This window comes from Vicugna pacos, chromosome 11, assembly GCF_048564905.1.
Source record: "Vicugna pacos chromosome 11, VicPac4, whole genome shotgun sequence".
NCBI classification, from domain to species: domain Eukaryota; kingdom Metazoa; phylum Chordata; class Mammalia; order Artiodactyla; family Camelidae; genus Vicugna; species Vicugna pacos.
Genome location: NC_132997.1, coordinates 17429914 through 17502002, shown reverse-complemented (window position 1 = coordinate 17502002; position 72089 = coordinate 17429914). Strand labels below are relative to the sequence as shown.

Sequence of the window (72089 nt, the reverse complement as noted above, 5' to 3'; positions counted from 1 at the left end):
TTGTCCCCAGTTGAGATGCAGGACATCTGATGTCTGATAGGGCCTGTGTGCCCCAATTAAATCCCTGGCCATCAACTGTAGGAAGCAGAACAGAAGGTCATGTCTCTGTCCACTCCCCCTGCTCTAGTCAAACTACATTCACTGGTCAGAAAGGGAGATCGGTGCAGTCCAGCTAGTGTGCGGGTCCTAGAAACAAGGAAAACTTTCCATGTTCTCACCACAGTGGTGTGACTCTTTAATAAGCGAAGTCACATCTGCTATTTTTGCAGAATCAGGAGCATGCCTTGCTGAGCTTTGTAATCTTGATTATTTCACATAACACTTGTGACACATTTTCCATGTCCTTAAATCATTTTAGTAGCATGATTTAAGATATTTATTGTGAAAATTTGATCATACATAAAAGTAGAAGTATGATGAAGTCCCATGTACCCAGCTTCAGTAATTATCAGTGTTATCGTTGCCATGATAGCTTCGTCTCCCTCTGTCCCCCAACCCGCCACCCTTCTTTTATGAACTAATTTGAGACAAGTTCCAGGCATCATGTTATTTTACTCTCAAATACTTAAATTTGCATCTCAAAAATGTACTTTGAATATGCCATAACTTCATTATTGTATTGAATGCATATAGAATTCGTTTAGTGTTACCTGTTGATCAGTGCATTCACACAGCTCTCTGATACCCGAGATGAGAGGTTAGGTCCAATCTGACATGGTTTGACCCGTGCTTTTCCCGGAGGGACAGCACGTGTGCTTGATGGGCAGCCCTGTGGACTTTATAACCCCCCCCATCAAGAGGCTCACTGTGTTTGCCTGTCTCAGTTGTGTTGACTCTGTGAAGGACTTGTGGGTTTGGAGATGACAGTTTGATCTCTTCTTTGCAAATTTTTCAATTGATCTTTTTTTCTAATGTGTTTCCCATCTATTCATTAAGCAAGTCATTACAGATTGCAATTTTCTAATATTGTCATTTCTTCGCATTTTTTGGCTGGAATTTTTCTGTACTGCGAACTTCTTTAATCACTAGGTATGTTTTATTACCCTAAAATACAGTTCATTCCAGGAAAGGTAGGTTAAATGCTTCATTTATTTCCCATTTATTCTGTTATCAGTGATGACCGGTGAGTGCACTGGTGTTCTCCAGTGATATCTGTTGAGTGTTACTTTTCTTATTCCTTTCCATATATTCAATGTGTTTACATTAATTAAGTTGTTGTTCATTCTATAACAACAGGACTTGATGGCTGTATAGTAGGCCATCATTTATATATATTCTTTTTTTTTTAATTGAACTATAGTCAGTTACAATATCTCAGTTTCTGGTGTACAGCCTAATGTCCCAGTCATACACATACATACATATATTCATTTTCATTTAAGTTATTATAAAATACTGAATTGTGCTATACAGAACAAAATTTTTTATTGATTTTTATATATAGTAGTTAATATTTGTAAATTTCAAACTCCTAAATTTATCCTTCCATCATATATATACAGCTATCTTTAAAAAAATCTATGTCATTATTGTTGCACATTTCAGTTTCTTTCATTTTTTTTCCCTAATAACTGTCCACTTATTACAGTACCAGGAACTGTGCTAAGCACTTTACATGCATTATCTCATTTAATCTTCACAATAATCCTGTGATGCATCACTTTTTGAATCTACCTCTGAATAGTTACCTAGGATAGATTTTCCGAAGTTGAATTTTTGGGTCAAGGGGTGAAAATTTTAAGATTATTGACACACATTGCCAGATTGCCCCCTAAAGCTTTCTTTCCCAGTCAGTGCTGATACCCACTTCTGGGTTTTGGGTCCTTGAGTCCAGGTTGAGGGATACTGGGGGAAGAAATCTCACGCTGGTTTGGTGGGTTTTTGAACTCTCATCTTCTTCCCCAGGCCTCCTGACACTATGCTACAGCCTTGAGGATCTTCCCAGAGCTGCCTCATGCCTTCTAAGCACCATGTTGCTTCTGCTGCATGTAATTGATGCAGTCACAAAAGCTTTCCCAGTTTTAGGGAGAGGAGTATAGGCTGAGAGAGACCACAGGAGAGGATATGGGAAGAGTGGGGAGAATGCCATAGGATGAGCTCAGACACACTCAAATGTTAACATTTAATAGAGAAGTCAGTACACGGGCCTTCAGAGATAGTGGCCAGGGAGGTAGAGAAAACAGAGGGCAGCATCAGGAATATGCCTGGAAAGTGTTCTTGGAGAGATTATGAAATTGAGTAAGATAAAGGCATAAGTATTTTTGGTACCATGCTGGCTACCAGTTTCTGTTGCTTTGTCGGGGTGGAAGTCAAATTAGACTTGTCAGATGAGAGTGGGCTGGGTCCAGAGTGAAGGGCTCGAGGTAGCAGGTATAGGTTATTCCAGCCAATCGTCTTCTCTGAGATATAGCTGGTTTACAATATTGTGTTAGTTTCAGGTGTATAGCACAGCGATTTGGTATTTTTGCAGTTTGTACTCCATTATAGGTTATGACAAGAAATTGGGTATAACTCCCAGTGCTCTACAGTAAATCTCTGTTGCTTATCTATTTTATTTGTTGTATCTTGTATCTGTTACCCCCATGCCCCTAATGTGTCCCTCCCCCCACTATGTGGTAAGCACACATTTGTTTTCTATGTCTGTGAGTCTGTTTCTGTTTTGTATACACTCATTTGTATTATTTTTTAGATTCCCCATCTGACTGATATCATATAGTATTTGTGTTTCTCTTTTCTCAATGTCTGACTTACTTCATTATGCATAAATTATTCTCTAGGCTTATCCACATTGCTGCAAGTGCAATATTTCATTCTTTCTTATGGCTGAGTAATAGTCTATTGTGTGTGTGTGTGTGTGTGTGTGTGTGTGTGTATACACCACATCTTCTTTATCCAGTCATCTGACAATGGACATTTAGGCTGTTTCCATGTCTTAGCTGTTGTAAATAGTGTGGCTATGAACATTGGGATGCATGTTACCTTTTAGAATTAGAGTTTCTGTTTTTTTCTGGTTATAAACTCAGGAGTGGAATTTCTGGATCATATAGTGAGTGGTTCTATTTTTAGTTTTTTAAGGAATCTCCATGCTGTTTTTCATTGTGGCTGCACCAGTTTACATTCCCACCTACAGTGTATGAGGGTTTCCTTTTCTTCACATCTTCATCAACATTTATTTGTAGACTTTTTGATGATCTAGCTGGTAGTTTTGATGTAAAGGAAACTAGGAAATGGGACAGTAGCTGGGAGTAGGGAGGGATGTGGGCTCTGGGAGATTTTTCATAAATTTAAGTGCATCTGCTAAAACGGGGTCTCCCTTCACGGGAAGGAGTCAGCCCCAGATGGACCTAAACTCGAGCTCTTTGCAGGGTGAAGGCGAGTAAGGGGGAAAGGGTGACAGGGTGGTCTGGACATCCTCTTGGGCAGTGATGACTGAGCAGAAGCGTGAATGAAGTGACAGTGGGTGAGTGGGTCCTTCAGGTATTTGGGGAAGAGTGTTCTGGTGCAGAAGCTCCGAGGTGGGGGAGTAAGGATCCTGGAGGAGGAGGAGGCCAGCAGGGGAGCCTGGAGTGGGCGGAGCAGGAAGCCCCGGGCAGCCGGGGTGCTCCTCAGTCAGAGCTTTACTCTGAGGGGGATGGGGAGCCCTGGAGGGTGGGAGTGGCCTTGGACGCTGGTGCGGGTACTGGTAGTGGCACTGGAGCAGGTCCCTGCTGGGTGTGGAGGAAGCTCAGGAGGCAGGATTCAAGGTCACAGGTGAGTTATCTCCCTGAGTGTCCTTGACGAGGATGAGAGGAGTCGAGGTGGAAACGAGGGCAGTGAGTCAGGGGGTGAAGGGTTAGCGAAGGGGAGGGGAGGACAAGAAGGCTGTGGATGGCAGGGGGTCTCGCCAGTGGCAAGAGTTTCAAGGGAGCTGATCGGTCTGAAGGAGTCAAACTATTTGAAAGTGCGGGTGGGGATCAGAGATCACCACTGACTTCTGGTGGGATAGGTGGGATTTGAGATAAAACGTCTCCATCTGAGAGGTCTGTAAGAGGAAGGCCCCGGGGCAGCCAGGCTGTTGTTAATGCGAGGAGGTGGACTTCCCTTCAGAGAGGCTAAGGCAGGAGTTCTCAAACCAGGGCCATTTTGCCACACAGGAGATGTTTGGCATTGTCTGGAGACACATCAGGCTGTTAAAACCAGAGGAGTTGTGGCGGGGCTGCGGGCATCCCGGGAGTCTAGGTCAGGATGCAGCGCACTGGACCACCCCCAGCACAGGTGGCCCGGCCCAGGGGAGCTGTGGCTGAGGAGCTCCCGATGTAGGGGTGTTTGCTCCTCAGGGAACTGAAGCTCTGGGGGTTGCACGCCCCCTCTTCCACTCTGTTCCCTAGCCACTTTTGTTAATTTTTGACTCGATATACAAATATACATTTTTTTGCTCCCAAATACGAACACACACACACACACACATACACACACACACACACACACCCCAGGCAAGATCCTGTCTCCCCTATTTTCTGTCATATACAATGTTGAGTTTCAGAAAAGAACTCACTAGTTCTCTGGCTGTTTTCCGGCCTGCTGTAAGATGTATGACGTGGTTGCACTGTCATTATAATTAATCACTTGAGGATTGAGGGATGTGATTTCCTAGGTGTTTGGGTCCAGTCAGGTTTGCAGGCAAACTTAAGTTCTGTAGGGAAAAAATCTTTTATTTCTCCTTATTAAAGTCCTGGGAGACCAACAAGTGTTCTCTAGTGACCTGCAGGAGTGGAGAGAACAGCTCCTTTGCCCTGCTCTGACGTTTTACATGTCCCAGGTAGATTTGGAGTTTAGTTTCATTTTACAAACAAAAACAGGAGGAGGCATGAAAATTGCATGGCTCCTAGACTGCGCAGGACTGAGCACTTAACATGTTTGAAATTTCAACGTTGTGACTGATGCACAGACCTGGGCCTGGCTCTGTGCAGCCCCCAGCTAAGAGGGCTTTTCAGATTTTTTAAGTTGTTAAAAAGAAAACAAAGCAAAATAAAGCCAAAGAAGAATGTGCAACAGAGACCTTACTTGGCCTGTAAAACCTAAAATATTTACGATTTGACCCTGTACAGAGAAAGTTTGCAGATCATTTCCACTTCCGACCATGGTGCGAATGAATCTTCATCAGAGAATCGTAACATTGTATTCATTTAGAAATCCTAAAAATATGTTTTCATATTTCTTATGTGCAACTGGCCAGATTTGCAGGATGTGTGCTGGCTGTCAGAGAGGTTGTTTTATTAAGGGAGGCAGACATTAAATTAATAATTGCACAAATAATTAACTAAAATAATTACACAAAGAAGCTTTGAAGGATACCATGAGAGTGTGGAAGGGGTCACTGGAAGCTTTTCTGGATGAGTGACTTTAAGTCTGAGGACTGACTCTGTTGGTGGGAGGGTGGGCAGGAGCAGGGCCGGGGCTGAGTGACCCGCGGGCGGCCCTGGATGGGACCGGGGAGATGTTGTAGTTCTCCTACCGCAGACGGTTAGTGCAGACACCTGCTGACTAAATTCCCAAAGGATGATAAGTCAGAGTGAGTAGCTTCAGAAATGGATGAGGGACTAGACTTGCAGCTCTCAGCTCTGGCTGAGGTTGGAATCAGTTGGTGCCCAGTCAGGTACTGATGCCTGAGTCCCCATCCCCTTCATTCTGCTCTCAGGTGATCTGAGGGACAGCCAGGACCAGGACCGAGAACCGTGGGACAGGTGGGCCCCGGTCCTCAGCCAGTGTCCTCCTCTCCTTGTGCCTCTCTTTTCTTATCTCTTTTAGGGAAATAATAAAAGCCTGCTGTGTAGACCTACCCTAGAGTTATGTTTCTGAGGTGCATAGAAGAAAATTTTGCGTTTCTACCATTTTCCTCTTCTGGGTGAATTTTCCTTCTGGCCAGCCCTCTCCCCTACTCAGAGGCTGGTGCCTACCTCCCTGTTTCCTTATTCCTCCCCCTCCCCATTGCCACATCCCAGACTGAATGTTAGCCACTGACATTTCTTAGCCCAAATGGTGGCTACTGACTTCTTCCTCAGAGAGCCAGGGGCAGGGATAACACAGAGCAGAAGGGGGGTTTCCAAAGAAATCCAGATGGTCGGGTGCTTCTGCAGGTACAAGAAGAGGTAGGACTCATAACGGGGCCCATCCTTTTCGGGAGTAGGAGTTGTTTTGGAGGATGTGGGTGTGAACCAGAGCTCCCCTGTCCAGTGTGGTGTCCCAGGCCTGACTGCAGAGCTCTCTCTGCGCAAGTCCGTAGCCTTGGCAACAGTATTCCACAGGCTGTGTTGCTGGCCTCTCCTCGGGGGAGTTCTGAGCCAGGGGACCTGCCAGTGCTCCCGCCTAATGACCGTGTCTCACCCGCAGGGCGAACTCTGTTGGAGAAGCTGTTCAGCCAGCAGGAGAACGGGCCTCCAGAAGAAGCAGAGCAGCTTTGCTCGCGGATCATTGCCGTGGGTCTCCTCCTTCCTTTCAGCGGCTGCTTCGGGGAACCGTGGGGGCAGAGTGCCCAGTCCAGCTCAGCTCCATTTGATGTAAGTAGGAGACTCCACAGAACTCACTGGCTCGGAGGCAGACTGCAGTCAGAATAGCAGCTGTGCTGTGTGTCGGCCCCAATCAGCCTAAAATTTAAAAACCCGTATGTGACGCAGGCCCTCCTCCTCTCTGCCACTCAGCTTGTTTGTTTCCTTTTTCACTAGGGTATTCGTCAGTATATTTGCCAAACGTCCTTTTCTTAACAGATGGCCGCTCTTGACACTTTGCTAGCCCGATGGCTTTGAAGTGGTTCTGAGCCAGTATTTCTGACTTTGCTGGCCATAGACGTGCCCTCAGAAGCAGCTCCACAGGGCAAGAGCTGTGTTCCCCGTAGACGGTGGGTTTCCCAGGGCCCGGAATGCGATCTCAGTGTGTTCGTAGCTCGTCTGTGTACTGACTGGTGACATGAAGCAGCGCTGTCTGCTTTCTCCCCCGGCTCCCATTCACCAGGAGCGTTAATACTGCCAAACAACAGTCCCAAAGCCATTTCATAATTCATAATGAACAGCTGGATTATCATTCTCAGGCCAGAGTATTGCTAACCTTTCTCAGGTGTGTGGTATGTGTGTGACCTTGGGGGTTGTGATGAGTGTGCCTCTAAACCCACGTGGGTAAGAATTCTCACCTAGGGCGTTCTCGCGAGGAAACTGGAGGCCTGCGTGGCTCACTCGCTGGCGCCCGGTGTCTGGGCGGCGGAGCGCTGGCTCTCACCCGCGCGGGTTAGTTCCGGTTACTCAGGGCTTCTGACCCGCGGCTCCTCTCCGTGGACCCGCTGTTGAACGAGACGGGCGATGATGTGCGCTTTGGAAGACAATGGGAATGAGCCCTGGCTGGGATCAGGAAGTGACAGGAAATAATAAAATGTCTGTGTGTGCCTGCTTTTCTAATTCCTCTGCTTTACCCGTCGTAACTGTCGTCTCCTTTCGGTATTAGGGACATAAGTCACATAAGATATTGTGAGATCTTTTTGATACTTCCCGTGTGAAAGAAAGTTCCTCAGGACGTGCTGTGGCTTGTGAAGCTTTCTTCTTAAGACTGATCGAGTGGCCTGTCTGTTCATTTATGACGTGGCAGCTGATCACTGCTCGGTAGATCTTTTTCTTCTATGAGAAGAATTAACAATGAATTTTTTTTCTCCCTTTTCCTTTTTGAGAGGTGTGTGTTATTAGAGAGAGAGAACCCGTGGAATGTGGTGGGCTGAAAGCTTTATGGAGCTGTATTCTAGGAGATGTATCAGTTTGCATCTAGGAAGTAAAATAAATATGGTACGAAGGCAAACACTAGGCGTGTCTAACAGTTGCTTTTTGGGGGCGGGGGTTTAGATAATTTGGTTTATTTATTTATTTACTTTTGGAGGAGGTACTGGGGATTGAACCCAGGACCCTGTGCATGCTAAGCATGTGCTCTACCATTTGAACTATGCCCTCCCCCTAACAACTGCTTTTTGATTAAAACTGTTCCCAAGTTGACTGCATTTTCCTCCCTTAGAGCTCAAACAGTCTTGGGGGAGAGTATAGTTCAAGTGGTGGAGCACATGCTTAGCATGCATGAGGTCCTGGGTTCGATCCCCAGTACCTCCTTTAAAAATAAATAAATAAACCTAATTCCTGCCCCCCCCTTAAAAAAAGAACAGAAATAGTCTTATCAGTCAGTAAATGTGGACTTGGAATAAGCTGCAAAGAATAGAATAATCCTATTCCTCCATTTTAAAAATCGCTGAATCAATAAACAGTCTGTTTCTTGCCCTCCACCTCACTCCATTCTTGTGTTAGACTAGTGACCCCTCCCACTTGTCATTTTGGAAGGCGGCTGGGTGTGGCATAGACAGTGAAAAGCAAAATACATACAGTCCCTTATGCTGGTGTGAAGAGATTTCCTCAGAACGGGGAGTTTCTTTCCCCAGCTTTGTGACTGCATTTTCTCCTTACTGTATTTGTTGGCTCTGTTCTTCCTCTCTAGCAAATCCAAACCTAGTCCAACCTAATCCAAAACAAATATGAAATTAAAGGTGCTCTAGTAACAGATGTTATTCCACACACTTAAATAGCGTTTCAGCACAGAAGTGTGTATTTACGGTTCGCATCGTCAAGAATTTTCTCCAAAGCCAAGCAGAGGTAACAGCACAGGGAGTTATGTGAACTGAGGTGTTAGTGGGGCTGTGGGGAGGACGGCTCTTTTCTGTAGGGAGAGAAGTTTCTGGTAATTAGCCCCTCTGCTGGTTTCCAGAAAATTGCTGCTGGGAGGACTTCTAACCAACAGTTCTCTCGAAGACAGTGGCCCTTTGAGACAGAACACCCTGTGGGAAGAAGCTCACAACCGGCTCTCTCCCCGCCCCAGCTTTGCTCCCTTCCCTGAGAACAAACCTCCCCCTCCCCTCCCCGCTTCATCTCTGTCTACACTCCTAATAAAAGCACTAGAGTTTTGATCTGGAGACCTTACTCATGCGGTTTAGCCAACTTCAGTCAACCCTTTTGATTTAGGTCCATGGAATTGTATACATTTTTAGGGCCTAAGATTGTGCTTTAGAAATGCTATAGAAAAGATGAAAGGATTTCACATTTTCTCTCACATTTTGACTTGGTTAAAATCTCAAGAATACTGAAAGGCAAAGAGCTTTGAGTGATAATGTTAATTCACTCACAGATGTTTACTGAATTCATTCAACATGCCAGGCAGTGTTGCAGGCTCCAGAGATATTATGAGCATATATCATATTAATGAGCAAGAGAAATATGATTTCCGTTCTTCTGAAATTTATATCCTCTTCCCAGTGGGGTGAGACAGATCAAAAACAAAAACAAATGAAACATATGTAATGAATTTCCATCAGATTCTAATAAGCACTATGAAGGAAATAAATTCAAGTACTGTGATCAGTGAATGGGGGGGCAGTGAATGTGGAGTGAAGCAAGTCTCACATGTAATGTGAGGAGCCATGAGTTCAGGTTAGAGGGAAGGTCATTCCAGGAAGCCCCGGGCAGGTGCACAGGGCCCAGGGAGCGCAGGCAGGCCTGACCTAAGCAGAGCACAGCCTGCAGGCCTGTGTAGCTGCTGTTTTGGGAGATGAGGACAGAAAGAAAGGCCTCAGGAGCCAGAACACTTGGGGTCTTGAAAGCTATGGAAGGAAAATGGATTTTTTTTCAAGTGGGAGCTTTTGGAATGTTTTGTGCAGGGTAAGAACATATTTGTTCCATACTGCACATGGATCTCGTGGCCTGGTCTCTGGGCAGCACTGTGTAGGAGCAGAAGCAGAAGCCGGAACACCAGAGGGACTGATGGCAGGAGTGGAGTGAGATGTGGTGGTGGTTGAGGTGACAGAGGGTCAGTGGGTGTGGGATGGATTCTGGAGGCAGAGCTGCTGGTTCTTCTGGTGGGTCTCGAATGGGGGCAACGGATAAAGGAAATCAAAGATGGCTCCTTGGTTCTGATTTTAAGTGGCTGGGTGGATGGTAGTGCCATTTACTGAGGTAGAGAAGACAAGTCAGTTTTAGGAGGAAAATATTATAAGGACAGAAATATATGGTGCTCTATATTTTCTTGAATAAAATTCTGTTTATTGAGAAAACTAATACCTAGCATATGACCTGACACACATTAGCTTTTGCTTTTTGCTGAGTGGAATGTTCACTTTATTAGCTGATCAAAATTAGGGCCATGATACTTAAAATTATTTCAGCCATCAAAAGGGCTGATAGCCCTTTTTGTAGCCCTGCTTTCAGAGATGAGAAAGATTGTGTTCCTCTAATGGCCGAGTAGCATTGCCCATTATCCTCACACTTGCCTTTTGCTTTGTTGGTTTGTTTTTGTTTTATGTTTCAAACAAAATTCTAAGCTAGAGCAGTTCTGAAGATAGCCGGGGAAAACATATGAATAGTGCTCATGCTTGCAGCCTGGTAGGTCGTACCGCTGGGTTGTGGATCATGGTATTTTTTGTGGTCTGGGGAAAGATTTTTTTCCTTTTGGAACCTGGTCTAGTCATCTCTCTCAAGTGTGGGGAAAAATCTCTCCTGAAATATTTACTGTGATTTCTAAATCTTTAGAAATAGCAAAACATTCACTATTATGACACATCACGTAATTTGAAGTTTCAGGCCATTGGCTTGCAACCTGTGGATGAGGTATTACCAGTCCTCAGCCTACTGTGGACCTCGGACCCCGGCTCATTGCCTGTTAGGTGTGGATGGAGGTCATTTTGCAAGAATTAGTGTGTGGTCCCTTAAGATACTTTTTCTTAGAATGCCTTTATTCGTTTTGAGATCCCTTTTTCTGGGTCATATTCATCAGCAGCTGTTTCAGCAAACCACTAAATTATCTTATATAATTGTTGATTATCCATTAGTGAGCTCTTCTAGGATTTCTTCAATCGTTAACTATGTCAGATTTCACTTCAACTCTTTACATCACAAAAAATAAAGCAAGTTTACTTGTAGTAACTTAAGGGGAAAAAGAATATGAAAACGAATATATGCATGTTCATATATGACTGAAGCATTATGCTGTATAACAGAAATTGACATATTGTAAACTGACTATATTTCAATAAAAATATATTTAAAAAATTTAAAAGAGCAAGTTTATTTGGCCCAAGCATTTTGGCAGGACTATATGGTTATATCCACTTAATCCTATAGAACCTACCTTAAATGTCTTTTTAGTAGAGTATTTCTGGATGCTGGGCTATTTTGGGTTTGGCAGATGCGCCGATTTTGCTGTATATGTAGTGGTCCGCATGCTGCCCACATGGGCAGGAGCTCCTTGGTGTGTATGTAAATGAGCGTAGGTTTGGATGAGTGTTTGGATTAGTGAGGCTAAAATTAAAGAGGAGGAAGACATAAAAACTCAGGCCAAAAAGAATAAAAGAAACATGATCTCGAACCTGTTGAAAGATGTCATTAATCAATAACAAGAGCAGGAAATGAATGGAATGCACTCTACTCACTGTCCTCGAGAGTGAGAGTGGAGATTTGATTGACCAATGGAAATGATCATTTGTATTTGTATTCATTTTTTTTTTCAGAGCAGGAAGAATACTCAGATGCTATTTAGTCAAACCTACACAATTATTTTCCTGAGAAGCAATAAAAGCTATGATGTGTCTTTCAGCTCTAAGAGCATGTGTGTGTGCAGGGCTCTATTTTTACTTTTGAAACATTATGTACAGTATTAACTCTCAGAAGTTGTTTTATTTGCGGTGTTAAAATTATACTTAATTTTCAGATCAGCTTTTAAAATCATTTTAGCTGAAATACTTCTTTTTTCTGCAGACTTACCTCTAATGTCAACTTAGAGTTCAGTAGCAAAATAGATTTCATTTTCTGAAATTCATTTAGTAGCCATGTTTTCTATCCATTCCTTTACCTAGGTAATCACTGCATAAATCCATTATAAGCTGGGTAACAAAAGAAGATTGAAGCTGTAATCCTTTCTCAGTTTTACTTATATAGGTTTTTTTTTTTTTTAATTTGAGAGACTTAAAAGATCTAAAGTACCCCATTGACCTGGGTGAAGGGCAGGGAGGCTGGAAGTCATGCAGCAGCCCTGCTCCTCGCCCCGCCCCCCACTGTCAGTGTCCCCCCCATGTGCTGTCCTGGCTCTTGTTATGCTGGTTTTGACTTCTGGTATTTTAAGTTTATAGATGCAGTCATCAACATTACTGCCACCTTCTGGCTGTCATGGTGAGGATTTAGGTACCACCTTCCCTGCCCCTCCCCATTCCTCCCAGCATAGTTAATATTGTTTTTCTGGTTTCCCTTTAGTAATTTGCTTTGAAACTTAAATAGTAAGCTTTCTGATTTGCCGCTGTTGTTCCATCAACTTCACATCCTATCTCCTGCCACCTCGCCTGTTGTTAGTGCCTCTACAGTCCCCTCCATCTAGTCCAAGCCTGGACTGTTCCGGCTCCCAGTAGGTTCACTTTTATCCTTAGGGTATATTTTTAGGGTTAATGTTTTATTGATACATTTATAGCAAAAGTTGAAGAAGATATGGATACTGTAAATACTGCCCTGCAGAGGCAGGACTGTGTTCTGATTTCATTTCCTTCTCAACATCACCGTGCCCAGATCACTCAAACTAGGATGTTCATGGGGTCAAGTTCAAATGGATCCTGTTATCTGAATAAACAATCACTCAAAAGTATCCTATATTTAATTTAATTTTTATTTGGTTTATCCCTTTCTGACACAGGGAGCCCACATCCAGCACATCAAAGTTTTTGGTTGCCTTCCCTTCCCTTCTGTTCCCTTTCTTTCTTTTCTTTCCTTTTAGGAGAAAAAACATATAATTTTCCTTTCTTTTTTTCTCTCTGTATTCTAAATATCTTATTGATTGACACTGACTTACATAAGACATATAAACAAATTATTGGAATTTAGTAGTTGAAGTCGGCTCTGTAGTCAGACTGTTCTGGATTTGAGCCCTGGATTTTCCACTTATTGTGCAAACTTAGGTAAATGGCTTAATTTCTCAAAGTTTGTTTCTTCTGTAGAATGAGGAGTAATATAGTGGTTTCTGAGTAAGAAGAAAGCATGAATATAAGTAAAACACTTTGCACAGTATGGGGTATATGATAAGTGTTCAGTGTATGTAAACTGTCACTCCATCCAGGTCATAACCATGTTATGGGTCCCAGTGGAGATATGCACAGTAGGGGGACAAACAGGAAGGGAAAGGGTAACTGAGTCTTCTTGGTAGCTCAGGGGATAACACTTGGGCAAGACCTTGAGAGACAGCTAGGAGTTCTTTGCAGGAATTGGCTATAAAAAGAGAAGTATGTATACCAGGCATGGAGATGCAGGTGACCATAGTTTATAAGAATTTCTAGATTGTAAATTGGGAGACTGACAAGTGGAAAGGAGGCCAAACATGTAAACAAGGACATTGATGTCATACTATGTGCTTTAAATAATTTTGAGTAGTTAAGCCATAAATAGATTGGCATTTATTTAAAAAAATTACTCTGGTGACAGAATGGTGAGTGGATTGAAGAAATTTAAAATGAGTGTCTGGGTGGTCAGTAAAAGTGCCTACACTGAAATGGAGGCAGTGGAGATGGGCAGAGAGATTTGAGGAATATTTAGGATTTAGAATTGCCAGCACTTGACATCTGATTAGATGTGGAGAAGCAAAGGAGTCGATGATTTCCTTGGTTTCGGATTCACATGTCTGGATGGATGGTGATACTCTAGTAAGCATCAGAATACGGAAGCAAGAGCAGGTTTCACGCAAGATGATCACTTTCTTCTGGACTTCTGGAATTTGTGATCCTTTGGGACATCATGGTAGCAGTTGATCGAGGGCAAAGGAACAGGGACTACCAGTATAGGCCATGGGTTATAAGCTAAAAAGACAAGCATATAAATCTAGTAAATTAGGATAAAGTGGTGAGTAGTAAATTGGGATTAAAGTTCTTAAGGACAGTGAAGAGTGGGTGGAGTGAGCATGGAGAGAGAATGGATTCATGGGTGGCTGTGGCCAGAGGATATTGTGTTTAAGATCTGAGAGGCGGAGCTGGGCTCCTGATTCCAAAGTCCAGTCTACAGAGTGATTAGAACTGAGGAGCTCAGGGTGTTGGCTGAGATTGGTGTCCCCCAGGATTGTGGGGGTGGTGCTGGGAAGCAGCCACTGGACCATGTGATGGAGCGAGAAGAAGGCTGTGCTGATGAGGCCGTCAGGGTCCGCATGGGGGAAGGGAGACGATGGCACCGCTGGGGGAGATGAGCTTCAGAGGTGGAGAGGATTCTGCACAGGGTGGGCTTGGACTGTCCTCTAGGTGATTCTTGGGGGCCAGATTGTGAGGCCACGTTATATGAGAGGAATCAGGAAAATCTCCTGTCCGATCAGCCATCAGTTGCTTGGCTTATCACATCAGCCTTTCCAGTTATCATCTTGGGTCTGTCGATTACCAGTCTCCAGTCCAGTCTCCTTACTCTAGCCCTGTGGTCCTCAGTTCAGGGCCGTGTTGCCATCCAGGGTATATCTGGCAATGCCTGAAGACAATTTTGGTTGCCACAATGGGGGGAGGGTACAGCTGGCATCTAATGGGCGGAGGCCAGGGATGCTGCCAAGCATTTTACAGGACCTCTGCTCCAAAAAAGACTTAGTGAGTGCCAAGTGTCAGCAGTTGACAAATCCTGCACATTCGATGTATCATTTTCCTACATAAAGCCTTATAGTGTTTTTTTTCTGTCCTACGGAAGTCCAAATTCCTTGAACTTCCATCATCTGCCTCCTGCCTTCAACATTTTCATTCTTTTTGAGCTCATGACCCACTTTTCTTTCTGTTCCTCCAAACCCCATCCTTCACCCCTGCTGAAGACCTCAGTTCCCCCAGCTGTCCGTGCTCTGTCCCACCCTGGAGCTCTGTGCACACTGCTGCTGCTGCTCCTGAACTGTGATTTCCCAGCTAAGCTCTACTCTCTCCTAGACTGCTGTTCAGAGTTAGATGTCATTCCTCTCAGACACCTTCCTTCCTTGACCATCAGTTCTGCATTTTCTCTCTCAGAGGACCTAACACATGTATCATAATAGGCAGCATGCCCTATATGTCCCCATGCAAATTAAATGTTATGTGGAGGTGTGCTGTGTCCCTGTGTTTACCATGGAAACACGGGTCTGTGATGAACACAGGCATCCGAGTCTCCCCAGAGCGTTTTGGAGCACTCTTGTCCTAAACTGTGGATTCCAATCCCATCTTTTAGGAGGTTAGGACATTTATTCAAGGTCACACAGGTTAAAATTTTTCATGTATAATAACAGTACCTACCTCTGGGGGTTATCTTGAAGATTAAATGGGATGGATTGATAAAGCATTTAGCACAACACCTGGCATGTAATAAGTGCCCAGTGAATACTAGTGATGACTGTTTAGATCTTTCCCGTTTCTATCATAGAACCCAGCACAGCCATTCAGTAAATACGCCTTGGTTTCATGAGGAGGAGGGCTGGAAGGAAAGCCAGGGTGACTGAGGAAAGGAAGACCTGGAGAATCTATTAAGTGAATTGTTTTGAACGGTCAGGAGTTACCTGTATTTAATAATCTTATGAACACTTGGAGGGAAAGAAGGTGGAGGATGGGATGGAAAGTGGATTAGCTCGGGAATTACCTGGCTGGGGCACCAACTCTGTGGGATGTGTCCTTCCGGGCTTACTGCCATTCTTTCTTGATCTATTTGCTACTCTTGGTTTTACTGGTGTAATAAGCACATTCCTTCCCCAGCCCTCCCTCCCCACATCTTTCTGGATGGAGTGGAATGGACACAGAGACAGTAGGAAAAGCTGTGGGTCAGAAAACTGCCAATTCTTGGAGGTGACTGCATCATGCCCACTTGGTGGTGTGTCCATGACCACGTCACGGCTCCGTGCTTTCCCTGGGAAAGGATTCCATGCAAATGTTGGCACATAACTTATTTTATCTGTAGTGTAGACCTAAACAAAGGAGGTAAGCTGAGGCAAGCTCAAATGACCAGAAATTGCATTTATTCAGGAATAGCAGAGGAATTGTAATTCAGGAATTCTATTGAGGGTTTGAGGTGGCCCTTTTTATGCTCAGGGAGTGAAAAGAGCAGGAGGTCCAGCCAGAGCCCAGGCAGTAGGTTCATTGGCTCAAGGATGGGGAGGAATTCTCGACGGACGTTCATTGGTCAGGAGACAGGTTTCTGTCTTCTGTAATTAAGGCAAATCAGCCTCGCAGTTCTTAGTTCTGTTTTTCTAGGGGCGTGTGACTGAGATTCTCCCTTCCCTGTCCTCCAGTCCCATTTTAGACTGAAATCCTTTCACAGTCCCTTTTGCTCTGTCATGTATGAGTGTCTGGCATACTTTGCAGATAATGTGGCATGAACGAGTGAAAGCACCATTTTCTATAAGGACCTCTGTTTTACACAGAATTCCAAAGGCAGAGGAACCGAAAGGGCCAGAGCTTGGTTTGCTGCACAGCATTGCTCTTCTCCCTCCAAGAATTCACCCCACGGAATATGTTTGATTTTCTTGGTTGGATAATTCCTGTAGGATAAAATTATTGAAGGGAACAGTCAGTAAATATAAACAGGAAGAAATGTGCTTTCTGTTCTTAGTTTTCTCCAAGGGGCATCTTTTTCATCCAATTTTATTTTTAGTTAAAAAATAGATTACTTCCTAAAGAATATAATAAGTGGATGTGTATCAAGAAGTTCGAACTTGGTTTCTTTCTTTGCTGGCTGTGCACGTGCATGGTTTTTAAATGGTTGTATTAGTAACCTTGCTTCACCACAGGGTTGATTGTACGGTGGGTCAGATTGCATCCCCCGTGTTTGTCGTCATACAGTTCAATGTGGAATAGAAGGATTTTAGTATACATTTTGAAAATTATTATTTCTTTGGGCTCCATCACTTTAAAGAGGACTCTGTCACATTCATTTCTAATCTTGCAATTGAATGGTTTATGGCTGGATCCTGTGGTAATTAGTATCCAAGCTTTTACGGGTATGAATTGAAGCACATATATTTTGAGATTATTTTATTTTTTCCACCTGGTATGTCATTTAGTAAATTTCTAACATGTGCTGCTTTTTGTGTATTTTATTTTAGAAGGCAAAACAGGTGATCCCTGCCCCCACATTATGCGCAATTCAAGTGTTTTGTTGCAAAAGTAGCAACAGTACTGATTGTTATCCCCGCACCACAGTGTGCTGAGCGGAGCGGGAATGCTGCCAGTGCTTTTATAGATTTCAGGATAATCCCCAACCATAAAGTTCACTGAAGTTTAAAAAATAAATTTTTAAAAACTCATTTGTAGCAGTCACACTTTTTAAGTTAATGACACACTTTCTTACTTGTGACTTGTCTTTCCTCATTGAAGAAGAGCATGATGTTTCAGACACCTGTTCTGGCTCTCACAGCTGGTGCTTTTTATCATCCACTTGGCTAACAGTGGGTCATACAGAATTCATTTTGAATTTCTACGATGGACTTTTATCAAAATGGGTGACCCAGCCCAACTTTTCCATCCTGATTTTCTTTTCTTCTCTTTCTCCTGAATATGCACTGAATATTAATTAGCTCTGCTGATGTGACCTGCGTTTCTCAGGGCCTTCCTTCTCTCATGTCAAGAGCCAGGAGAAGTGTAGACCCATGGTGGTACCTTGGACTGAGAAGAGACCACCCAGCCAGGAGCTTCAGGATTTTTCCCCCAGATTTTTACTAGAGTTTGGAAATCTGAAACAAGATTCATTTCCTTTATATTATCTTTTTTGTTTAGATGAGGAGTTGGCAAAGTTTTTTAAAGTTTGCCGGGTAGGAGATACTTTAGGCCTTAGTAAATGATTCACTGACTCTGTCACAAGTACTCAGCTCTGTGGTTGTAGTGTGAAATCAGCCATGGACGGTGTGTCATGAACGAGCATGGCTGTTATTTCCTAACAAAACTTCATTTACAGAAACAGGCAGCTGCCCAGATCTGGCCTGCAGGCTGCAGTTTGCTGGCCCGTGGTCTATACATAGGTAATACATGAGTTAAATTAATTAATTTAATTTTAAAATTTTATTTATTTATTATTGATACAGTCAATTACAACGTGTCAATCTCTGGTATACAGCACAATGTCCCAGTCTTGCATATACACATATATATATATATTCATTTTCATATTTTTTCCATTAAAGATCATTATAAGATATTCAGCATAGTTCCCTGTGCTATACCAAAGAAATATTTTTTAAATCTATTTTTATATATAGTGGCTAACATTTGTAAATGTCAAACTCCCAAATTTATCCCCTCCCATCCCCTTTTCCTGGTAACCATAGAATTGTTTACTAAGTCTGAGAGTCTGTTTCTGTTTTGCAGATGAGTTCATAGTGTCCTTTTTTAAAAATTCCACACATGAGTGATATGCGGTATTTTTCTTTTTCTTTCTGGCTTACTTCACTTAGAATGATGATCTCTAGGTCCATGCGTGTTGCTGCAAATGGCATTATTTTATTCTTTTTTATGGCATAGTAGTATTCCATTGTATCAGTATACCACAACTTCTTTATATAGTCATCTGTTGATGGACATTTAGGTTGCTTCCTTGTCTTAGCTATTGTATACAGTGTGGCTATGAACATTGGGGTGCATGTATCTTTTTGCATTAGAGTTCCCTCTGGATATATACCCAGAAGTGGGTTTGCTAGATCATATGGTAAGTCTATTTTTAGTTTTTTGAGGAATCTCCATACTGTCTCTACAATGGTTGTGCCAGACTATGCTCCCCCCAGCAGTATTGGAGCACGAGGTAACCTTATTGGGTCATTTTATGACTTTTCTTCCTGTCTCTACGCATGCCTGGTCACCAGCCAGTCACATAATAGTTATTGAATTTTCCCATAAAAAATGCAGGTGCTCTCCCTGTGCTGTGTCACTGTCAAAGGGGCTGCTGGATGAGCAGAGGCAGTGGCACAGTATTTCATGGGGGTACAGGAGCTGCATTTTGAGTGGTCAGTGTGGTGGGAGCAGAGTGTCACAGTGGGAGGGGCGGGGCAGAGTCGGCATCCAAGGCAAAAGTTCTGGACGGCACATAACCATTTATGGAGGCTTCTGGAACCTGGGTCTAGGAATCAGAACTCAATCCTCAGAGCAGCAGGGAACCGCTGGAGGGCTGTAGGCAGAGGAGTGTGATGTGACCAGATCTGTGTTTTAGAGGGAGCATTCTGGGTGTTTGTGGAGTGTGGGCCGAGGGGTGTTCTGTGGGTATGACTTGGAGGCTGGAAGATTCTGAGATGTTGCGGTAATCCAGGAGAAGGGGAGGAACTGCTCTTAACCACGTAAGTGGTGGTGGGCCTGAATAAAGGGCAGTTCTGCTGATATCGATAGATTAGTGGTTCTCCAACTCGAGCGGGCATTGCAATCACCTGGAGGGCCTGTTAACACACATTGCCGGGCCCCACCCCCAGAGTTTCTGAGTCAGGAGGTCTGAGGTGGGGCTGAAGAATCTGTGGTTCTAACAAGTTCCTAGGTGATGCCGATGCTGCTGGTCCAGGGACCACATTTTGAGAAACACTACCTTAGGAGGTCAAAATGACAAGCCCTGGGGATTTGACTGATCGTGTAAAGGTGAGTGAGAGGGCAGAAACAAGGATATATGCCCAGATTTCTGGCTTGAACGATAGGGTAGAGGGGGATGCTGTTTACTGTGTAAAGCACAGAGGAGCAGGTTGGGAGAAGTGTTAGTTCACACTTTAGGTCTTACTGAAACTGAGGATAATCTACTGAAAAAAATGTAAAAGTAATTGGTTATTTGTGTCTAGGGGTCAGGAGACAGCCTGGGGGAGAGAGATTGAGGAATCTTCATCGTGTAGCTGATACCTGAAGCTGTTATACACTGAAAAGTGCCTGTGGTGAGAATCAATAAGGGCCTGACATAGAGATGAACATTTATGCAGCAGGCAGGGAGGAGGTCATGAGGAGACAGATAAAGAGCAGTTAGAGAGGTAGGTCAGAGACGGTGATTTTAAAAAAGTCAGGTGGAATATTAAGTGATGTAAAGTGTTGCCAAGACGTCAGGTAAGAGTAAGACTGCAAAGTAGTCATTGCATTTGCCAAAAATTATTGTTAATAACCTTGCAGATACAGAGAGGAGTTGGAGTGTGTTGCAGTGGGCACTGGCCGGGTGTCCCAGGCCGAGGAGGTGGGAGGTGGGTCAGCGTGGGTGTGGGATGAGCTCCAGAGGTTTTGTGTCAGAGGAAAGAAGAACTGGGTGGTTTATGAGTGGGGAAGGAGAACTATTTTTTTAAAAAAGCTTGGGAGTGTATTGACCTGTGTAGATGCTGAGGGCAAGGCTCCAATAGAGCAGGAAATGTTGCAGATTTAGGGGAGAAAGGAGAATGGGTAGTGTATGGTCCAGAGAAAGTCAAAAGGGGCAGGATGCGCCGCAACCCCCGCAGGTGGGGGTTGGCCAGGGACATGAATAGGAGCACCTGTGTTGAAAACAAACATGGAAAGGTGGATGCAGTGCTTTCTAGGTGGCTCGCGGGAAGTGAGGGTGTGCTGATGGATTCAGTGTTCTCTACAAACTGGGAGATGCTGACTTCTGCATTGGGTGAGAAGAGGTCTGTGAGGCTGGGTGGTGTGGAAAATGTTTCATTTGGATACCACAGAACAAGGACTGCGGGCTGACTAGAAGAATGGAGGGGTGCCTGTGGAGGCAGAGGTGGGAGGTGATGGGTTAATGCTGCCTCTGCCCCAGCACTAGGTGTGGTAACAGCAAAACAGTGCGCTGATCTCAAGCTGATGTTTTACCCATAGGGATGGATATATCTGAAGGTTAGTGAGGGGGGAGTTGAGGATATTGGTTTGGGAGCAGAGTTGACACAAAAGTTAAGTGACTTACCTGTACACTCATGTCAATTTGTTTGCCCCCAAGCCATACTGCCTCTGTTAGAGAAGGGAACACTTCTTCCACTTTCCCCATGTTCTTTTGGTTAATGGTCCAGAGCATTCAATGTAATTGGGTAATGAGTATTTCTTTAACAAATTAATCTTATTAATTCCGGGTCAGGTGAATGTGCTGTAAAGAATCTTGGGCTATTTTTAAAGATGTTTGAAAAGGATGTTGGGGATTCTTATCAGTAGATATTAGGGATTCAAAGATGGAAGACAGCCTAGGAAATGTGGAGCTCAGTATTAGCAGCCTGAGAAATCTGTATGAAAAATAAGGACCTGAAGATGTACTTTAAATATTGCCCTGAAATGAGAACTTTAAAAATGAGAATTTTTGCCACGATGCTCCATGTGAAGGCCCTGGCGTGACTGGCTCCCTCGGGAGCAGCTGCCTGGAGGAGGGCAGTTCTGATTAGCGCTGAAGGGATGCACCTTGGGTGCAGATCAGAAATGCGTTGGAGCTTCCCACTGTCTGTGAGTCTGGAGAGAGCCCACATTTAAGCCTGCGGGTAGGAGTGAGGTGCCTGCTTGTCGTCACCATCTTGTTCTAAGGCCAGGCTTCTCAAGGTAGTTAGGCTGTATTGAAGGCCCTAGTGACTCCTTCAGGGGCACAAAAACAGGGTATCTTTGAAAAAGAAGCATCTGATGCAAAGTCAAAATATAACTGAGGTTGGGAATTGGCATTAGTGGAACTTTTTGGAGTCTGAAAATCACCCCATTTTGTAGTAAATATTGGTTGTATGTTGTCTATATATGTACTGAAGGTGGTTGGGGAAGAGGACTTCCAACAAGAGATGGAGTTCTCAGGTCCCACCATGCAGAGGAGAAAGCCTTTATTTCTAGCATTCTACTGCAAATGCAAATACAACTGTAATAAGAGGTGATTTTCAGATTCAGAATAGATGGCAGCAGAAGCCAAGGCAAGGTTCGAGGAGAAATCGGGTGTTATGTACCTTAGAATGCTGATCTTGGCATAATACTCTGCAAACAGGGTGTTCAGAACACGGGTTCTGAGATCTGTGCACGATGCAGCAGAAAGGTCTTTGCGGGGCCACCATTGGTCCATCAATCCCTCCCCTTCCCAGCTGTAAGTTACAAAACTGAAAGAGAGTTGTCTATGTATGCTGACTTTCAAAGTATGTGGGAAAGCATATACTGAGAAGTATAACATCTGGTTTGCTGTCTAATAAGAAAAAATTTACTCTCTCTATAGGATATATTGCCTTGGTATTTAAGAACCTGTCCCAGATTTATCTGGCAGCAATCTGTGTCAGTATTGTGCCAGTGCCATTGACAACTACTATAGGCACACCCTTTAAAGTGATATCTTGACAAAGCAGGAGCTTCAGACTCACTTTGGACATAGCAGTGAAGACCTGTGGGTGGGTGATGCTCTCCCCAGTGTAAGCAGGAGAATGGGAGAGGGAGTGACTAGTCCCATGGCAAATGCAGATTATGTGAATCCACATGGGTCTAATTTGGTTCTGCAAGTCCAGTCGGTAGGAATGGAGGAGAGAGTCAGAAAACTGGAACTTACTTCTTGTTTCTTTATGCCAGGATATTCATACTGCAATGATCTGTGTCATTGAGGATCATGGTAATGTTACCGAGTCCAAACTCATTGTGCTTGTCAAATCAGGAGACGAGGTGTTGGGGCAAGGAATAGCATCTTTATTCAGAAACCCGCCAGACCAAGAGGATGGCAGACTAATGTCTTGGAGAACCATCCTAAAGTCAGAATTCAGGCTCCTTTTACTAAAAAGGGGAGAAGATGTGGTTGGTTGTTACAAACTTCTTGGTGTAGGAATTCTTTTTTTTGTAGCTGCCCATCTGGGTCAGGTCATGTTGCCCATTTAAAACCTCTAACAAAACAAATGTTAGTTTCTATTGTGCAACTTGTCATCTTTATAGAAGTGCAAAAGTGTCAATATCCTTAAAGGTCAGAGCCTTGAGAATAGACTCTCCTGTATATTTCAGGCTAAAGGCAACATTTTTTACAAAATGTCCAGAGCTAGCAAAACTAAGCCTAGAAAACAGGGCACAGGGTTAAAGCCAGAGGAACAGATCTAATATGGAGTCAGATTTGTTCTTTTCTGTTACAGCAACAAAACTAAATTGTTTCCACGCTTAAGCACTTTTCTCTTTTGCAAAAATAAATAAGTAAATACCTCAGCAGCTGTCATGGGGGAATGGAAAGTGGTCTTGGGTCTCCATACTTGTCATCAGTTTTCCTGTTTAAAAAAAAATTTTTATGTGCGCAATGCCTTGCCCAGTGTAGGTCTCAGCGGTTATCTATTTACAACATCATTAATGACAAAACTCATGAATAGCAGCCAACGTCTTGTCAGTGCTTTCCAAGGGCCAAGCACAGTGCTGAGTGTTTCACATGGATCACTTAAATTGATTCATTTTAATTTAAACAATTTATTTAATCCTACTTCCATTTTCTGATGTGAAAACTTGAGACTTGGTGTAACTTGCTAAGTCATAACTGGCAGAGATAGAATTCAAACCCAAGAAAGCTGACTCCACGCCTCGTGCCTTTTTTTCACCTTTCATAGCCCGTCTATTGCTAAAGCCTGTTGATTCAAAGATACTGTTGACTCTTGAACAATGCAGTGGGGGGAGTGCAGTGGAGAATCCTCCTATAGGTTATAGGCGGCCGTCCACCTGCACCCACGGTTCTATCTGCAGATCGTGTACTACTATAGTATTTATTATTGAAAAAAATTTGTGCTTAAGTGGACCTGTGCAGTTCAAACCTACGTTGTTCAATGGTCAAGGGTTTAGAAACTCTGGCCTTGTTTCTTTTCCATTGTCATCACTCTGCTGCAAGTAACCTTTGTGCCTCTGGACAAATATAATGTCTTCTAATTAGGCGCCATGATTTCATTCTGGTCCCCTGACCCCAGCTTCTCCCAATCAAAGGAGTGATCACATCACACTTGCTGGAGATGCTACACCCTCAGCTGAGGGCAACCCCAAATCTCTTGTTCATGGTTCACAAGGCCCTTCCTTAGCCACCTCCTGGCTAGGTCTGCAGCTTCAGCCACTGCTCCTCTTTGCCACGGTGCTGTGCTGTCCAGAGAGCTTCTACAATTCTCCTTTTGGGGCTCTGCTTTTGGAAAGTGTGGTGGGCTGGGTCTGAGGATGGACTCTGGATTATAGGAGTTTTTGATCAGCTAGGTTTGGGAAAGCCTCGCTCTACAAACTCTGTTCTGTGAATATAGTTGCTGCCTAGATGTGCAAACTGCATTTTGCCTGTCTTCCTTTGACTCCAAGGGGGTCCTACCTTTGAATTCTGAAAGAGTTTTAGCTCAGCTAATGAAAGCTGCTGTGCTAGAACTCAGCTTAATGACAGAACCTTTCCCCAGACTGCTCATTAAGGCTTTGGTCCACTGTTTGTGTGTGATTGAGAAACTGCTCAGCTGAGAGAGAGAAAGAGAGAGAGGCAGTTGGTCTCCAGGCAGTTGACAGAGTCTTCAGTAGAGCTAAGGCCACCTTTAATTTCTTACGGGGACTTTCTCTGTTTAATAGTTTCATTATTCTTACTTGAAAAAAGTTGAGGTGTAAAATGCAGATATTCAAACCTAGAAATGTACTGAATAAATCCGTATCTTTAACAAAAAGTGTATCAAATATAATCTTACCCAGTATTCACTGTGGCCCCAGGCTTAATCCCTGGGATATTTCTTCCTTTTGCTTCTTTCTTTATATATTTATAAGTGTGTTCTTCTGAATTTTACTTTTGAAGCTAAGGGGTTATGGAATATTGAAGTTACAGAATATTTAAGACTGAGAGTAAAATAATTATGAGTTTATCAAACTTTCAAACAATTCGAGAGAAAAAATTTTCAACCTCTTTAATAATCTTGTCTACAAGGTATGTATTCTAGATTAAGCAGTTGTTATGGAATGCATATACAGACAGAGATAAAGTTATTTTTATAGGTTGATTTTTACAAATTTTTTATCTTTACCCTTATCACACATACCAAGTATTTCTGATTTGATTTGTAAGTGATTTAGTTGTACCACATAATTGTTGGTACAAACATTTTATGTGTATGCATAAAATAAGCAAGGTACTATTAATGTCAGATTATTCCATTTCTTTTTCTGCTAATGCCAAGCATTTCTACTACATTTATTCTACAGCATTTATTCTATTGCATTGTTCATTTTTGTTCCCCTATTTGTGCAGAAGAGAAATTAGGTAGACATTTCTTCTTGGCATGTCTATACGCTCAGCAAATATGGCCATTGAAGTACTAAATTTCAGTCAAAAATAGAACTCAGCTTCATTTTGAAAGTTTCTTTTTGTTCATGAACAGGGATCCAAGTATCAGATGTGTAGCTCTGCCCTTTTCTGGTCATTTCAAATTATGGAAAGAGAATTCCCAGAATGGGATTGCAGTGATCCTTTAACAATGTGGGGGTGAGGGCCTACCCTCCGATAGTCTAAAAGCTGCATATAATTTATAGTGAGCTCTTCATATCTGCAGTTCAACCAACTGGTAGTACTGCAGTATTTACTGTTGAGAAAGTTTGCATGTACGTGGACCCATGCAGTTCAAACACATGTAGTTTAAGGGTCAGGTATAATTTCCAAGTTTACACAGTGACTGGAAGACATGTTAAAATTCAGCACCACAAGATATACTCACTGGAAAATTAATTGTAATAGTTTTGATTTTAAAAATTTAAAAATTTTGTTCATTTAGCAATTTTTTTTAAAATTGGAGAGAAATGGAAGCTGCTTTCTACATTGCCAGGAAAATAGTAACTGTAGTTTTCTTTCTCCAAGTACAGATGAAAACAAATATGGATACAGTTAAGGATATAATCATATTGGAGAAAATAATCCAATAATTTGATTGGTGATGTTGATGAAATTAAAGGTTTCTTGTACTCTTATGACCCAGTGCTTTCTCAGTTAAAGCTCTGGATAACTCCCTTCAGCTGAGTTTTAGGTTAAGCAAACACACCTTCCTTTTTAGATAAAACAATTTTCACTAAGTTGAATTTACTAAACGACTATGTCCTTTAGCTAAAGGATTAACTTTTATTGAAATGTTATTTCACTTTTAAGGAGCTTATGTCAAGATATAAAGGTCATGGACTCTTACAGATGTGATGGGCTACAAATGCAGATTTAAGGTCAGCCATCCATCAGACGTGGTCCGTGCGGTACTGACGGAAACTGGTTAATCTTTTCTGCACCCAGCATAATATGACCACTGATTAAACAAGACATCAGTTCATCCCATGTTCTCCTTAGTTACAAACAAGAAGCAGTGTCTTTAAGCATGAGGAAAGTTTTCACAAGTTAAGACCAAGCAAAACACAATTAAGGCACATCCTTCTCAGAACCTTGTTGGATTATGACTTTAATTAATATTATTGTGATGTTTAATAATAATTTGAAATTAAAGTCCATCTAAAGAGTACTGAGCTAGGTGATGAAAATTGATTTTGTTTCTAAACTCTTACTGTGTTACCTCACTGGTAAATGATGTCCAACTCCATGACCTCTAATGACCTCAAATAACAATAACATTTTTGAAGTCCTTACTTTGCTAAGGATTTTACATATGTCATTTGATCATTATAACACCTTATAACACCCCTGGGAGGTATTAGTTATTAATATCTGTTTTAGAGAGAGGGAGACTGGATATTGTAACTAGTAGGAAATGGTTCCCATCTCAGTCTGTTGAACTCTGAAATGTCTGCTCTTAACCACCGTCACTGTTATGCAGAGGTCTTTGAATGTGTTTTAGAATCGTTAGTCTATGAATACAAACATAACAGCGATTGACAAGTATGGTCAAAGGCAAATGCACAAGTTCTAACAGGAACCTTCCTTTGTTAATAACTTCAGAAAATAAGTAGTATGTTGTAGAAACAAGACTGAGCTAATGAACTGTCTTCCCAGGGGACTGTACATGGATCATATGGATAAACTGGTACATTAGTATGAGTGCTTGGTCTTTAGAAATGGCTTGTCGAAGCCTCTGTGTTGTGCAGTGATGTTTGAGCTCTGGAGAGTGATGTGTGAGCACAGGCCTTGTCTTTGAACGATGGTGATAACAGCTGTGGCCGTGATGGCAGTACAGTCTGCTCGCTGTCCCATCAGTTTCCCTGGAAGCACCATCCACACCCTCGTGTGTAAGCAGTAGAGCTCATTATGGATTTTTACCTTACTTCCAGGCTGCTACTCATGGTGGATGATAAATTTTAAGTCTGACCCTTTATTTAAACTTCTTTTTCTGAGAAAGAGACTCAGCAAGCAGCTTTAACATATGTGCTGCTTCTGCTTGGTCTCTGTTTTCCTGAAGCAAATTGTCAAACTTCACCTTCAGCTAAAACCTTTGAGAAAATCTAGGCTCTGGTGTGTGAAGCCTGGATTGTGAGGGAGGAGAGTTCTGCCTTGAAAAACCACAAATGCAGTTTCCTGCACTACTTCCTTCTAGTGAAGCAAGTGTCATTACAGGCATTTGGATATTCTCCCCCTCAGCTTGAGGTTTGTGAGTATCTGATTATGAGACTGAATGCTAATGAGCAGAGATCTGTCTCTCACCGTGCAGGGCTGTGCGGTACCTGCAGAAGGACCAGCGGACTTTTGAATAAATGGCACTGGTCCAAGTTAGCCCTTGCTCTCAGTGCTCTTTACTTATTTCTTCTCATGGGTGGTTACCACCCTGAGCCTTGACATTTACTCACAATCACACTCCCCTCCATCTAATTCAGTCCTGATTTCTCTCTTCCAGGCTCCGTCTGAACCTACGTGTCCTTTTGATAAACTGAGCTACTTTTTTCCTTCAAAAAATTCCTTTTACTTCTTCCCTTAACTTAGAGTTGGTTTCTTTTTAATCAGATCACATGTTTTTGCAATCCATATCTTTGTTGGATCACTTTGGATCTCCTAATCTCACAGTGCCAGGAATTAGGGGTGTGTGTGTTTGTGTGTGTGTGTGTTCATCAGTCATGTCATACGGTGCCTTCCTACCAGGATCGCCTCTTCCTGGGCCTGCTCCCATATCTCGGGAACCTCAACACGACAGCCCTGTTGCCTGTCCCTACTTCCAGTGTGAGCTGGACTGTTAGGCACAAAAGTCATGCTAAATTTCCGATTTAGGAAATTCTGTTTCTGGAACCATTGCTGCTGTACTAAGCAGATCTGTGCAGAGATAAGCTTGCTACTATCTTAGCATTTCTCAGGCTTTTCCTGGAGTTTCTCCCTCACTGCCATCACCTTCTGCTCTCCTACCCAGGGCTGTGGGCAGTTACTGGAGAAAGTCCATGAATGTCCGAGAGGCCTGCTCTGAGCTACCTGCGTACCTTGCACTGAGCAGCACATGTTTTATTTCCCACTGCCTCTTGCTGGCCCTTCCCTGTTTCAAATGCCTTTCCTTGTCCTTAGCAACCGTCCAGCCTATTCATTCTGAGCTGGGACTCTCTCATTTTATTGGGAGTTTGGAGTTTTATGTGATCTTACTCAGTTTCCTCTTACATGGACTAACTCTTCTTGCAAAAGTTCTGGAAAATATGCTTCTATTTTTCTACCACTATTTTGTCCTCTATTATTCAATTTCTAGTCACATCACCGTTTAAGATCTTTCTGAAAAGATGTCTGTTTCCTTAGTTTTTTAAAATAATTTTTAAAGATTTATCTTTTATTTCCTTATTTTATGTATTTATTGGGGGAAGTTAATTAAGTTTATTTATTTTTAGTGGAGGTGCTGGGGGTTGAACCCAAGACCTCACGCATGCTAAGCACACACTCTAGCACTGAGCTCTACCCTCCTGCCTGTTCTCTTAGTTTTTGAGAGTTCACTTTACTTCTGGTAGGATTTGAGGCAGTTTTAAACAAGGCTTCCTAAAAATGCCTATTCACTTGGCTTGCTGCAAAACACTACTTTTTCTCCTTATTCCTTCTTGCTGCTAAAATATAGATGTTCCTTAAGGTAAAGTCCTTACGTTTGTCTTCCCTCCCCTCTCCCCTCCTCTTTGTCTTTACACATACATCCTGACTTGCATGCAGATCCCAACTCTAGTCACATATGCATCTGTCTGCCTGCTGAGAGCCTTGACCTCAGGTTTCCATTGGCATCTTAGAGTCAGCATTTTTGAAATCAGACTCCTTTGCCAAATGCCACCAATTGGTCCTCCTTCCTTGAAGTGAAAGGGCCACCACCATCCCTCTGCTTTAGGCCTCTTGTCTGGATTAGTCCCTTCACTTCCCCTTCCCTGCTCATTGTGACTCACTTTTACGAGGACCAGGTGTGATTTATCTCATGGAGGGCTCCCTGTCCTGTGAAGTTAGTGCACAGCATGACTGTATCCAGGGCCTCCACTCTCCCCCTCCGTCCCCCTCTTCTCCACCTTTACTCTCCCTGGTCCCCACCCTACCCCACCTCCCACATACCCCATAATTGTGACCCCTGCAGCCAACCAAGGGGGCTTGACTACCCCGCATAGCCTCCCAGGACTGGGGCCACCAATCTGTGGCTTATACTGCTCACTCCGCACAGAGGCGCTCCACCCATATGATCTCCCTTGCACTCAGTTCCCTCCCAGGAACACAGGTCCCAACCTCATCACTTCTCTTCCCTTCCTACACAATTGTGTATCTTTCTGACAGCCTTGGTTGTACGCCAGTCCTTCTGCCATTTTCCAGTTAGCTTTTCAGTGAGGTTTGTTCCACATGTAGACGTATGTTTGATGTGTTCACCAGGAGAGGTGAGCTCCACATCTTCTTATTCCACAACCTTGACTGAGCCCATTTCAGCATTTCAGTAAGACCATTCCAATATCTCATAGCTTCCGATGACACTGACTCCTTAAGAAAAATATCCTATTTATTGCTTTCTGTTGTTAATCTGTTTTTTTGTGGCTGCTTTTAAAATTTTGTTTTTACCTTTTTTCCCTAAAAGTTTTACCAAGTGTACCTAAGTGTGGTTGTCTCTATATTTATTCTTCTAGTTTTCATAGGGCTTCATAAATCAGTGACTCGAATGTATTCTGTCATTTTATAATGGCATCAGCCATGGCCTCTTTTCAGATGATGCTTCAGTGTTACTCTGTCTGTTTTCCTTTCCTTCTGTCAGGCCAGTTGCACATGCATTATAGTTTCTCACTGTTTCCTGTATGTCTCTTACTCTCTCTGTGGTCAGCGAGCCTTCTCACTCTGTTTCATCCTAGGTGGTTTCTGTTCATCTCTCTTCAAGTGCACTAACTCTATAGTCAGCTTCTTCTCATCTACCCTTAAACACATCTGTTGCCTAGTTTAATTTTGGTTATTTTATCAATTCTAGAATTTCTCAGTTCTTTAATTGTTTACAGTTTTGTATTGGAATTCTACATTTTGTCTTTTATTTTCTTGAAATGATTCTATATAATTATTTAAAAATATGTGTCTGATAATATCTGATGCACTTGTGTGTCTTCTGTTATTTTTCTATTCATTTTTAGAAATTTTTTATTTGTGTCAGCATGCTTCCAGTTATGTTTTATTTTATGCTGTGTAGATATCTGAATTGATATAACCTGTTTACAGATAGGATTTGTATTTGGTTTTGTGTGGGATCTGGGACACTAAAATTCCAGGATCAGCTTGAATTATATTCAGGGATTTAGGTGATTTGAAGTTGAGTTTTGGTCTACTTCTAGTTTGCCTTTATTCCTAGTATGATGGCCTCTTGAATTCTAACATACAGTGAAGGTGTCAGAATCACCATCCTCCAATCCTTTCCCTCATAACTTGCAGTCAGATTCTCACAGAAACCCTCAGGGAAAAAAAGTGAACATGAGTGTCCACTTCCTAGGTGTGTGTTCTCCCCTGGATTCTTGCTTTTCAGTTTCTCAATGTAATACTCCCTTCCCCTTTGCCTCTCAGCAGAAAAATATACATGTAAATGTATATGTTCATATATATACACACATACCACACACATATATACACATATATGTCATTTTTTCTAGTCTCCAGCAAAAGAGTGGTTCTAATGACCTCTTCTGTCATTACCTCAGGTTATTAATTTTACAATGCACATGCAGTTTGTAGCCTGTTATTTTCACCTATGAACGTATATCATGAAGAAAATGTTACAGGGCATTTGATGTGATATGATTTTAATGACTCTTGCTTATTTGTACCTACCACAATTGTTTGTTTGTATTGCTGTTGTTGGAAATTTTGCTTTTTTCTCTTTTTAAAACATAAATAACTGATATAAATATATTCTAATATATGAATATTTTTACATATCATTAATTTACTTTTTCCTCAGAGAAAACTCTAAGTCGAATTGCTGGTTCCAAAGGGATCAGTATTTAAATTCATTGGATGCTCAATTCCCTTCCACAAAATTTGCACAAATTTGCAGTCTCAGTAGTAGTAATGTCAGTGCTTGTTTTGAGCACAGATTTAGGAAAACACCCCTTTATATTATCCTGAAACAGTTTCAAAGACCTCCGCTCAACTTTAGATTTAGTTTTCTTGATATTACTCTTGGTATTCATTTGCATTTCTCATTTTTATATACTCAGTTGACCCTTGAACAGTGTGGGGGCAATGCACCTGTATGGTATAGTTGGGCCCCGTATCTGTGGTTCCTCCACACCTGCAGATTCAATCATGCACAGACTGAGTAGTACTGTAGTATTTACTGCTGAAAAAACCTGAGTATAAGTGGACCCTCACAGTTCCAACCTGCATCATTCAAAGGTCCCGTGTACCCTTCCAGGTTTATAACTTATTTAAATATGAACCAGGGGTGCTTTGGTCACTTTTTCCTGTTCTGTCTGGAGCTGATTAAATGGCTACAGTGTAATGTTAATTGTGTCAAGATTGTGGGAGCGATATAAATTATCAGTGTGAAAATGATCCAATAATTAAACAAATGTACATATTATGTTATTATAAAAGGTTGAGCGCTATGATTACACCCACATAAAATAGTCAGAGAAAGGAGAACAGACCCAGTGGGTGCTGCTGTGTGTGGTACTGATTACTTATTTTTATCTCCCCTGTTTCAAAGCAGTTCTGTACAGTTGTGCTATGGTTTTTTAATAATTAAATGATCAATGCAAACCAAAATGTTGTGAGCACAGTTTAGTCTGTTATCCAGTGAAGCTACCTTTTATTCAGCCAGTCATCCTAGAAAAAGTTCAAATGAGTTTAAGTAGAAGTGGCTCTTCCATCATTTCCCTAATACTAATGTATTTATCATCACCTTATTCCAAAAAGTATTTACAGTAATTAGCAAGAAAGTAAGACAGCATAACATAAGATAATAAAAATCAGCTATGAGTGAAAAGGGAAAAAAGGCAACACTGTGGGAGGAACATGAGCTGTAGCTGGGGTCACGGCTAACCAGAAACACGCGTTCCGGAGCCCAGGCCTGAGGCGGGCAGGCCATGTACTTACTTCAAATATTCTAATGGCCAGAATGGAAAGCACGTCTCATCCGTAAGATGAAAACAGCACAAATAAACTCAAAATGCCATCCAAGTATTTAGTTCCTCAAATGAAGCTGTGAAGTTCTAATACAAGAACTTTCACCTGCAGACAGCACTGTGCAAGGGATGGGCGTGCCCCACAGGCTACTCCCAGGGGACCTCACTATCTCCTTCCTCAGGGCTCACACCCAAGCCAGGTGTTGAGGCCAGTTGAGCAGGTGCAGGCGAAGAGCCCTCTGCTGGCCTGAGACGCACTCTTCTGTGCCCTCCAGGGTAGATGGAGTACATGGAAAGAAACGGGTGTGCAGCACACTGTGGGGCAATGTTTTACATTTTTTCCCTCAGTCACACTTTGGATATCTGGTGGGAGACTGTACTTCATGGAATGTCTAGGGTGCACTGACTGTGTGTCACCACTCAAATATAGATCCTTGGGCCTTGATGGACACTTGAGCTGGGGCGGTGCTGAGAGCATCTTAGGAAGTGAGGAACCCAGACTGATTTTTCCCACATGTGTGGACCGCCCATCTCCACCCACTGACGAGTCATAGGAGTGTCAGTGGGATGATGGGAAGGGTACCATGCCTCTCTGAGAGTCATTAGGATTCTGCTTTAATATATAGACTGAGGGCAATGAGATTTTCTTGTATGCAGTTAGCACCATCAAAAAAGTGTTAACCTGAAATATTTTAAGGTGACAACCAAACCCTCATCTTCACTAGAAGGATCTCAGTGCAGCACTCTTAGAGTCCCTGACTTTGATCATCATAATTTTCTTGTGGGCCCTCTCAAATAGACTACTTGTGGGTTATAGCTGAGTTATTTGGGGGGCTGTTGTTTATAGCCCAATTAAAAGATGGGGAAATATCTGCTAAAAGAAACCATTTTTTCTTTTTTGAAATAGCAGGCTTGTGAACTATTTATGCCACTTTTAGATTGTGATTTTCAATCTTCTAATCTGCCTATGGTAGAAAGCTTGTATCTGTTTTCTTTACAGTAAGAAATGATCCAGTTCAACAAAAGTCAAACAGATTTAAGAGTTTAAGAAAGTGCAGTAGTGCCAGGGAAAAATTTCCCTGTTTTAACTCAGATATAAAACTGTGGTTTAATTTGTTAAAAGACAATGTTTATTGATCTTGCCCCGTGTAGTTCCTTAATACTCATTGTGTATCTGTTATGTGTACAGAATAACATCCAGGGGAGAATAAGGGGACATAGGATATGGTTGGTAACTGGTGGCAAGGAGCTTATATACCGTACTTGGGAAAATAGCAAATACATTTCCAAAATGTTGGAAAAACAACAGAGAAAAAGACAAATGTGGGTGATTGAGGAAACACCACCGGGAATTACTCACTGAATTCAAAACTTAGTGACAGTCAGCACAAACGCCAAGGAGACTCTGCAGACTAAAGTTTGGTCAACTAGCTTCTCATCATAAAGCAGAGACTTGGTGCTGGTTCTGTGAAGATGTTTTATATGTATGATGACAATTTTGAATTCCTCTAAAAAGGAGTTTTTAAAGTATAAGGGATATGTGACTATTCTAATCAAACAGAGATGAAAGAAAATCAAAACAAGTAGTAATCATGGTGGTTATACTTGCATAAGACCGTGTGGTTTTCCTAGCTCTTTCCACATGGCACTTGCTCCCACCTCACCCCAATCTTGTTAAAAAGACCAGAACAGGCATTTTTCCTGAATTACTGGTGAGAACACTGAGGCCTCATAAAGTTATGAGATTTGTCTAGTGTGCAGCACTGACTATATACCAGGAGTTTTGTCTACTCCGTATTTCTCTTTGTATTGTAAAATCGCCAATAGGTTTAGAGATAATGGATTGCTTGATAATGTTGCTTTCCATTTGATACACAAATTACCCCTTGGTAGTTTGTTAAGTAAATGAGAAAAATGAGATTACCAGCTACAGCCCCTGCTCAGATTGACAAGCCATCTCTTTTGTCAATAAACAAAACAAAACAATTATCTGACAATTGTGTTAATTCAATAAACATGAGGTGGCTTTTATGAAGTCTTGTTGACATTGCCAAATGCTAGACCTGTGTACATACCTCATGTGATGAAGGGGTTTTCAGTCAATTGGAGGGAAGCTGAGATGCATTCAGGAAAGTGTTAAGCCACCGTTCTGGACAGCACGCTGTGAACTGTCAGAATGAGGGGCGGCAGGCGTGCTGGGTCAGCCTCGTGATTCAGGAGCGGTGAGGTGAGACGTCAACTCAACTTCATAACTGAGCGGTTTCCGTGAGTGGGGAGGACTAGGGAGGGCGTGCTGGTGGAGTGGGACTTCACTTAGGAAACGGATGAATTTGGGAGGATGAATGGAAGGAACATAGAAACATTTAAAGGACAAGTTGAAGGGTGGACATTGGATTCTGTAGAGGTTAGAGAGACATGAGAGAAGTTCGTGTTTTGCTTATTTTCTGCTAGTGGAGCCGCAGGATGAGGGGGAGGACTTGAGGTTTCCATCACAGCAGTGAAATGTATGCCGGTCCTGGGCTGTGACTGCAGGCCTGGAGCGCTGGCTGATGTTACTTTTGGTTTATGTCAGGTTGTAGAGGGTGCTTTGAGCAAACCTTTATTTGGTGAATGGTGAAATCCTGAATCAAACCATTTATCCCCTTGGCTGCTGGTGCTGCCTCTTTTATGTGGAGCAAATGAAGTCAGAGGCTGAGTGGCTTTATTATTGGGGTGCTGAAGCTCTCTCAGTGAGAGTCCCCTTTTCAGGGAAGGTACAGCTTGCTACCCTGGCACTTGCTTGACGACTCCTTCCATGAAAGGTTTACGTGATGCGGACATGCAGAAGGGGGGATTCTGTGCCTAATGTTTCCCAGCAGCCTAAGAGACATCTCCTAAACCAGTGGCTCAGTGCAGCACCATCCAGGCATCAAGCCTTCACATTGCCCCTTGCCCAAGTCTTACCTAGTTCTTGTAAGAATGAAGATATTCTTTGATTTGTTTTTGCTGTTCCACTTTATTAAATTCCTTTAGTTTTATCAATGAGAGCTCATTTCTAATATCATGTTAATTAAACCACCTATTTTGACAATGAAAAGCTATTCCTGATACTTAGTATGCCAAATAGCAAACCTTCTGGTGTCAATCAAGATATGAATTCTTGAAAGAGACTCTGAAATGTTTGTCCAGGTTTCAAATGTGACCTTTCTGGCTCAATACTAGCTGACTGGGGAATCTGAGTTCTCAGTTTGGGCCTAAACTGCCCTAAAGGTAAAGCTTCAATTACCTGATCTACACATTATATTTTACTGTGGAGGCTGAGGAATATTTTTTGAATTTCTTAAATCAATTTGTTAAACAAACTACAGAGATAGCAATGCCTGTCCACTGGTTAACTCTCTTTTACAGCCTCAGTGTGGTGGTTACAGTAAACTTTTTTGTTTTTGTTTCTACCACTCTGTTATTCTATCTGCTCTACTTTATGTTGGTCAAAGGTTTAAGGAGGTAGATCTGTAAGTAAGGAAAATGTCGTGAAGAGAACCGAGGGCGTGTATAACTGGGTGCAGGGATCCTAAAGCAGTGAAATCCTAATGAGCACTTTCCCGAGGTGTTTACAGGCCTCGGAGTGGCCTCCTTTGTGAGATTTCCACTCTGCTTCCTGGCACGAGGTGTAGTTATGAACCTGCTTCTCATTCTGTCCAGATTCTGCTGGTCTGCAGCTGGGAAGAGCTTTCTTTGCCAGGTTCCTGCCCGGTTCTTTGCTTCTTTGCAGAGTCATTTATTTTTTCATAGTTTCTCTCCCACACGGTTCCCAACCGGGACTCAGGATGAATCAGTTCCCTGGGCTTTTTGTTGTTGAAGGCAAGGAAGCCATTGTTGTCCTGTGATGCCCAGCACAGCCTGTCCTCTGAATTTGCCTCAAATTTTTAACAGATTTCAAAGGGACATCAAAGTCCAGGGTATTGAAGATGCCTGGTCAGGGAGCTCTGAGATTGAGTGGATTTTCTGACCTTGTAATTCCTTACAGGCCTACATGGCCTCTTACACTTAAAGAAAGAGACCTAAATTTTACCATAAAAAAGAAGTCGAGACACATGGTTATGAAAATGAAATGACTGTGTGAAAGAATGTTTATGTTATGAATCTACACTGAATAGTATAAAATGCTGTTTAATGTTGTATGTATATAGATGCCCACCATACATGTATGTTTATGATGGAAAAGATGTTGCAATATATCAGTCAGGAAGATTCCACTTTCATGATTGAATCAAAATAGCTTAAACTTTTTGTTTTGTTTTGTTTTGAAATATAGCAAGATCAACTTCACTCTTGGGCTGCAGTTAGTCAACCCACACACTCACTGGATTATATAGACGGGGAGTTTCCCAGGTGAGTCCCGTCTGCTTGGCCACCATCTAAACCTCCTGATGAAGAACACAGGCCCAGGGATGCTGATGCAGGTAGGCCCCCAGGAGGAGTGAATGCTCTGAAGGTCACAGCAGGTGTCTGTGTGGTGCTTACTGGGTTGCGAGTCTGGGTTTCTCTTCTAAGCATTTCTTAGATTAACTCAAGCAAAATCACTGGGAAGCTTGTTAAATTGAGAATCCTTATGCTGCATCTTCAAGGATGCTGAGTTAGACTTTTGGGGAATGGGGCACTGGAATTGTCCAGTTACTACCTTGTGTACTTAGTTTGAGAACCACCACTTCAGGGTCCAGCTGTGGCCGCCCCCCAGGGAGAAGCTGCACATCCTGTGTGGGCTGAGAGAGCTTGGAAGGGAAATTTTGGTCTACTGGCTTTGAAGGTGGTGGCCACCTCTTCCCACTGTCTCTTCCCTTACTGCTTTCTTTGTGCCTTTCTTCATGTTTTCCTTTGCCTTCAGGGATAACTGGGAGAGGTGAGATAGAGATACACATTTTATTAAATCTAAATTTTAAGGAATCTTAAAAATTATATATTCAGATGTAATATTTATTTTTCTAAAAAAAAATTTGGTTATTTTTCTCTTTGTACCTTGCGTTGTCCTAAAGTATTTTGTGTAATTTTTTAAGTATTTTGAAGATTGCATGAGGTTAACATCAGCTACATATGGAGCTCAAAACTAGGAAAGCATTTGATTGTATTAAATTAGGAATCATATTTTTGTAATAATGTTTTTATGGAGTTTGAATGTTTTATTATTTCTTTCTTTTTTCATTTTGGCATAATGAAGTTCCAGCTGCTTTTTGGTGGACTGATCAGGAATATTGACATCTGACCCATTAAGTGATGAGTAAATAGCAGAGCATTGTCACTATTCAGAAATCTCTCCCTCACCAAGTTTTCCTAAATGGTAGCATCGGTGTTGGAGTTAAGACTTTTGATTCCTCTGCCCCATTGGCTTATTGAGAGAAAGACGGTGGGTAGAAGCTTGATTTGGACTTGTAAAAAAGGGTGCAACATAAGAGTATGGAGCTGGCCTCTGCCGCTTATCAGCTCTGAAACCTTGGGCAAGTTTCCAAACCACTGTATTCAGTTTCTCCACCTATAAAATGGTGATAAGAATAACATCTCCTGCAATGGGACATTGTGAGAATTATATGTTAAAGCATAGAATTAGCATTTAGAATGCAGTCATTATCTTCCTCATGAGTTTCCTTTAAAACCAACAATGCCCCACATCATCAGTGACTTTATTCTAGGCTCCTGCCTAAAGGTCTGCAGAGGGAGCCTGGTGCTCATAACCTCCTGTTTTTATACCAGTCCTGGAATGATGTGTTTGCCTGATTTTCCTTTGCACTGAGACACTAAAAGGGGGCCCACACCCAACCCTGCACATCCCCCTTTTAACATTTAGTGCTCTTGAAACACTGCTTAGTGTTTTCTTGGTGGACTTTACCCCTGAAATGAACAAAAAATGAGAGATGCAATGTAGGAAACATCGTCGCATGTAGATCTCTGAGTCTCTTGTGGTGCAGAGTACAATTGATCAAAGGCTGAGGTAGGGTTCCTTAATGCAGAGATCTTCAGTTCTTCAGGGCTGAGGGGGTTCTGACCATAATGACACCTGAAAAAACATTAAGGACATAAAACCATATTTAATTTTAAAAGGAAAAGCGTGTATCTAAAAGTCTTGATCACATTGAATACACTATTTTATTTGTTTATGTTAAAAATTACTTACTGGTTTGGAAATAGCCAGGTGCAGATATAGAAAGACTGATCAATTTCACTGAGCGTTCTTTTAACAGTCGTTTATATCTTACGTTTTACATCATTGATTAGGGAGGTGTTTTCATTTTTTTTCTTCCCTAGTGTGTCTACCTTTCTTAACTTTTCTAATCAAAACATTTATAATAACCTTTAAAATTTTAGGGAAGTTTTAAAATTATGAAACATTTTGTTATTGATTTAGTTGTATACTGGAGGAACACTATATGGAAAGTTAATTTGTGATAATCTGGATTTTAGTTTGGTAAAAGACAACAGTTGAAATTGATGCCAGAATATTTGTAACCTAGTTTTTCCTTCATTATTTGACATAGCTCGCAAAATGCCAGAGCAGCAATTTTTAATATAACTTGTCTCCTTTTAAAATATGCATTCTTGAAGAGGATGATGGAGGTAAGTAGAAAATAGTTTAATATAGTGACTTGTTTTTCTACAGTTGATCTCGTATAAACCCAACAGCCCAACAGCTATTTTGTCCAAATGTCCAGTGTCCCTTTCTAAATATTTCCTGCTGTGATTCTGTGGGACATTATCATGTGGGGGCCACAATACCTACCTTCCCTGTCCTAGGAAAGCAGTCAGTGGTAAGAGTGAGAATGTTGATAACATAGTGAAAACTTTGCATAAAGTCTACTGCTTTTAAAAAATAGATATAAATTGCAAACTTTGATAAGGTTATGAATAGTGATAAACTTGACAATATTGGTGCATAATATTGTGCAGTGACATCATGGCTAAAATCACTTCACAACATGCGGTCCTTTTCAATTTTAATTTAAAGTAGAACTCAATGATTTTTTTTTTTTGAAAAAGAAAGACGTATGCTTTCATCTTAGAAGATTGGGTTTCTTTGCCTTTTTTTTTTTTTGTCCTCCAACTCTTCTTAATATTGGTTTCTAATTTATATGTCCAGCTAATTCAGATCCATCGTCTGCATTTTCTGCCTTTCTCGTGGACCTGTCTTTCATTTTCTCATGATCCATTTTTAGAAATGAGTTTTTCTCTACTTTCAAATATTGATGAAGAAACTGACCCTCTGTTAAATGACTCTGAGTGCGCAGGCTGAGGTGAAGCCTCCGTGTCCTTCCCACCAGTGAGCTGCACAAGTGCTGCAGACTCCTGGGCATCTTCTGCTGCCACCCTGCTCCCTACAGCACGTTTGTGTTGTCTCCACAGAGGAGTATAATGTATCAATAGTGACCTTCTGTGGTCTGTAGAATGCTTCCTGGAATGACAAGGCAAGTTAGGAAGAACTAATAAGGAAGTTACGAAGCAACGTGCTCCAAAAGTTCACAGCAGAAACATTAATAAGAAGAAAACCTTTTCAATTATCATTTTTCTTCATCTTCTCTCTCTTCATTTTCCTTTATGTATTTAATTCAACCCACCTCCCTGCTATGGTGTTTTTATCTTCTGAAGTCCCATGATATTTTATTTATATTTCTATCATTTGAATTATTTAGGTATGTAATTTGTCTGTTTCTACATATCTGTCTCTTATGTAGACTCCCAACATTTTAAGACCTTTGGACACATATACTTTGGACACATATACTTAAATATTTGAGTGAATAATTGAGGATATTTTGTTGAAAAAGATGTAAATAAATAAAATATCTACTCAGCACATAAATGCAATAATTTGAGTTTTGTGTGTGTACTGAAACATCCCATGGACCATTTTAGAGGCTCAGTACCAAGTTTCAAAGATTGCACAACAGATTTATACAAACAGACAATTAACTTTAGTTGATGAATTCATGGAGATCAGGATCAAGATGTCTGGGTGTGAACAGAGACTGGATCATTCTGGGTGCATCTTTGGAAAATCAAGGCCCTTATCTTTAGTAATATGAGTAATCAAGAGAGTGAACAGAGGGCTGATTTTAGAAAAGCTGTTTGGGCACATAAAATCCCGGAGGAAAATATGGAAGGAAAGTTGGTAGAAACATGACAAACTTTTTGTGTAGAAATCCTAAAAATTGTATTTACATGCTGGCTGAAAGAATTGTTACCTACTATGGCTCCAAAAAAGAAAAAAAGGGGGAGTGGTTTGAGCAGCTTATGAATATATAAAGTGTCCAAAAGAATTATAAAGGAAAATAGATTAAAATGAAAGGAATTTAGGATGGAACAATAAAATGAAGCAGAATTTATTTCAGAAGGGCTAGCAGTTTTTAAAGGTAGTTGCAAATTTATCCCTCAGGTTGAAAGTAGAAAGGGAGAAGGGAACAATTATATATCATGCCATGTGTCCATGAGATTAAAAGCAACAGTCTCAGAAGAACAACTTTTCTGGCCTCCTGTATCCAAAAGAAGTGTTTCTACTGGTTCTTAATAAAAGAGACTCTGTGGGATGAAATGAAAATACAGCATCATCACCCCATTTCCAAGCTTAGTCCCAGTGCTCTAACACATGTTTAATGGAGGTTAATGCAGAAATTCTGCAAGGGGCCAAGGGCATGTTTGATGGCAGTCATCTCAACTTACTGCATGGTCAAGGGGAAAAATGCTGTAGAACAGATCAGCCATGTCTCCTATAAATGGTTCTCCATGTTCAATTTCTTAAAAAATCAGCCCAAATTTCCCCCTTATACGTGCAAGCTAAACCTCATGTGTGGCTATCCTTTGTTGGCAATGAGCAGCAGCTCAATACTATTAAATAATCAAATAGCAGAATACAAGTTTGGCCCCCTTTAGGGAAATTACATGTTTAACCCCATCTTCCTTTGGCGAAGGATGTGGTATACCAGAATTACAGACCCGTACCATTTGTTAGGCAGCTAGTCATAAGTCATGCTCTTTAAATGAAATATAATGAAGTCTCTTTCAATTAAATTGACTAGATTTGAATTAAATTAACATGTACCATTAAAGAAGCTGTAGTTTAATAATTTTACGTAAGTGCATATTTCCTTAAAATGTAAAACTTGTTCCCACATCAGCTCAGCTCTTCAGTCATGGCCTCCTCAGTGGTGGCCCATGTCCCCACTCATACACTTTTTGTCAGTGGCCCCAGTGACATGGATTTTGGGGAGGGGGCTGCTGTGAGTAGCAGCAGTGCTGACCTTGGTGTGCCCAGGGGGGCCTGGGGAGCCACGCTGGCCTGGATGGACCTGGCTCCTGGAGAGGCTCCTCTGCCAGAGCCCTTGTCTCCTATTATTCCATAGTTGTCATGTACTTTTCTATCCCTGGGGGTTGGGACTCTGGGACGGGAGTGGAGAATGGAGGAGGGACAGCCCCAGCAGCTGCCAAAGCCACTTTTACTTCAGGAACACTCCCTTTTCCTCTCAGTTGCACCCCCTTGGAATCCCTGCTGCATGGAAGCTATTTGGAGAAGAAAGGTAGCATCAGAGATCTCATGACCCCTCGGCCAGAATTAGGATATAAGGGGCCCTTCCTCTTAAGCTAATTATGGCTTACAGTGATTTGGTAAATTATACCTGTATAAACAGAACTGAAGCCTTTATCTTTTCTTCCTACCTGAGACCTTCAGAATTTGGAAACTCTTAGGTTCCTAGGAGCCTTTCCAAGTGAATAAGGAAGGCCATTTCATGGCAGATGCAGGAACCTCAGGATATTTTGGAACTTGAGAAAAGTCCACCTGGGTCTGCAGGCATTGCGGGTGGGGACTGGCGGTGGGGCTTTCCTGGCCTTGGGAGGCCTTTCAAAATTTCAGCCTGAGATCCCATATAAGAAGTTCCAGCAAGGCCAAACTTAAAAAAGTGCCTTAAAACAAATCATGTTTTACAAAGCAGTGGATCTTCATGTAGATACTCTTTGCACTGAGCAAGGTGTGAGAAGCCTGGAAAGTATGTGTTGAGTTTTACTGTGACTGTGTGTTATACATGGGGTCTAAAGGGACATCAGTGTCTTGCAGTGAAGGCTTCCATGGGGCAGGATATGGTCTGAAAATGTGCTGACTGGTCCTCATTCTTCTGGACGTGTAACATATTTGTGTGATGTTTTGTGACTGTGCTGTGTAGTGGGGCACAACTTGGTTTTCTCAGACACACGTGGTGTGTATACAGAGATATGGTGCATCGTCTCTGGAAAAAACATTGGGAACTTTGCAGCAAATTGTGTGAATTTTTACAGCATCGCAGACATGTTCACCGGGTCATAGCATCCCTGGCACAATTTGGGGCAAGCTTTGCTGAAAGTTGACACCATGGACAGGACAAGGAGAGGGAGATGACACTGTGGCAGACGAGCGTGCGCAGGGGTGAGACTGGCTGTAGGAACTCAGGTTGTCCTCATCGTCATTGGAACAACACACACACACAGGTCCCTCAGTCAGTCGTGATCTGCTCCAGGTGCAGGCACCACTTGTCCAAATCCAGGCTGATGGCAGAGGCCTTGGGCGGGTGCACCCCTCACACTTGCACTTGCTGCAGTCCTCCCTCCTGCAGGTGTGCAGCCCTGAATCTCCCTTGCTCAGCGGCTTAAGCTCACCTGGCTTGTGCTCTGATTTGGGCTGTGCCCTGATTATCCCAAGGAGGAAGATGATCTAAACCACCTCTGTGCAGAGGGATTGCTGCTTGTGCTTGTCTTCATGCTGCTCTGAGACCCTGAGCTGACCAAGCGGATGGGCCTGAACAGAGAAGCCCGCACAGAAGCCTGGGCCTATGAGTCCTGGAGCCCCGGGACTGGTGGTGGTCAGGCAGTCCATGGAATCTCTTGTGTTTCTCCTGAGTGGAGGGCAAGAAGCAGGCTTGAGCTCCATCTGGGGAGCACTGTAGGGCCCTCTGTGTACTCACTGGTATTTTGGATGTCTCTGATCAGATCCAGAGACAGCATGCATAACTGCTGGGTGAGGGTGTCTCTGGGGTCAGGCTCCCCACGCTGCCTGCCACCATCAAGGGTGCCTACAGCAGGGCTGGGACCCGCTGCCACTCTGAGCTCTGGCATCCATCAGGCCGTGTAAGTGTGGCCCCTCCAGCAGACTTACAGCATCTGAATTTGTGATTGTGGCTTTGCACCCTCTCTCCACTAGAGCCTCTTCTTTCTCCAATGTGCAAGTAAACTCAGCCCCGATGCAGACTCCCTCCCCCACCATCCAAACTCTACCTCAGTCTGTCTTCTGAGCAATTGGCAGGATGAAATGAGAAAAGGAGAGGAAAGTCAGGAGCAAGTCCCCAGATGATGAACACCCTCCAGGGTTTGGGACTAAAGGCAGCACCTCTTCTAGGAGTGCACTAGGAGTATTTCCTCTCTTTTTCTCAGTGAGCTGGAGGCTGAAGAACCAATAGTGAGTCTCTTTTCCTGACAGATGAGCAAATGAAAAAAGAAAACCTTACAAAGTCCCTAAAACCAGGTGGCCAAGTTATGTGACCATGTCAGAGTGAGGGGGTGCGGGGTGGCTGGCTGGGCCAGGTTGGGGGTGGGGGGGCCTGGGTGCTGTGTGCTCTGTCAGCCCCTCTCCTCACTTGTGCTGCAGTGCACAGCTCTTGGCAGTGCAGACTGGGTGTAAGATGGATTTGTTCAGATTCTGTGCCACACATTAGAAGGCTTAATCAGGTATGGGATGGGGTCTTTTGGTTGACTCCTGACTATGGCAGGCCATGTGGTTTGGCCTCTTTATGTTGGGAACAAAGGAATCACTCCTTCCAACATTGGTCAAATTCTACCCAATATATGGGCTTCAGTAAGGACTGAATAGTGGCATCATCTTGTAATATTAGACAGCAGTGACTGGTTTGCCACTGATTGGACTCACTGATCAGGAATTTACTGGAGAGCCCCAGATGGAGCCCTCTGGGTCTGCAGGTTAGCCTTTGGCCCTGGCTACCACCAGGATGGATTCGTAGATGTGCCTTGGGTTTTCCTCGGGCACCAGGTCACTGACATGTGACATTACCACAGTAAAGTTTGCTAGCCTACCTTATATCCATACCAGATGGAGGATATCTGTTCTTAAGTGGTATGATTATCTACTCAACTTCTTTGTCCCAAATATAAGATTGGAGAGTGTGACCCTGACTTAGAGGCCTTGGCTAACTTCACACGGAAAGCCCTGAATGATAACCAGGAGTTTTACACTAATGAGCATGGAGTTCCCCCTAATGTGGGAGGCAGATTTACAGAACCAAGTGGCATCAGACAGACTGACGGCTTCTCAGGGAGAAACTGGTGTGGCTATTCCTGCCACATGCTGTGTTCACATCCCTGATGAATCTGGAAATGTCTCTACCCTTTATGATGATGTGAAAACCCAGAATGTTGATGGTGCTGACACACATGGCCCTGAAGTTCTCTTTGATGTCGATCCCTGGTTTTCAAGTTTGTTTTCAATTCCTAAAGGCTGTGCTCCGTGTTTTCAGGGCTATTTCAACTATTGCTTATGCTCATCGATACAATTCCAGGGTTTTATATGTTTTCTAGCTTACGGTGCACTGTGTACCCTGCCCTTGTAAAACTACGGTGACGTCTCTAACACGCCCCCCTGCTAAACAGCATGAACACGTGCATTTTTCCATCAGAAAAACCCCAGAGGAAAGCCCAGTTCAGCAGGAAGCAGCTAGGAGAGGATGATGCCGGTTCCTACTTTCCATAGATGTAGAAGGAATTAAGAGTGGGAAATACTGCCATCACTGACCATCTGGTATTCATAACTGCTTAAGTGTTCAAGGGTTTAGACGGCTTTCCTCATGCTCTGGCCCACAAGGGCTGGGCTGGAGAGGAGGGGGTGGTTGGGTGGTCTGCCCAGTCCCCTGGTGGTGCTGTGTGCTTTTGCCCCTGACACCTCAGAAAAGGCAACTGAGTTTCTATTTTCTGTATATTACTGTTCATAACCCACCCCAGCTGCACACCCAGGCAACTGTTCAGTCTCTAGCGGTTTCTTTGTATTTCATTACTTGAGGTGCAGGGACTGCAGCAAGAGGCCCCAGGTCTCAGCCTACTTCAGTCCTAGAAACATATACCAATCTGCATCTAAACTGCACAAGTGTTTCTCTAGAGCACTTTTCCATAGCCTCCCTTCCTAAATACCCTTTGTTGTAGGCACAAAAATGTTAGGAGTTTCCCAAAGCCATGTCCATAACTACATGCCTGGTGGAAGTAAGAGCTGCTTTTTCAAAAACAAGGACAACATTGCAACAATTTGTTACCCTGTATGCGATCTCTATGGAAACTAGGGCTGCCCCCTGAACTCTTGAACTTTTACTGTAAAACCCCCTTCCTTCTATGCCTGGCAGGTTCACTGTCTTGGAGGCACTAACCCGCTGTGAGCTCCTTTGCCTGGCGAAGAAATAAAACTCTTTTCTGCTTCACCCCCCAAAAAAAAAAAAAAAGTAAAACTTGTTAGAGACTGCGTCATTCATTTTCATAAGATACAATTTGTATATGTTAAAGGGGTGACTTACTTTCTATTCATAGCAGAACAGCCCATCCTTTTCATTTTTCTTGCTGTCCTCTCTATAAATGTGAAACTCATCCAGGTACGTTTTGTTTTGTAAGTCATAGGCTTATTTGTGGTGATGAAGAAATCATTTCTGAAATGTATTTGGAGTTGTGGGGGGGGGGGGGCCCAGGCATTTTTGTGAGGGAACTTTAAAGAAAAGAAATGGAACATTTAAAGTTTTGTTAGAGATTCTCTTTCTTCTCCTGTGCATCACAGTAATGTTTGTTCAAAGCAGGCTCGTTTTCTGATTCTTAAGAAGGGAAAGTGGAGTTGGCAGATGTTGCCTTGTAACCTCACCAGATACTCTTTAAAAGCCACCATCCGAGTTAATGAATGGGGCCCGGCTGCCGGCTCCAGAGTAAAAGGCAGTTCCCGAAAGTGCTCCCAGGCCCTGGGAGAGGAGAACAGGGGAGTCTGCATGAGGGGCGAGCATCCTGAGGATGCTGTAGGGCTGAGTGGGTTCCTCACACACTCTTGCCCACCAACTCCAGACCTGAGCCATTACTCAAGCCAGCTTCCTGGTCATCAGCCCCCAGCATGCTCTCTTCTCACTGCTTGTTCCACATTTTGCAATTTCTCAATCTTATCTTTACTGTTTCTCTTTCCCTTCCTTTTCTTCCCTCTTTCTTACTTTTACTCTCTACTATCTTCTTTCTCCTCAACATTTATTTTTCTTTCTTCTCTAACTATTCTCATTAATTCCCCCCTTACTTTGTAGTACATTTATTCTGTATGTTTCTTTCACCTTAAAATCTTGACCCTCTAGAACTCCTATAGTTCAGCTTCTGATTTTAAGAGAATATTTTAATGTATAAGATTCTCCTAGATGTTGTAACACACTGATTCAAGGAAATAAGATGTATAGTGAAAGGGATGGGGATGGGAAAATCAATTCAATTCAGGTCACATTGATTCAGAGGGAAATCCACAGTTTCGATGTCAGTGTTCAAAATATCGACTGATAAATCTTTCTAGTTTGTTGTTCTGTTCAGCTGTACACATTCTTGTTCACCATCAGAGCCCAGGAGTTCGCTTTTTGGGCAGGTCACCAGGTCTATGGCTGTTAATGTTCAACCAGGGGACCCTGGGGGCTCCTCCTGCACTAGCCACACAGAGAGGAGGAAGGGACACTTTCTCATCAGTGCAAAGCCCCAGGGCCTTTTCTCAAGTCTATTGTACTCAGGAGGACTTGGAGGTGACTAAAAACAGCAGAAAATAAAAATGTTCCAGTCTGGACAGGATTTAATATTAACTCTTCCTAGCTTTGCTGTTAACGATCTTCCTTCCAAATTGGCTAACTCAGGTGTTAAGTTCAGAGTAGAGATTTGTCAGTATAAGAGAAAAGAAGCCCTTTTACTTAACTCAGTGAAACAGTATTTGTCTGTGAAAGGGCTTGTATTTTAAGGCCACTTGCTAATTCTGTGCCACAGTGACGCCTGTCGGTGAGTGACTGCTTCCTGGTCTTCTCGGTGATTTTTGTTCTGAAAGAGACACTCGGAGCTCAGGTGGTGCCTGTGCCTTCTGTTTGATCCCTGCCCCCCTTCCCTGCTCAGCTTGCTCTCTTCCTGGTGGCTCCCACTTCCGTGGTTGGAATCACTGGATCATTCTTTTGATCTCTCATTCCCTCCTACAAGTACGCAACAGATATTTTAAACATCTGCTGTTTACCAGGCACTATTCTTGATGCTAGGGGTTCAATAAGGGGAAAAAAATCTACAAAATCTCTGTCTTCATAGGATTTGATAAATAAGTCAGCAAACAAGTGAATTGTGTTGTATTTCATTTGAGGAGCCACACTGTGAAGGAATCACCAGGGAATGGGGAGAGCTGGGGAGCCGGCGGGGCTGCTGCTGAATAGAGGGCCCAGGAGGACTGCACAGAGCCTGGAAGGAAGGGGGCAGGGAGCAGGGGTGTGCAGATGCCCCTGCTGCGGAGATCTGGTGCAGGGAGTGTGACTGGTGCATCCAAAGGCAGCAGGAAGGCCGTGCGGCTGGAGCAGAGGTGGTTAGAGAGGTCGGGGTGCGGGTGGACGAAAGAAGGCCCTTGGGCCCGTGTGGAGATGATGCTTTAATCTACGTGAAGTGAAAACTTTCAACATAGTTTAACAATATACTGTATGATTTAAATAAGTGCCTTTTATTTTTCCTATACATTGTCACATACATCAACTAAAATTCTACTAAAGTAGAAATGTCTAAAGTGTCCCCAAGAGAGACTGCTGTGTCTTATCAGGTGTCTGGTCTGCATGCCAGTTTGGGGTGGGGATCAATGTGACAGGAGACAGACTCTAGTCTTCATCTGGCCCAGATGCTTGTGTTCTGGGCCTCTGGTCTCTCACTGCAAATGCCCAGGATGGACATGAAGAGTCATTTTCAGACTGATCCATGCAGCCCTGGGGATTCCTGGAGGCTCTGTTATGTTTTTGTTTTCAAACTACCATGCAAGCTTCACTTAGAAGAAAGTATCCTGAGTTTAAAAAAACCAAACCAAAATGTGGACTTGGGTGTCCCTTGGGTTTTCCAATATGAAGAATTTGCAGTCTTGTAGATTCTCAAATGACAAACTTAAAGGAGCAAAATCTCTTATTACTCAGTGCCTCTTGGTGAGTGTTCATTATCTCTTATTAAAGTGGAAGGTAGATTGTCAAATAGTCAGATAAGACATTCAACATTCCATCCTTCAGGACTGGTGTGTTGGCTTCTATCATTGTACAGACTTAAGTGGCTAATATAAAAAGTGAATGTCTTTGCAGGTACTTCCTGGCCTCAAAACAAACTAGCAATTGAGGGAAATAACCATGATTGATGTGTAAAGAAGGGCATAGTGCTAATCTGATTTTGAAAATAACTGGTGACATGAGGGTTATATATTTTGTGTATTAAATATACAGAAAAGCAGTCTTGTCTTATAATATGGAGATATAACTGGGAGATAACCTGCATATTTTGGGTACTTATGGTTAAAAGATATATTTTAGTTAGTTTTGTTTTCTGATCAGAGAAGTGAGAAAATTTGCTATTAAATATATTGTCTTCTTCCTTTTCAACCCAGAATCTCAAACTGCTGTTGTAGAAACTCTGAAAAAATAATCAGATGCTGTTCAGGAGGTAAGAAGATTTGATTAGGATGTCAGATCCCTTTCTCTTATTTGTCTTAAAATTGTGACAAACTGATTTCTCTTTCCATCTGCCTGCTTACTAGGCTGCCCTGTTTCTCAGCCTGTAGGGGAATCCAGGCAGGTGGAAGCAGATGCTTTCTTCCATTTAGACTTTGCCAAGAAAGTCAGCCTTGAGGTGGAACTGAATACAGGTGTCTCAGATTCTGTGTTGTTGTGTGTCCAGCCAAGGAGCTGAGCCCACAGCAGCCTCTCCAGCAGTGAGCAGGGCCACTCTGTGCAGGAGAATGTGCCTGATTGAGCTAACAGTCACATGGATAAGAAGTTTTTAATGTGTTAGAGCTTTCCTAAAATCAAATAATATTCTTCAGTTGCTTTGGTTGGATAAAGCATTAGTTTAATTTCCACAAAATTTTTTTATTCTGTTAATAAGGAAGCCAAATGTTATGACTTTTTTCCCTGCACAAATATACACCTCCTGCAATAATAGGAAACACTTATAATTGTGGTTAGCAATTGCTCTTTTGAGTATAAAATCATTTGAAAATTTTACTTACACATACTCCCACTATTCTTTTAAAAATAACTTAGCATTTGAAATTGCCAATAAGAAGAATGTTTTCTGGAGCATGGTGTAAGCAGAAAATGAAACAGTTTATTCCTCAGTTCCAGGCTCAGGTCTGTTTCTGGTTATTTTGTGACAACATACTCAGGCTATCTAGGGCATAGTGTTCATCTCTGTAAAATCAAATAGTTTGCTGATTTTTGAGACTTTTTCCAAATATAAAATGGCTTCCCTCTTCAAGTGAAGCAGCCCTGCATCATACATGAAAGTTTGCTCCTCCTGGAGGAGAAAAAAGACTATAACATTAGTTGAGAACTTCGTTTCATATGTCCATTCCTGTGCTTTTCAGAAATATGGCTAGATTGGTCATTATCATAAGAGTAAAGATTCTCTTAATGTTAATGTCATAAAACAGGTTTTCCCAGCTTCTTTTTTTAGAGCAGAAACCTACATCATGCAAGGGGACTTGGAGAGGCGTGGTGGGCTCAGCTGAATGTTAATTACTGTGTAATGATTAGCTGATAGAGAATACGATTTAGAAAAACAAAGAGTGGTAAAGAGAAATAAAGTGAGATATAATTAAGAAAAATATTTATAATGTCTTTTCATTATTTTTGTGACTCTTTTTCTGACATGACTAAGTTCTAATCTGAGCTAATGTATTAGATTTTTCTAGTTCTCATCTCCAGGCCATATCTTACTGAATTCTCTGTTATATATGATAATGCCAAAGAAAACCTGGACAAAAAGTGTTCTACACAATCAACAATGATAAAGCACATACAACATTGCTCTATATATTAAGATTCCAGCTATAATTCAAGGTAGATATTCGTGTCTATAAAATTATAGTGACTTTCTATTTTTCTTAAGCTGTGAACCAATAATAAGCAGAAAACCTGATGAACTGGGTGATTTAAAAACAGCTGATGGTACAGCTTGGAAACGCAATGGTGAAATAGACTGATTTAAATTTCACAGCTTCTCATTTCCTTGTTGCCAGTGAATTGTCTGGAAGCTAGAAAATGTAATACACTAATTGGGAGGTGACAATATTTGGAAATAATTGAGGTCAAGCAGTCAGCAGTGATACCACTTACTCTTGGAATCACTGACTCTTTGTCATAAGTTTACTTCGGGACTGGTTCTTTCTTTAGATGATGTTTGTCTGTGTCATACGAGGCTAAAGAACTGGCCATAAAATGGGTTCAGGAAACCAGAATTAATTGCCAACCTTCTGTGCACCTATTCTTTTACTGTATTATCTTATGCAACACTTAGAATAATCCTTTAAAGTAATTATTATAATTGATATTTAACTGATAAGAAAATGATGTTTATAGGATATAACTAGCTTTAGGTCAAAAAACTGATAAAAGGGTGAGAGCTAGGATTTGAACATAGGTCTGTTTGACTTTATACCTCATGTTATCTCCACTGTGATAAAAGCTGTACGTTTACATGGGTCATTGCCCTGTGGCTGCTTAATACCATCTCATGCCAAAATCATCAAAGGATGAGGTGACACGTTTACATTATTCTATTATATTTATACCATTTGTAAGAGTCTGATGTCAAGATGCTTCAGAGGCATAGAGAGAAACCGGTCAGGTCACCTGTCCATGTTTAAGTTTTATCAGAACTTTGCCGTGCTAGCTCTGGTGCTTCATTACTGTTTAAGAAACCTGACCATTCTGTTTTTCCTGTAAAGCACCTTGCTTCTTAGTTACTAGATGACAGTCTTTATCTCTGTAAATTGCCCCTGCAGAAGGAAATGGGGAGTTTTAAGCCCATTTTCTCTGTGTGAATAATAAACGTGAGAGGTTTCAGCGCCCTCCAGGGCTGCCTGCCCTCTCTGAGGTGGTGATGCAACGTGAGACCCAGGACCACTCAGCCAGGGCGTGGAGCCAGGTGCTGGGCTCCCTCTGGGGTTTTCTTCAGATGCCAGTTCAGGCACCTCTTCTCTCAGTCTGAGCAGCACACTGGTATTTGTTGAATGGGTTTTGACTTTGACTCTCTCATTGTAATTAATAATTCTGAGAGCTCCATATCCCTGGAAGAAGCATGGCTCTTAAAGCCTTTCCTCAGCTGAAAGGAGTCAAAGGCTGCAGTGATGCTCAGAGCAAACCCAGTCAGCACTCACATGAAGAGAGAGAACTACTGTTGCTCCTTGGGTGCTTTTACAGATGCGCCTATGGAATTAGGAAGTTTTAAATTAAAACTACTTTCTTTACACCTCACTTACTGATTAATTTTAAATAATTTGCTCTGAAAATCTGCTGTGTCTAAAGAGTTATTTCATAAAAGTGAAATAGGATTCTCAGTTCTGTTTTTTTATTCTTTGGCATTTGAAATACCATTTATAAACTGAAAATTCTTTTACATTTTTACAGTATATAAATATTGTAGCCAAATGTCATTCTCTAGAAACATTTGCTCCTACCTTAAAGATTAACATATGGTAGCAAAACTGGTTACCACCCAGTTTTTCATTTGTTTTTTGCTTTTGAAATTATATATAAGATGTGTGCTTTCAAGTATTTTCCTAAAACTCTTAGCACCTTTTTAATTTAAATGGACATGTTGAAAGGTAAATAGAATGAAGTTTGATCTTTAAAAACTCCAACTTTGGGGCAAGAATTGATAACATCAAGCAATTTAAAGTTAGGTCTACGCACACATTATGATATTTATTGATTTGAATAGCCACATCTATGACAAAGTGCTGGATAATTAAAAGAAATTAAATAAGATCAATACTCTCTTATCACATATGTTGTATAGTTTATATGCAAATACATTCTCAAAGGTTAGAAAAATGCTTCTGATTTGAGGGGAGTGGCAAAATCCTATCTCATTCCAGTTTTAACCTTCTTTGAAATCGGCTTTAATCTCTTCCCCGGGGTCCTGCTCTGGTCAGTCCCCCCGGGCCCTCTCAACCTCGCAGTGCCTAACTGGGCTGCAGACTTAATCAAGGGATTGAATATTCTTTTCTATTGGTTCTCCTTTTAAAGTATCTCCTATAGGGCTCTGTATACAACAACCCCTCAGTACAATGTATTATCAGCTTCAGAAACATCTTTATTTAGGAACAAATCAAGGAAACACATGCGACTAATGAGGAGCAGCCTGGTCAGTGGTACTTGAGGGACTACTCACATGTGTCTTGGCAGAGACAGGTTCAAAGAGTAAAAAAAGAATTGCTCAGATCAAAAGAAAGGTGTGGGGAATGCAATTCTGAAGAAATAGAAATGGAGACATGAAAACAAGTCACTTGAATTTTATTAGAATTTATTAGTTATATCAAAATGTTGGAAAAATCATTGTTTAATGTTAAGTTCCTGATAAACTGTAAGGCAAAAAAGGATAGAATCCACATAATTTAATTATAAACCCACAAAACCACAATTCACAAGACAAGCATACAGCTAAAATATAGACCAGAGTAGGAAACAGAGGGGTTCAAGAAGAGAGGCAAAGGCATGGCTGAGGCCCCAAAACACGGGTTACTCTTCCTTGAAGTTTACCTCAGATTCTGCTCTTTCTTAGGTGCTTGATAAACACTTTGGCTCAGTGAGCGTGGGGAGGATGAGATGTGGCTGGGGAGGGCGAGGTGTGGCCTCGGAGAGTGGGGTGAGGTGTGGCTGGGGAGGGCAGAGACACAAGGACACCCTTGTGGAGGAACCAGTTTTGAAAATGGGTAACACTTTGGCAAGGTGTTCAATATAATGCATTAAGAAGCAGACAGGATTTTTCTGAAAAGTATTTATTTTATGGAAACTCTAAGAGAAAAAAATTAGACATTTTAGTGTTAGAAATAAAGAAATAAGAGAAACTATTCTGTCAATTTTAAGAATGAAAAGCAGCAGGCACCTGGAAAGCAGTTACAACTTGAGATGAGAATATGAAAGAAGCATTAGAGGTCACACAATGTTTTTCTTTGCTCTGGGGCCATAGGGCTTACCGTGAAATGAAGCTGTGTGTTTGCCCTACAGAGCTTCAGAGGGTATGAAGTTCCTTTCTGTTGGGCAACGTTGGTAATGATCTGGGGAGAAAGGCAAATTGTTCAAGCAGCTGATCTAAATTGATAACTGGCCGATAAAAGTTCTTAGCTTATAAAGGATGTTTATCTTTCACTGAACTTTGTTGGACATCTGTTGATGTTCTATGTGCAAGGTAGTTGTGGTAGGTACAGAAGGAAATACAAAGAATTGTAAGGTCCTGGGCTTTTCTGTATATATGAAATGATTTGCTTGATGTGATGTGATTTTGTCAAGGTATTTAGTGTATGTTGCACTACAGAATTAAAATAAAAGGGAACTGTTGGGAAATTGTAATTAAGGACAGCTTTTTAGGAAAGGTGCAACTTAGATCAAGTCCTCAAAGTCATCACTTCTGAACAGAGGGAGGGAAGAAGAGAGAGTATTGCAGATGGAGAAGAGAGTGAAGATATAGAAGTAGAAGTGAATGTGGTGTTGAGGCAGGGAGGACACTGACAGGTGCAAGGGTCCTGGGGCTGTGAGAGGCTGCTCACTCCATTCCTCCAGCATCTCGGTCCCCCTCTGGTGCTCCTGCCTGTCCTGCCACCCCGCAGCCCCACAGCCCTGTTTCAGCCCAGCCCCAGCCCAGCCTCAGCCGTGTCGGGTCACCACAGCTGTCTCCCAGCAGATCTCATCACTTCCAGTCCCAACCCCTCCTGATCTTTCCCCCACAGTCCTCCAGAACTTTCTTCCTGAAATTCAGATTTATTTGTATCCGATGTCTGCTCAGACCCATTTGATGACTGCTCATAGGCTCTGAGAGAAGAGTCAGACTCCGGAGTTTGACGGGCAAGGCTTTCCCTTGCCATCCCTTGCCATTAGCCTCATCCCTCGCTATTTCCTGCCTGTTTAGTTTGTTCTAGCCTTGAAAAGACAGGCAGGTTTTCTGAAAACTTTAGCATTCTTCCTGTCTGCCTTTTACATTTTTTTTCTTCTGCAATCCTAGTGGCCTTTTTAATCCACTGAATTTCTATTTCTTAATCTAAACTCATGTCAAACTTCACTCCCTCTTAGACACTTTCCCAGAGAGGCCTCAGTCTAGAGACTCCTTTTGATGTCTCTTCTGGGATCCCTACACTTGCCTTACTTTCCCATGATTGGTGCCTCATGCATGTCTCAGAGGCAGTAGGGTTCCTTAGAGCTAAGACTCTCCATATTCTGTTTGCCCCTCCAGTATCTAACATAGTGCCTGACATTTCTGGGCAGATCAGAAAATGTTTGATGAATGAATAAACATACTGGTGACCACGCTGACTCAAGCAGAGGTGCTTACTGGGGAGAGGTGGAAATTTTGCTTATATTCACAACATAGTGATTGAGTATTGGGCTCTGAGCCAGTGTGCCTGGGCACAAATCCCAGTTATCCCACTTTTAACTGGGGAACCTCAGCCATGCTTTTTATTCTCTATGCCTTAATTTCCTCATCTACAAAATGAGGATAGTAATAACTCCTGTCTCATAGGTTTCTGTGAGATTTAAATGCATTAATTTTCATGAAGTGCTTAGAAGAACTCCTGGCACATGGTAGGCACTCAAAATGTTAACTGATATTTTGTCATTATTATTGTCATGTCTGAGCAGTACTCTGGCTTCCAGAGTTGCCTTCTTAGCACAGTTGATCCTCATCAATTAGAGATTCTGTATTTGTAAGCCTGACAACTAGCTAGAATTTATTTACAGCCCTGAAACCACTGCTTGCAGGCCCTTTACTTCATTTGCAGACATGTGCAAAGTGGTGAAAAACTTGAGTCACCTGGCGTGCGTCTTCCCCAGCCACGGTGGGATGAAGCAACACTCTGCCTTCTTGCTTCAGCTAATTCTGTAAATAAATGTCTTTTCTGCTGCCTATTTAGTGCCACATTTTCCACCTTTTTGTGCTTTCTGCTGATGACTTGGCCATTTAAAAAGCCCCCAAGCATAGGGCTGCAGTGCTGTTCAGTGTCCTAGGTGCAGGAGGGCTGCGGTGTGCCTTACAGAGAAAGTGTGTGTTACATACAATGTATACATTTAATACAATTTAAATATATTTATTATATTATATAAGGTGACTTTAGAAAATGTAGCTGGAGGCTTGTGGGAACTGAGCACTTTTTCCCCAGAAGCAGCGGTTCAGTGCTCACTAATTCATTGTTCTCGTTGACTTCATACAACATAACTGAATAAGGGGAGCCGACTGTATCCCATTGAACCCTCACAGTAGCCCTTGGCAGTAGGCAGGGGAGGTAATTAGGGTATCCACTTTTTTACAGGCTATTAAAGACCTTATGAGCCAGGTAGAGTATTTATAATGTTTTATGCTCAACATAAGAGCCATGAGTCTTTGAGCAAGGATGTACCACGATGAACTCATGTTTAAGGACCTTGTGAGAAAATGTCATATGATAACAAGAGGGAGACTAGAACCAATCAGGAGAACCAGATCCTAAAACTCTCAATTATGAAGTGGGGAGATTCTGAACTAAAGTGCTGATGTGATAAAGAAAAAGTAGCAGCCAAAGGCTGAACTAATGGATTTGGTAACCATATCTAGAGTATAAATTTAGGCTTTGGTTCTCAAAGGGTGGTCCCTGGAGGAACAGCATCAGCATCATCTGGGAACTGGTTAGAAATGCAAATTCTCAGGCCCTGCCCCAGGCCTACTGAACTGGAGTCACAGGGTGGGGCCCAGCAGTCTGTGAGTAAACAACCCCTCCAGGGGATTCCACTGCACATTAAGTTTAAGAGCTAATAAGTTAGAAACATTAATCAAAGCTACTGCCAAGCCTCGAGAAAGTGCAAGGCAGAGAGGTGATGTTTATTTATAGGATAAGATGTGTTGTAAATATAAAGAAAAAGGAAAGTAATCAAATAGAAATATTATGTCAATTTTTCCTCAATAAAAGATAAAATTTAACAAAATAGCAGTGATAACTATGCAGTCACAATATGGAAGTGAAGTATTGTTGAGAGGGGAAAACTTGCAAATCAGCAGTACAGAGATGAGAGATTTAAGATGATAAAATTGTTGATCTCCTCTAGCACAGAAAGAGAGGATTGTGGGCCAAGGACAGAGTCTTGGGAATTACTACAAGTTTGGTACTGTACTCCAAAAAAATTCAAATGAGAGAAGAGAAAAGCAAATGAGGAGAGAGTGTAAAATTATAGAAGCCAAGTGAGGAGAGGATTTTAAGAAGGAAGGAGTGAGAAATAGTTTCACAGTCTTTATAAAGGCTAAGTTGGAGCTGCAGTGTTGGCAGTGAGAACACGAGGGTCACCAGGACAGCAGTTCCAGCCAAGTGGCAGCAGGGTCAGAAGGTATAGCTCTGCCCCTCTGGGTAACATTCCCAAGCCATTGCATTCGATTTTCTGTGAGCTTTGTTGTTTGGAACTTTTATGATGGTGGAGGCTAGTTGGGTATTGACGCAGGGAGGCAGCTGGGAGGTGAGACACTAAGCTGTGTTGTTTGCGTGGATCATCAATGAAGGGAAGCTGTGTCAGACTGTTTTCCTTCCTTGCACTAACTCAGACAGTTAAGGAATGTTTTGCTTTGGAGTATAGTGCAGGACCTTGCCACAACGCAGGTCATGGGAGAGAAAATTCAGAAGATGTGAGGGAACCAGAAAGGCTGTTTGTTTCCATTTTTTTCTGACTCCTTTCCTAAACATGCTGTTTATTACCTCCACTCTGGTCATTCAGTAATGATGGTGACTTTAACCTTTCCATCAATCAAATTATCAACTGCTGCCATAGGAGTTTAAAGTTACCCAGCCAGTTATGATTTCTGACTTATCCCTCTCCTCTCCACCTCACATTTCGCATCTGGGCAGTGAAGGGTTTGGAAGTGATTTGTCATTTCCATTCCAGTTCAAAAATATCACAATTTCAATAGCTCATCGTTTCCTTTGTAAGGATTCCAGAAATGCTGTTTTAGTGCTCTGGGAGAAATGCTTTTCCATAAAATGTTCTCATTTAAGGCACCCTAGGTATGTTATTTACCAGTTACCGTATTTTCTGATATTCCCTTATTTCTTGAAGTTCCTTTTCAAAGTTGAAATTTTCTTTTTGAATTGCAAAGGAGAGTTTTATTTATTTTGTCCTTGTGATAATTTGAGTTTTTCCCAAGAATTTGTATATTTTTCTTTCTTAAGAATTTTACCTTTGAGACTTTTTTATTTTTATTTTTTAAAACGTTTTTATTGATTTATAATCATTTTACAATGCTGTGTCAAATTCCAGTGTAGAGCACAATTTTCCAGTTATACATGAACATATATATATTCATTGTCACATTGTTTTCTCTGTGAGCTACCATAAGATCTTTTGTATATTTCCCTGTGTTATTACAGTGTAGTGTTGTTTATCTATTCTACATTTTGAAAGCAAGAATAAACAAATGGGACCTAATTAAACTTACAAGCTTCTGCACAGCAAAGGAAACCATAAGTAAAACAAAAAGACAACCTACAGAATGGGAGAAAATTTTTGTGAATGAAACTGACAAAGGCTTGATCTCCAGAATACATAAGCAGCTCATACCACTTAATAAGAAGCAACCAAACAACCCAATCCAAAAATGGGCAGAAGACCTAAACAAGCAATTCTCCAAGGAAAACAAGCAAATGATCAATAGGCACATGAAAAAATGCTTAATATCACTAATTATCAGGGAAATGTAAATCCTTTTCAAAGTTGAAATTTATTGTACTTTATTTCTGTGCATAATCTTATTCTATTTTAAAATCTGGGTTTATTTTCCTATAGAATAATAACAAGTATTAGCTTATTGGAAATCTGGAATCTCACTGGTTTTCTCCAAAACCTAAGACTGGTCAGAATTTACAGCTTGAGAAATAAAGAGTTAAGAAATAAGTATGTGTCTGTGAAGAGTAGAATTCATATTTTACAGCTATCTAGAGGTATCCTAACTTGCCAGTAATATGGCCTTAGAATTTAGCAGAACTTGAAAATCTGAATATTAGAGAAAATGAATTACATAGTAAACATAGTGAAGTTTCAAAGATGAGCAAACTTAACTTTTCAGCAGAAGCTTTCCATGAATATATCTTAGCTTTCTTTTTGACAGTTTTGGCCTTAATATTATAGTAATGTTTCTTTTTCTGGGAACCAGATACTCTTTATTTTGAAAATACTTTGTTGAATGTATTATTTTTAATGGCAGCTTGTATTTTGTGATATTCAAGTGATCAAGCAATTTATAAGAAATAACTAACATCACCCACATGTAAGATTATACAGAAATGAAAGAATTTTGGCTAACTTATTGTACACACTTGTTCAGCCAAAGTGGATGGCAGACTCTACCACTTATGCTAATTTACAGGTTTGAAGCAATATTTTAAAAAAAATAATGTCAAATTTGGTGATATGTAAAATAAAATACTTAGTATGCTGAATAAAATAGATTTGTCATCTTTCCTCTGGTACTTGCCCCAGGACCTGGTCACCCACCAGTTGGTGGGCAACAACCCTGGGGCCACCTGGACCCTGACTCTGCTCATCAGTGAGCTGGTATTAGCCCCAGCATTTCCCCAGCTTCTGCAGTCAGCTCTCTTGTGACCCAGTTCTGCCAACGAGTGGCCAGCAGCCTGTGTACAAGGCAGAACCTGGCATCTAAGTGGACCAGGAATCAATGAAGCCTACCCACATAGCCAGCCCACCACAATAGAATGATCCATCCCTCATAGGGGGAACATACAGCATAGAGCTTGCATAATGAGAGGGGAGTGTGCTGCTGGGACACAGGATGTCTCCTGCAGAGGGACCCCTCTGCAAGGTCCTGAATGCAGCTACTGTACCAGGCACATAAAAATAAAAGCAGAAAGTTTGGCAAAATGAGGCAGCAAGGAACATGTTCCAGACAAAGCAACAAGATAAAACCCCAGAAGAGCTAAGTGAAGTGGAGATAGTTTACCTGAGGAAGAGTTCAGAGTGATGATGGTAGAGATGATCAGAAACTTGGGAGGAAAATGGATTCACAGAACAAGAAAGGAGTTTTTACAAAGAGTTAGAAAATATAAAGAATAACCAAACAGAGATGAAGAATATGATAACTGAAGTGAAAAATACACTAGAAGGAATCAACAGTAGACTAAATGATACAGAGGAAGGAATCAGTGAGCTGGAAGACAGAGGAAATCACTGATGCTTAACTGAAAAAAGAGTAATAAGAAAGAAGAGAAATGATAGTTTAAGAGACCTCTAGAGCAGCATCAAGCACACTAACAGTCACATTATAGGGGTACCAGAAGGAGAAGGGAGAGAGAAAGGGACTGAGAACATATTTGAAGACGTACTAGCTGAAAACTTCCCTAACTGAGATAGGAAACAGTCACCCAAGTCCAGGAAGCACAAGAGTCCCAAAGAGGAGCACACCAAGACATATTGTAATTAAATTAATGACAAAACTTAAAGATAAATGGATAATATTGAAAGTAGCAAGGAAAAATCAACAAATAACAAACAACAGAACTCCCATAAGGCTATCAGCTGACTTTTCAGTACAAACTCTTCTGGCCAGAAGTGAGTTACACAACATTAAAATTGATGAAAGGGAAAAACCTACAACTACAGATACACTGCCCACAAAGTGAGCATCTCATTAGTAAAGGCAAACATATAGTAAAGGTAGGAAATCATCCACACACAAGTAGGACAGTTAAAAGACAAAAGTAGTAAAGTCACCTGTATCCACAATAAGCAGTTAAGGGATACAAACAATAAATTAGATGTAAAATATTATATCAAAAACAATAATCATGAGGGGAAGAGAGTACAAATGCAGGATTTTTAAAATGCATTTGAAATTAAGAGGTCAGCAAACTTGTAACAATCACATGTATATATTGCGTGCTAAATAAAAACCTCATGGATGCTCACTTTGGCAGCATGTAGATACTGAAATTGGAATGATACAGAGAAGATTAGCATGGCTCCTGCACAAGGATGACATGCAAATATGTGAAGCATTCCATATTTCTTGGAGTTTGAGATTTGTGAATTTTAAGCACTATATATAAAAATAGATTTCAAAAGCCAAATTTATTCTGTATAGCACAGGGAATATCAATATTCAATATCTTGTAATAACATTTAATGAAAAAGAGTATGAAAATGAATATATGTATATATATATATATGCATGACTGGGACATTAGGCTGTACACCAGAAGTTGACATATTGTAACTGACTATACTTCAATTTAAAAAAAAACAAACAACCTCATGGTAATCACAATCTAAAAATATATAATAGGTACATAAATAAAAAAGGAATCCAAACATAACATTAAAGATAGTCATCAAATCACAAGAGAAGCAAACAAAAGAAGGAAAAAGGAACAAAAAAAGACCCACAAAAACAACCCTAAAACAGTTAACAAAATGACATTAAGGACATACATATCAATAATTAGTTTAAATGGAAATGGGCTGCATGCTCCAATCAAAACACATAGAGTGGCTCAATGGATACAAAAATGACCCATATATATGCTGCCTACAAGAGACTCACTTCAGATCTAAAGACACACAGACTGAAAGGGAGTGTGTTTTCACTCCCAAAGTGTTTTCACCCAAAATAAGCATAATAGTGTTTTCACCCAAAATAAGCATAATACATTCTGTTCAAGTGCACGTGGAACATTTTCCAAGATAGATCACATGCTAGGCCACAAGTCTGGGTAAATTTAAGAAAAATGAAATATCAAGTATCTTTTCTGACCACAGTGCTACAAGACTAGAAATCAAGTACAAGAAAAAACTACCAAAAAAAAAAAAAAAACTAACAAAACCCCAAACCCACAAATATGAGGAGGCCAAACAATATGCTGCTAAACAACCAATATATCTCTGAAGAACTCTAAGAGGAAATTTAAAAAATACCTGGAAACAAATGAAAAGGAAAATATAATGATCCAAAACCTATGGAATACAGCAAAAGCAGTTCCAAGAGTGAAGTTTATAGTGATACAAGCTTGCCTCAGGAAACAAGAAAAATCTCAATAAACAACCTAACCTTACACCTAGAGGATTACAAAAAGAACAAACAAAACCCAAAGTTAGTACAAGGAAAGAAATCATAAAGATGAGAGCAGAATGAGATGAAATATAGACTTAAAAAATAATAGAAAAGAGCAATGAAACTAAGAGCTGGTTTTTGCAAAGATGAACAAAATTGATAAAGCCATAGCCATATTCATCAAGGAAAAGAGAAGGGCCCAAATCAGTAAAATTAGAAATGAGAAAGTAGAAGTCACAACTGACACCACAGAAATACAAAGGATCATGAGAGATTACTACAAATACATGCCAATGAAATGAACAACCTAGATGAAATAAACAAATTCCTAGAAATGTACCATCTTTTAGGACAGAACCAGGAAGAAATAGAAAATATGAACAGAACCAGTTACCAGCAATGAAACTGAGTCAGTAATAAAGGGAAAAATAATAAAAAAAAAAAACCCTACATACAAATCTCCAGGACTAAATGGCCTCAAAAATGGATTCTATCAAACATTCAGAGAAGAGTTAACCTATTCTTCTCAAACCATTTTGAAAAATTTCAGAGGAAGGAACACTCCTGACCTTGCCAGCATCACCACGAAACCACAACCAAAGATATCACACAAAAAGTAAAATTATAAGCCAATATCACTAATGAACATTGATGTAAAAATCCTCAACAAGATAGTAATAGAGTGAATCCAATATACATTTAAAGGATCATGAACCATGATTAAGCAGGATTTATCCTAGGGATGCAAGGATGGTTCAATAGCTTCAAATCAATCAATGTAATACACATGAACAAACTGAAAAATAAAAACCATATGATCTTTTTAATAAATGCAGAAAAAGCTTTTGACTGGATTCAGCATCCATATATGATATACACTGACACACACACACAATAGACTATTACTCAACTATAAAAAAGAATGAAATTCTGCCATTTGCAACAATATGGAAGGACCTGGAATTTATTATGCTTATTCAAATAAGTCAGAGAAAGACAAATACTGTATGAAACCACTTATACTTGAAATCTAAAAAATAAATCAAACATGCATATAATAAAAAGAAGCAGAACCACAGATATAGAGAACAAGCTGGTGGTTATCAATGAGAAGAGGGAGGTAGAGAGGGGCAAAATATTTTTAGGGGATTAAGAGATACAAACCACTATGTATAAAACAAATAAGCTACAAGGATATATAGTAGAACACAGGGAATATAGCTAATATCTTACAATAGCTGTAAGTGGAACATAGCCTTTAAAAATTGTGAGTCACTGTTGTATGCCTGAAACTTACATAATATTCTATTTTTATTATACCTCAATAAAAATATATTTTTAACTTGAGTTTTGGAAAACTTTACTAGAATTTACTTGAATGTGTTTCCTCAAGTAATTTTTTATATGTTCCCATAAAAGGGAAAATGAGAGCATTATTTACATTCTAGGATAACTCAAAAAATACTTATTAATTATTAATGGTCACTTTTAAGGCTATTCTGGAAAAATGAAAATACTCTATATAGTTTACTAATGCAGGTTCAGGAAGAAATTTTGAATATTTGTACTTTCTGGATGAATTTGGGAGCTAGATTTTTGGCTTGTGATTTCTTGTAGCATTGTAATTGGAGAGTGGAATTAACTCTCAGGATATTAGTGATTGTTTATTAAAGTTATTCCTTTTGCTATGGGCTATTTAGAGAATATATGGCCTAATTTCCCAAACTATGCATTGTAATACTGTAGTCTTGTGTGTAGATATTGGTGAAAAATAGTAACTTAGATTTTTTTTAAATATAGGTATGAATACCTACATTTACATATAAATAATAAGAGCCTCACAATTTTGCCTGTTTAAGGTGTGTTATATTCCTTAATTAGTTGCACAGTAAATGAGCGTCCCTTGCAGCTTCCTTGCGCAGTAAGAGCTACCTGCTGTTCTTTGATAACAGGGCAGTAAGGGCCTCCTGGCAGGGCCGTGTCTCTGAAGGTGCAGCTTCTCTTTAGCTCTCATTGAGCAGCATAAATGACCTTCAGCAGGTGAAATGTTGTAGTAAATACAGCGTTTTTAGGGAAGAGGTAATGGGTTAGGATTAAGACTGTTAAGCTTAGACCTTTCCTATTCCCGTTAGAAAAAAAACTACTTCTGAAGATTTTGAACAAATACACCCATAGCACCAAAATACTTCATTTATAGTAAATATATGCATTTCTGTCTTGTCTGCCCATAGCTTTTCCACTGCAAATGGGTTAGGTATTTGTTTTGGATTTATAAATAGTAAAGAGATTTGATAGGGTTTTTTTTTATTTTGTTTTGTTTTTGATTTAGTTTTTGACAAGCAAGATACAAGTTTAGTTTCACACTTCATATCATATTTATATTACCTGTTAACTATTCTTCCTCAGTAGATAAAGAGCAGGTGTGCAGGGTCAGCTTCAGGCTCCCACGCGGGGAAGATAGTAATGTCTGTGTCTGTGGGCTGTGGCTCTTTACGGCGGCCTCTATTGGGATCATCTTTGAAAAGCCCTGGGAAGCTCTGGAGAAACAGTTCGCAGCACGAGAACTCGCTCCCTCTCGTCTTTTCAGTCCAGCCCCCACTGAGCAGTTAGTTCCCAGCCTGTGTGAGCAGCTGCCTGACACTGCAGCTTCGCACAGCTGGAGTCTGTGCTGCCTTCTCTGGTACCTTCTCTTGTTTCTGTTCTCCTCCTTTTTCTCTACCCATTCCTCTTCCTTCTCTTTTATTTTTACTCATCTATTATTCCTATTTAATTTACCCATAGGGCTTTCCCCTTTGATTTGGGTAGCAAAGCATTTTTTCCCTTACACTGTTCTGGTAAATTGCATGCCTTGGGAGAGCTGGGCACCATTTGGATGTGAGGGTGACTCATACGTTGGCACAGTTGCTCTCAGCTACCTTGACAAATTGTGGAGAGTCCAAGGTACCACTTTCTGAAATGCCTCGGGTCAAATATTTGAATTAGAGTGAACATGATATAAGCTTTATTCATGCACATAAGACATACGCCCATGGCCATATAAATCGCAAGTATCTCACATGATCCTATTGAAGACCTTTTTAGAGATTACCTCTTAAAGGAAGTGACTAACTTTAAAACTTAGAATCTAAAATGTCTTTAGGGAACATTCTACTACCAGGTGTTACCAGGCAGGGAAGAGAGTAGTGTATCTTGGAAGTAAGTTGGTTCGTCACTCAGAATTGTCTCCCCTCTCCTCAGGGGTCTACTTGTCTTCCATGATTTCATTCAAGGATTAGACAAGGACCTTAGGACTTTATGGTAATGTGTGTCACCACTCTGAAATCTGAGAGTGGATAAGAGGCGACACATACAAATACTGATAGTATCTTCCCATGGAGGGATCTTTTGAAAGTATTATAACCAAACAGATATATTTTGCTTAATTTTATCTTTTTTCTTTTGGTATTTTGAGTATTCCTTTTTTATATTTATCTCTGATGTCTTTGTTGCCCCTCAGGAAGTTTCTGACATGAAGTCTGAGGGTCAGACCACTGTCATTCAGCAACTGGAACAGACCATTGAGGATCTGAGGACCAAAATAGCTGAACTAGAGAAGCAGTACCCTGCTGTGGACATGGAGGTGGCAACTGGCCCTCACGGGGTTCAGAATGCAGTGGCACCTTCAGAAGACGTCTGTCTGGAAGCTCTCAGGTTAGGAGAAAAGGGTTTGACAGGCAAAGTCAATCCAGACGTCCCCGAAAGAAGAGGGCAGGATTCTGACCCTTCCTTCTGTTAGTGCCCAACCAGAGTGTCCCCCAGGCCCACCTGGGGCTGAAAGTGGAGACTCAGCGGTGCCGTCCTCACCTTCTGGACCTCAGACAAAATTCTGTTCAGAGATACCTTTGATTGTGTCTCCAAGGCAAATATCTGTACAGCTCAACGCACATCAGTCCAGCCAGACTCCACCACCTCCACCCTTTCCCTGATTTGATGGTCAAGGAACGGCCAGGGCTCACCTTCCCATCCTTCTCTTCATACTGAGTCTGAAGCCAGCCAGGAGCACTCTGTTTGCTCCTCCTTTGAAAACAGCCGTGACATCGCACCCCCACCACCTCTGCCTTGTACACAGTCCTCCAGCTCCATGCCTGGCCTGGCCCCAGTGCCCCCCCACTCCCCCCTCTCCCATGACATGGGATATGCTCTGGCATGACAGGTCTTGCTCTGCACAGTACAGCAGGCCCCTCAACTCCTCCTCTGCCTGGTACAGAGATGCTGCCATTCCCTCCCCCACTTCCTTGAGTGGGGATCCCCCCTCCCCCTCCTCTTCCTGGAGTGGGGATCCCTCCTCCCCCTCCACTTCCTGGTGAGGGAATCCTTACTCCCCCTCCTCTTCCCAGTGTAGGGATACCTTCTCCCCTCCTCTTCCTGATGTTGGGAATCCCCCACCTCCTCCTTTGCCAGGTATGGGGGTTCCACCTCCTCCAGCCCCTCCCCCACCCCCCTCCTGGAACAGGCATTCCCCTACCCCCACCAGCCCCTCTGCTTCCTAGATCAGGTCTCCCTCTCCCACCACCAGCACCACAAGTGTGTGGATGTCTTCCTCCTCCATTGCGAACTGGCTTGTTTGGATTAGTGATGAACCAGGACAAAGGGAGTAGGAAACAGCCAATAGAACCCTGTCAGCCAATGAAGCCTCTCTGTTGGACCAGAATTCAGCTACACAGTAAAAAGTAACACGAACGGGAGTCCGTCTTTCCACAATTTGTCAATATGAGGGAAGCATTTTCCTTTCAAACTTTTGGGAAAGTGACAATTTAATGTATTTCCAAGTACCACTCTAAAGCTTGCCTGTAGATTTTTACATCAGTATTCCATGAAGCAATCTGCTATTTAAAATTTTAGACTTTTTCCCAGAAGTATCCAAAGGATAAAACAAATGACATATGTCAATGTACAGATTTCTGTCTATATAGTTTTTGATTGACTTTTTAAAGATAGAGGCATATATTTTTCTTAGCATGCAGGCTCTGTTGCCTAGTTGCAGAACCTCACTGACAAATAGCTTATAAAAGTGAATCAAATCCTTAGACAAACTGAGTCTTGAGGATGCTTTCTGCATCCCTTTTAAGGCACATTGCTACTGTTCCATTTTGTTTGCTGTAGTCTTTTCAGAAACATGCTACACAAAAATACACACACCCACACTCCATGAGTGAAATGATTTAGTTCTGAGCACTTCATGGTACTTCTACAGAAGATCAGCAACACCGTGAGGTCATAAAATTATACATTTATATGATTTTTATAAAAGTTACGTTTTTCCCACTAGGTATGCTGCTGGTGTATTGCTTATCAATGCACAGACCATAGCCTGTGTTCTTGATCTCTGGGACAGTGCTGTGACGTGGCTGTGGAATGTGCTGGTGGGAGACAAAACATACACTTTAAATTTTACTGGACTTCTTTGTCCTAAGTTCTCAGGATTCTTTGAAATTTGCCTGGTGTCTCACAGAGTTAGAAATAGGGTATTTACCAGGCTCATTCTCATTTCTCATATTTATTTTCTCTTCACTGAATCATTCTGAGGGGAAGAATCTATATATTTTGAATACTTCACGCTTTGCAGCTCGTTCTCTGAATAATTTGCCACGTCAATTACATATGCTGATGCATCATTTCAAACTGTGACCCAAACTCACTTCATCCGTATGCGTTATATGAAGTTGTCTTGTTTTATTTTTCTTTTGCTTTTAAAAAAATGGATCTACCCTTTTTAGGTGGTACCACGTGAGTCTGCAGTCACTGAGAAGTCAGGTCACGTGGAAAGATGGGCAGTGGTAGGAAGAGGGAGGGGACACTGTGGGTCATAAAATGATTGCGTTTTAGCCCATGAGTAATCCACAAAGCTGATGAGCCAAGTTGAGATTGTGAGATGGCAAACATTTCCTGCCTTGATAGCCATCCTGAGAGGGGTTTTCCATTTATGTTTTTACATAATGACTTGATGACTGAGAATTCCTGGAAATTATTCTTTCCAAAATTACTATTGTTTTCTCTTCTACCCTCTCCTCCTTGTCCTTTCTGTTCATGCTCCCCATGATGTCTTGGAGTTTGGCTTGATGTCTCTCTTACTGGTTTTTTGCTTAACTTTAGAGACTCATGTACGGAGTCCCTCCACATCCTCATTTCCACGTCCACAGATTCAACCAACCTCAGATCATGTGGTACTGCAGAATTTACTACTGGAAAACATCTGTGTGTAAGTGGACCTGCACAGTTCAAATTGTGTGACCTGTAATTTCTCTTTTCATGTGCAAACATTTTAGTACCTCATGATCCATTTCCAGGAAAGTGAATAGCCTTAATGCCATGGAATGTGTTTATAGAATTATTTCAAGCTATTCTTCTTATATACAATGAAAGCTACAAATTCTGGTTTTCTTTAAATATTTCAAAATAGCCAAATAATTTTCTGTGATCTGCCCTCTTCTTGAAAGTAAGACTGTAGCCAAATGCACTGCGATTTAAGGAGGTGGCTGTGCTGTTTTTACTTTCAGAAAAGATGTTTTCAGTGTGATAACAGAAGATTGCTTAGCTGGACACACTGCTGTTTGGCAGAAGGAGAAAAAGATTGTTCTCTGGATGCCTAGAGTAGCAACGATGATGGATCTCTTGTATTTCTAAACCCTTCTCCTCCAAGGAACCAAAGACAGAGGATTTCATACTTTTCATAGAATCTATATTTGAGTTCTGTGATGACTTCTTAGCTTGCCCTTCTGCATTTTGAGATATATGAATCATAATGAGATTAGCTGGGAAGGCATATGGGAGTTTATCAGACTGTGACTTGACACAGTTCTCCTTAAGCAAACAAGCATGACTCAGATCAGAATTAAACACCAACCTGCTAACTTGGCACAACAGTAACCCTGTCTCTTAAGGAATCAAGAAGATAGAAAACCAGTCTCATATGTGGTCCATGCTTAAAACATCACACACATATATACATTTGCCCATTTTTTATGTCTTAACTTTTTTTATTGAAGTATAGTCAGTTTACAATGTTGTGTCAATTTCTGGTGTACAGCACAATAGTTCAGTCATACACATGCATACATATATACATTTTCATATTCTTTTCATTGCAGGTTCCTAAAAGATACTGAATATAGTTCCCTGTGCTGTATAGTCGAAACACTGTTTATCTCACTTGCCCATTTTGAAGGAATGCCCTAGAGCTAGTAAACATGTAGCCAAGTCTCCTCTCACCCAAAAGGGTAATTCCCTAACTGTAATGTTGATAATGACCCTAAGTCAGCTTGGGATCTTTCATGTCCAAATAAAGCTTAAATTTAACCTGAACCTATGAGCAGGAAAGTGGGAGAGTTTACATGGGAATGATTTAGATAGTAAGAATGGCCTCAGAGAGAAGTTTCTGGTTCATCCTATGTCAGATGAGGTCATGAGCAAATATATTTTGGTGAACACAGCAGTAGTGGTAGCAGCTGCTTCAGCAACAGAAATAATCATAGTGGTGATTATGACAACAACGGTCATAACAACCATGGAAACCTCCAGGTCACTGGGCTTTATTTACCACCTGCCAGTCACTGTCCTAGCAATCTAACATTAGCTCATTTCGTCCTCATGATCCTGTGAGGTAGACGCCATTGTCTGTGGTGTATAGTCCAGAAAACCAAGGTGCAGAGGGATCACAATGTTCCCAGGAGAGTAGAGGGCAGAGCTTGGGTGCAGACTTCAGCCATCTGGCTCGAGTCTGTTCTCTTAATCATGAAGTCATAGGTATGGATGTGGACTGTTATATATGAGTGTAAGTTTGGTATTTTATTCATATGGAAACCAGAATCAGAATAGATAATTTTAAAAATAATTTGGATTTGTATTGATTTTCATATATGCCAAATGTTTATTTATGTATTTGTTTATTTTTGGTTGTTCTTATTTTTATTGGTTATCATTATTAAGTTTGTTTGGCACCTTCCAGTCTATACAGAAATTTACAAACATATCTTTTTGAAAAAATTGAAGTATAGTCAGTTACAATGTGTCAATTTCTGGTATACAGTATAATGTCACAGTCATGCATATATATATATATATATATTCATTTTCATATTCTTTTTCATTAAAGGTTATTATAAGCTATTGAATATACTTCTCTGGGCTATACAGAAGAAATGTCTTTTTATCTATTTTTCTATATAGTGGTTAACATTTGCAAATCTCAAAATCCCAAATTTATCCCTTCCCATCCCCTCATCTAATTTCCAGAAAGGCTTCTCTGTGTGTTGTTAAAGTTCATAATAACAATGGGAAAAGAAGCATTCATTGCTTAAATGTTCCTATGTGGAGTGTATAATGTAAAGCCTCTAAGTATTCTTATCTGAAATAGTATTTGCTGTTAAAAAGCTTCCCCTTATCATGTTGGGACATTGGGAAATCATGTAAGCTGTACTTCAAATGTTGTCTGCTGCTGTAAGATTGGTTGGTCGGAAAAGGAAAAGAGAGGTATGAATTTTATCTGTGAATCTGCTTACTTTTACTTATTGAAAATGTTTATTTTTTAGATTAAAAATATGTCTTATCATAATCAGTGGATATTTCAGGGCTCACAGGATGATGGCCTGAGTGATACTCTGAGTAGCAGAAGTATAGTGTTGTACATTGGTGTCCATTTGTCCTGTTGTAGCTGGCAGGGGTATGTTTGGGTTGGACAGTGCTATTTGTCTCTTAGACCTAAAAGAATGTGTGAAATAGCAAACATTTTATAGTAAGACAATTTAGATTTGTTTTGAGGAATGCATCATAAATGTTTGGTACTTTGTAACTTTTAACATAACATCTATTTTTAATAGAATACATTCCTATTGCAAGCCTTAAAATGTATTTACATAGAAAACCACATCAAAATACAAGGCTATAAGTAAGATGAACACATGATTTGTGGAATCTGAGTCTGTTTTAGATGTTGAAAAATCACTGTTTTTTGAAGGTGCTTTTCCTGTAACTATTTATAGAGCATACCCAATCAATTCAAAGAATGCAGCAAAAATAACCTGTTTGTAAAAAATCCTCTTTCAGCCAGAATATTATTTTTATACTTCAAAATAAATGGCTAAAGACTGAACAAGCAAAGAGCCTAATGGCATATTAAAAAGGAAATATAATTAGGCTGATGATCCTTGACCTTGCTAGATGTATTAGGAAAATTATATTTAATTAATTGTACTTTTGAATTGCAAAAAATTTAACAATGATGGTGATGTTTAGTTCTTTTGGACTTTATATTACATTTAATATGATGATATTATGTTCTGCTGGACTAGATGTATTAGAAAGGGGTATTCATTTTCAACAGATGAAATGTTCTGTTTATTAAGATCCATCAGCATAGAAAAAAGGGCTTGGGGGAAATTTACTTAAGATTTATTGTCTTTTAAAATTCTTTATGGAAACTAAATTTCATCCTTGCAAAAGTGAGGGAAGATTTTTGTTCAGATGTTGGGAGTGTGTCTTGTCAATACTGCTAAAGTGGAGTGACGCAGCTACTGCAGAGAACCTGGGAAACTGGAAAGAGAGGGGGCCCCAGTTACTTTCAGGGATGCACCCATTTCTTGACCTGATGGGAACACGGTTTATCCATTTCTGCAGGGAGAACAGCAGAGAAAAGCAGGAGCCATGTCAGGGAGAGCACAGAGGTTCTCTGGAGGGCTAATTTATTACAGAACAGCCCATGGGGTCCAGCATTATCTAATCATGTCACAAAATGTGCTGCCTGTGGTCAGGAATTGAATAGAATGAGTCAGCTGGACTTGGGGTGAGACTGTTTGGAAGAGATGAAACTTGAAGTGGGCCTTGAAGAGTTTATTTTATTTAGATATGTACAGAGGATTAAAGGATGAATTTAAAAAATTTATTGAAGTGTAGTTGATTTACAGTGTTAGTTTCAGGTGTAAAGCAAAGTCATTCAGCTATACATATGCATACATATATACATCATTTTCTTTTCAGAGTCTTTTCCGTTATATGTTGTTACAAGAAATTAAATGTAGTAAGGGATTACTTTTGAAGATAGCACCATGAGCAAAGATTTCCTTGCGTCTTGTTTAAAACCATAGTAAATCAGCCAGCAGAGTAGCAAGCTTCTCCTGTGTGTGGGAAGTTCCGTGTGATGGTTTCAGTAATGTGAATGCAGGCTGTTGGTATTCATTTCCCTTAGCTGAATGTGTCTTCTTCTTGTCTTCCTAGTAAAAGTCTTTAGGTTTTTCACATTAGACATAAGACTGAGAAGTAAATTTAGATAAATTAGACCTGAAGTTAATTTTGATGTCTTGGTTCTACATAGTGGAATGTATGTTTCTTT

At 41.2% G+C, this 72089-nt stretch overlaps 1 non-coding gene and 1 pseudogene across 1 annotated transcript; one reads left to right on the top strand and one right to left on the bottom strand.

The window, feature by feature from the left end:
- Window positions 1-42679: 42679 nt before the first annotated feature.
- LOC140699510 (protein sprouty homolog 2-like) lies at window positions 42680-43502 on the bottom strand (annotated as a pseudogene).
- A 17075-nt stretch (window positions 43503-60577) lies between these two features.
- LOC140699953 (U6 spliceosomal RNA) lies at window positions 60578-60686 on the top strand. Its single transcript, XR_012078179.1, has one exon. It is a non-coding gene; the product is annotated as a U6 spliceosomal RNA (small nuclear RNA).
- The last annotated feature ends 11403 nt before the right edge of the window (window positions 60687-72089 follow it).